This window comes from Carassius carassius, chromosome 20, assembly GCF_963082965.1.
Source record: "Carassius carassius chromosome 20, fCarCar2.1, whole genome shotgun sequence".
NCBI classification, from domain to species: domain Eukaryota; kingdom Metazoa; phylum Chordata; class Actinopteri; order Cypriniformes; family Cyprinidae; genus Carassius; species Carassius carassius.
Genome location: NC_081774.1, coordinates 30,767,717 through 30,827,932, shown reverse-complemented (window position 1 = coordinate 30,827,932; position 60,216 = coordinate 30,767,717). Strand labels below are relative to the sequence as shown.

General features: G+C 38.4%; 1 protein-coding gene across 1 annotated transcript; it reads right to left on the bottom strand.

The window, feature by feature from the left end:
* Positions 1-8,958: 8,958 nt before the first annotated feature.
* Positions 8,959-58,537, bottom strand: LOC132096859 (corticotropin-releasing factor receptor 2-like). Its single transcript, XM_059502510.1, has 6 exons — positions 58,448-58,537; positions 48,663-48,735; positions 48,083-48,168; positions 42,674-42,809; positions 23,631-23,672; positions 8,959-9,292 (listed from the first exon to the last, which is right to left on the bottom strand). Exons 3-6 carry the CDS (start codon positions 48,127-48,129, stop codon positions 9,152-9,154), a joined length of 366 nt encoding a protein of 121 aa, XP_059358493.1. The 5' UTR covers positions 48,130-48,168; positions 48,663-48,735; positions 58,448-58,537; the 3' UTR covers positions 8,959-9,151.
* Between the last annotated feature and the right edge of the window lie 1,679 nt (positions 58,538-60,216).

Genomic DNA, 60,216 nt, shown 5'->3' with positions numbered 1-60,216 from the left:
AAGACATTTTGCTTATATAATAACCAGTTCTCACAAGTGTTTTAGGAATGATACAGTATTGTCTGTTTAGAGGCATTAAAAATGGATCTCCTGAATACTGCACTGATCCATCAGTCTGGTGCAATCAGGAACTAATGTTGGCTAATGACTACATGAATGAAGTGTCATGAGACAAGAAAGGCTCCTTCTGAGTTTTTGTAATGTTTTATATTTAATCAGAGCAATAACACTGATTATAACATCTATGTACATTGATTACATCCTCATACTTTTATTTCATACTTTTAAGGCATTTTGACTTTTTTCATTAAATTACCAAAAATAGATTGTATACAAAGTTTCATGGCAGAAAATCACACAAATAAACAAATATAAAACATGGTATTAAAACACTCTACAAAACTAATTTCAAATGAAATGAAATACTAAAATTTATTTTTTTTCTTTGGCAAATATACAGTATTATTCATGAGAAGAAAGGTTCACCCTCTATTATCTATATACAACTCAACTGACCAACTAGTTTTGGCAAATTTTTATTCAAAGGTATGAAAATCACGTATCAATGTACACTGTCTATAAACAATTGGATTAACACCATTACTTTAATCATATTAATGACCTTAATAACACTTGTCTAAATCAAGCTTCACACAGTTTGAAGAATCAATTCCTTTGAAAATGGAATTTCTTTCCTCATATAAATTCTATTTACATGTATGAAATATATATTACACACACACACACATACAACGGCCACGTGACTATATCAATATATTATGAGTTATGTGTGTCTTTATGGAAGTATTATTCTTTGTATTATTTTAAAAGAGACAAATAATGTGGATTTAATTGGAGAGCAATACATTAAGGCCCAATCCCAATTCTACCCCTTAGCCCTTCCCCTTTCCCCTTTCCCCTACCCCTCTGTTTCGCGCGTTCATGTGAAGGGGTAAGGGGAAAGGCCAGACTGCTTTCATGACATAAAATAGAATTGGGTCATGTCTTGCAACTAGACAATGTGTTGTCAATATCATTAGGACTTAAGGAAAAATTATCCTTAAGAATTTTGCAGATCACAGATTTCTTTGAAAAACATTTATTTTACTACCAGTCAATGTATTAAACCATTTAGACAGATTTTAACCTTTTGAGTGGTACAGTGCCACATATGGGATTCTTATTTCCGTGCCCCTGAGAGTATGGTCCCACGTATGGGATTTTGAACGTCCGGTGACGTCACATAACTGCCAAATTCACACTGCGTTTTCGAGCGTTGGATGGCGCTGAGCCAGAGACCGATGTGCACTGCTCTTGTCATATTATAACAACTATGCAGTGTTATTAACCACATAATGCATATTTTAGGTTTCATACATTTAAATACACATAAATACTAGTAAAACAATACATTTAGAGTTTGAAAAATACACGCATGTCTATGGAAGCAACAATAACAATCAATTCAAATTTAATTTGCAGATGTTTTCTATTCATATCAGATACACATAGTGTAAGTAACCAAAAAGTTCACGCTATTCTTCACCCAGTTCACTGGCTACTTATTATTTGTATTTCAGGAGAGATTGGTGAATCCACGTGCTGTAAATCCGACTGACAGGACTCTCTTAACTGCAGCGCGAACAAACATGGCGGCGCCAATCTCACATTACAGATCACGATCAAGATCATTTAGGAAGGTTTTTAAATGACAAAACACACTCATTTACAGATATTTATGAATCGGAATATCAGATTGTTCATGACGCGGTATGCAAGTTTCTTAATATTTTAAATAAAAAAGGAAAAACTAAATAAAAGAGATCCATTAGTCATACAGTGTTATTGTAGACGTGGTGTGTCACGTGACAACAAGCCTGAAGAGTCGCCATGGAAACAGTAAGGGGAACGTTCTAAAATAACGGTCGTCTTAAAAAAACTCTCTCTGGGGGGACCGCTGGAATATTTTAAACTCACCACTGAAAAGGCTAAAGGGGTCATATGACATTGCTAAAAAAATAACATTATTTTGTGTACAGTGTTCTACACCAAAGGGAGCCACATGATAACTAATACTTTTGGGTCTCAACGATGAAAGGGGTCATATGATGCGATTTAAAATTTTCCTTTCTCTTTGGAGTGTTACAAGTGAAATAACATTATTTTGTGTACAGTTTAAGGTGAAAAAACATTATTTTCCAAATACTGTAATGTACATTATTATTGCACACATCTGAATATTTGTATTAAACTGTTCCGAAACAGTGTTGAACCACTGATTTCTAGTTTTGTCCTCTTTTGGAAGGCCAAACAAAGTCGCTTCGCTTTCACAATGAAACACGCAGCATCTATACAACATGGCCGTGGCGGCAACATGGAGAATAAAAGTTACGCCGTTTTTTGTGTGTGTGTGAACATTTGGGCAGTGCTATGCAAAACTTCCCACATCATAACATAGACATGTGGGGGGTTTTAGGTAGGAGTGGTTTACTCTTAACTTTTATAAATAATATGGATTTGAGACTTTAGTCTTTGCAACTTTACAGATCTTCTTTATAAACCAAGAGCTTGTAACAATCCAAAGAGAAAGGAAAAATTTAAATTGCATCATATGACCCCTTTAATCTTTGAGACCTAAAAGTATTAGTTATCATGTGGCTCCCTTTGGTGGAGAACATTAGTATATTTTGGACTTCATTCCCATTGGTATAACGTCTAAGTTACGTATTTAACCCTTGTTCCATGAAGGAGGGAACGGAGACCTTACGTCACAAAGAAACTGATAAATGGGGTCTCGCCCCAGTCACCTTCGAGTGGTAACAAAACGAGTGAATGGTACACAGTGTACCTTGGTCAGCGGGGTTTGCATTGCGAGCTCCGCCCCACTGTGTGGGTATATAAGGAGCAGCAAGAGGCAGCCTGCTAGCATACGTCCAGCTGGAATATGCTACCCAGTGCATTCTGTGTCTAGGCCCTCACTTGTGCTGGCCTCCTCCGGGGCAGCACTTGCAAGTTCACCACCTGCTCTCTAAAATGAGTGGTGGGAACTTTGGGCACGTATCCAGGCCGGGGTCTCAAGATAACGTGAGAGTCGTCTAGCCCGAATTCCAGGCACACTTTGTCAACTCAAAATGCCTGCGAGGTCCCCAACCCTCTTAACCGAAGCTAAAGCTGTCAGGAGTGCAGTCTTTAATGATAAAAACATCAGCTCTACTGAGAGTAAGGGTTCGAAGGAAGCCCTCTGCAGTGCCGATAGAACCACTGCGAGGTCCCAAGAGGGAACTTGATGAGGGCGAGGCGGATTGAGCTTTCTGGCCCCTCTCAGGAACCTGATGATCATATCATGCTTCCCAAGAAACTTACCGTCAACAGGGTCATGGTGAGCTGAAATGGTGGCAAAATGGAGACAGCCTTCGTTCCAACCCTTCCTGAAGAAAGGAAAGCACTGACCCTATCAGGCATCTCCAGGGGTCTTCGCGATGTGACGAACACCAAGCGGTGAAGAAGTTCCACTTTCAAAGCATAGGTGTGTCCGGTAGACAAGGCCCTAGACGAAGTGATGGTAGCTACCACGTGAGGTGGCAAGGTACCTAAACCTTCCGTGACCCATCCAGAACCCACACATGTAGGTTCCAATGATCGGGACGTGGGTGCCAGTAGGTGCCCCGTCTTTGAGAAAGAAGTTAGAGTCCTCCCTGATCTTGATTGCACGATTGAGCCTGCCCGGGATGTGAATGGCATGAAGCAACCTCAGATGCTTCTGACTCCACAAGAGGAGGTGGCGAGCGAGTTGCAACACGCAACAAGAGTGTAGACTGCCCTGATGGTTGATGTACGCTACAGACCAGTACGTGCTTGTGCCTTAGCAGGGTCTTGAAGCGGTGCAGAGCAAGCTGTACTGCTAGCACTCGAGGCAATTGACATGCCACGCAGCATGTCTGTTGCACATGGCACCCCAACCCGTGGCTGAAGCATCTGTTGACACAAGAACATGCCTGGACACTGGTTCTAGGGGAACACCAGCCAGTAGAAACGAAAGGTCCCACCACGGAGTGAGGTTCAGCAGCAGGTTGGAGTGATGATCACCTGGAATGTGCCCTGTTGCCATGGCCATCTCGGGACGTGAAGCCAGTGCTGAAGCGGTCTCAAATGTAGCAACCCGAGCAGTATGAATGCTGCTGAGGATGCCATATGCCCCAGGAGCCTCTGAAATAGTTTCAGTGGAATCGTCCTCTTGCCTTAGAATTGACTCGGGCTATTCAGCAGTCACTGCGCGTGCTCACTCGTAGGCTGCGTGAACATGGCGATCGAGTCTATATCCATACAGAGAAAAGAGATCCTCTGCAAAAGGGAGAGTTTGCTCTTTTCCCAGTTGACCCGAAGACCCAGACGGGCGAGGTGTCTGAGCACCCGATCCCTGTGCTCGCACAACCGTGCTTGAGAGTGAGCTAGAATCAGCCATACATAACACATAAAATCTATGCACATAACCTCAACGTTTTCACAAATTCACGTTTTCGTAGTTTACATAGAAACAGTTTGTATTGTTTTCAAAAACCATGGTTAATTTTTGTATGGGAAGTTTTTACTTTTTCAACAGCATGAACTTGGTAAAAATTACCTCACCCGGTAATGCCGAAGGTGAAAAAAATTCCAGAAATGTTGAGAAAAGGGGTGATTGAAATACATCAGTGTGGAAAATCTGCTGGTCTCAGAACCACAGCCCTTATCTCCCAATGAAAAAATAAATACATAAATAAATAAACAAATAAATAAATAAATAAATTCAGCACAGTAGCAAACCTATACTAATAAAAAACACAATATTAATAAATAAATAAAGTTTTATAAGAAAAATAAATAAATACAGTTTACAGACTGCCTAGCTTGGGGCCACAGGACATTGTTGGGTGGTCCAGCTTGCCAGTTTTGAGTTGGTAGTGAAACCCAAGGCTAGACAATATTCTGCTTGCACTAGTCCAGATAATGGCAGTGAAAGGCGACCACATTCAAGCTTTAAAAAGTTGCAAAAGTATCACAGAATGTTCCCATACGGCTCATGCTATATATACTGTATGTTCAAAGTGTTCTAAATGCGAAGTAAAGAAAGAAAAATGCTAAGTTTTGTAAAAGATTTGTCTTCAGCTGCTTCTCTCCTGTACATGGTTGCATAATGTTCCTAATTTTAAGATCACTGATGAGAGTTTTATTCAAAACAATGTGCCAGTTTCCGATGGTTTGTCTAGCTTCAAAGTTATAGGATACCATGGAGCACTGCCCTTTGCAAGTGTTAAAAGAATGCTGTCCAGAGTGAGATGCCATTTGCATTGGTTTTGAATAAAGGAAGTTGTATGAGAGCTCCATTTGAGTTGAGTCTTTTGAGAGTTGTGTTGTGTGAGGCAGGCTGATGAGTAGCTGATGAGACGTACAGTGGGTTACTGCAGATATCAGACTGAATGTGCTGATGTGTTTCGCCACCGCTGGATAATGTTTGGACTAGCTAGCAGAAGCTTCCTTATCTGCTGCTGGTGTAGAGATCTGGAGACTCTGAAGCCAAATGTGATTCAGATGGTGTGGACTGAACTGTAGACGAGGATCCTTTTATTACAGAACATTGGGGCTATTTTGCAATAAACTGATTTGCCTGATCGGTCTGCTGAGTGCTCATCCATACCCTCTCCTATATATGAAAAAACCCTGGAGTGTTTTTACCAGCTCTAGGTAGCATAGTCAGCTACTAGTTATATTTAAAGGGATAGTTTTGTCATTAATTACTCACCCTCATGATTGTTCCAAACCAGTAAGACTTTTGTTCATCTTCAGAAAATAAATTAAAATATTTTTTATGAAATCCAGGAGCTCTCTGACTCTTCAATAGACAGCATGTGAACTGAAACATTCCCAGGCCCAGAAACATCGTAAAAACATTGTTAAAATTAGGGATGCACGATCATGATTTTTCATGGCCGATTCCGATACCGATTTTTTTTTTACAAGCAAACTGGCCGATTCTGATACCGATTTCCGATTTTTTTTATCTTTAAGCAACAAACAAGAAAGAAGAAAAGTGTGCATTAATAAGATGTTTATTTGGTATTTAATAGGCCAAACTGGTTTTTGACTATTGAAAACAATAACCATAACCATCTGAAATTAACAGCAGTAACTACACAGTAAGTAGACTACAATCAATACAAACACAGATGGTACAGACTTCAGCATTTAGCTATTGTTTTTTAATTTGGGTTGAAACTACAGAGAACTGGCCTTAAATGAAAAGATTAACTGCAACCATGTGAAATTAAAAGCAATAACTGCATAGTTCTACAATCCAAACAACACAATCAACACACATTCAATAAGATGTTTCTTAATCAGCATTCAGTATTTGTTTTAGTTTTTAAATTTGGTTTTGAATAAAAAAAGGTCTTTACCAGTGAGACTAAATAAAAGTATGCTATATAAATACATTATTCCAAAATGTTAAAATCAAATAATGTTGGTGCGAATAAAACAAAGATGCAAAGTGTTTCATTCATCCAATTAAAAAAAAAAAAACAATAGGGTAATGATTAACATCTATATTTTTTTACTTGAGCCACTGAAAGATAAATAACTTATTGTCTCAAGTAAAAAAATATAGATGTGATTCATTACCCTATTGTTTTTTTAATTGGATGAATGAAACACTTTTTTCAGTGTGCTAAAGCAGGTGATTTTTAAATCAACTTAAGTCGATGTAATTTTAAGGTAAAATAAAAATAATCTTTCTAATGCAGAACTGATGTTTACTTCTGGCTTTTCAAACGTGTATGCAAGTTCTAATTTACAAAAAAAAAAAAAAAAAAAGTTAAGTTTTGTCACAGTTTAGTCCATTTCGTTTCTCATCCTACACTTGAGAAGTTCAGCTGAACCTGTGTGCAGGGCTCGGACCGGTACAGTATATGCTCGCGCAGCTTTAGTGCGCGCAGGAAAGGGACTCTTATTTGTGCGCCAGTAAACCAGCTGCTGATCGCTGAACGGCTGCCCGTGTCCTGTGCACAGATTTTGAAATATTTCCACATTAATGACATAGTGAACGATTACAATGTACACGCGGGCGCCCTTCCGGAAAATCGGCTGAAAAAAGACCAAAAACCGGCCGATTTATGGCCGGTCAACCGGTGCATCCCTAGTTAAAATAGTTCATGTGAAATCAGTGGTTCAGCTGTATAATGTAATGAAGCTATGAGAATACTTTTTGTGCACAAAGAAAAAACCAGGGTCCGAAAGCACTCTGATGTCATCAAAAATATCGTAATTTGTGTTCTGAAGATGAACGAAGGTCTTACAGGTTTAGAAAGACATGAGGGTAAGTAATTAATGACAGAATTTTCATTTTGAGGGGAAATATTCCTTTTAGCTCTTTCCCTCCATTGACTTTATATAAACTGGGCAAAACTAGATGTGGTGACCACAGATTTAAGGACATTTTTAACCAAAGTTTAACATTATAATTCTTTGAATGCTCATGCTCAAGTTTCGGCCAGATGGTGAGACAAACACCTGCCGACTAAAGCAGAATTGTCATAGTCAGATGAGATCTCTCTGAGACTCATGAGATCAAACTTGACTTGCTAAGAAAAACAAATGGGGGACGATTGACATTTTGAGTTTTGTTTTATGGGAAGCAAAACAAAGGAGAAAAAAGAATATGGGTGATCTTTCTCAAGACTCCACTTTCATGGCCTGTTTGTACAGTAGCAACATCAAACATAAAATAAAAGCAATAAAAGCCTGTTACATCTGGTTGGGGAAGTTTGATCACTCCCATTAGTAATCGCAGGTATCAAATGTATGATATTTATTATTTGAGATCAGGGACGCTCCGACTCGATCGGGAGCAGTTAAATAATCATAATGCTATGACACAAATGATTTTTTGGGCAAAACTTTGTTTGCGACAATCCTCAAATTGGGCCACGCTCCCCTGATTGCTTGGGGGTGCTCGAAATCAGGCTTAAAACTTTCAAGTGTGTGGCCAGTGTGTGAATTTTCCAGCTTTCCGTGTTGTCACTGGAATACTGTACGAGGCAGTATTACACATCTTCTGAAAGCATACTGAATCTCTGCATATGTAAGCAGATGCATATAAATCAGCATATAAATCAAGACTGCCAAACGTTACTGAATAGCATGTAGAGTCAGACAGTGATTTACAACCGTGAAGCTTTGGGGGTGCTGATGGAAGTGAACTTCTCCATCTGTGTTTTGATCAGCGATCTAAATATGATCCAGACATAGTCTTTGACAAAAATGTGATTTTCTCAGCTTTTTGTTTAAAATGTTGCTTTTTTTTAATTAAACACAAATTCTACTGTTAATGAAAAAATGCATGAAGCTAGAATATTTTTTTTTGCTGTTGTTGTTGTTTGTTTGTTTAAAAGCAGATGCTTTCTTCTTCTTTTGACATGATGTCTTTAATCAGACAGAATAAGCTTTTTTTGCACTCAAAATCGTTCACTTCACTGATTTGCCATGTGCCTTGCACTGCATTATTTAACTTTATTTTAAAATTTTTTATAAGTCTTTTTTTTTTACGTTCCCTTATTGTATAGCTGTATCTTATATTAGATTTCGATTTTTAGGCTCTACTGTTAGTGTTATCTGTATGCACCGGGGATCTGAGAGTAACGCAATGTTGATCCTCTGTATGTATGTACTGTACATGTGAAAGAATTGACAATCAAGCAGACTTGACTTGACTTGATGATTGTTCAGAAATTCATACAACAAAATACTTTGCGGACATGAAAAATTAGTGAAATTATAAAAAAATGCTGGTGGCAGTTGGCAACTTTAAAAAAAAAATGTTGGCAGGGAAAGAGTTAGATGATAGATAGATAGATAGATAGATAGATAGATAGATAGATAGATAGATAGATAGATAGATAGATAGACAGACAGACAAAAACATTTGATCAGTTCTGTTAAAACCCTTCAATTCAGGGCCCATTCACAAAATTACACAGACATATACATTAAATTCGCTGTTTGTCAGAGGAGACACCCGCTACCATCAAAGGCTAAAAACAATCACTTGGTCTCTCATGCCCCTTGCTGTCTTACTGTGTGGCTGAATTATAAAAGAGGAAAAGCTATTGTTTAAAGGTCAGACGGCTGTGGTCTGCTTGTTGCGATGAAAGCTGATGCGGGTGGGGGAGGTGGGGATGGACATGGCTCTCGCCACTCTGATTCGCAGCGCGTGATTGTCCTGCCAGCGATGCCAACGCTTTCTGGCTGCAGAACGTACCTATGAAGAAAAAAACAACAACAAAAACACAAAAATGAAATGTATAATTTTTTACTCTCAGGATTTTAACTTTTCTGCACTGACTATGGAGGATAATCTGCAGAATTCCATGAAATTGAAATTGTAATACACTACAATCTTTTTTTTTTTTTTGCATTTATTTAAAATGCACAGCACATTGCTATATGGTTGCTAGAATGTTCTGAAACTTGTTTTGCAAAAGCAACCAAAGCTTGAGTAGATTGTATTTTATGATTAATTTTACCACCTGTTTAATGCAGTAAATGTTTTTTTTTTGTTCAGTTAAAAACAATGTTGCATAAAACATCTCTTCCATGAGCACTTAACTGAATCTTAATTCTAATAATAATAATAATAATAATAATAATAATAAATCTATGCATTAGTTCTTAATAATCCCTCCATGTTCTTGCTGGTTTTATACTAAACTATATTTTGTATTGTGAGCACTTGTTATTTGCCTCTTTATGATGAATTGCTTGTATTTCACTTTGGATAAAAACATCTGATCGAGGAAATAAATGTAAATGTAAAATAAATGAATGCATACATTAATTAGTAAATTAACAATATAATAATTTAATAATGGCACAATTGCTGAGATTCATTCAGAGAATGTAAAAGAAAAACAAAAGGACCAAACATGGTATACAGTAACAAGAATAAGTATGTAAACCGTTTGAAAATATCTGGATTTTATATTGCTTAATCAAAAGATGTGTCCAAGCATGTTGGAGCTTCTGATCTTCATGTCACAATTATAGATAAAAACAATATGATTAATTACATACAAACCGTTGTATTTTCATTGAAAGGGCAGACTGGAAGAAGTAAGTGAACCTTCTGTGTTACAACTTCTCAAAAGCTAATTGGACTTAAAAAAGGGGATGAGGGGATTGCACAGGTATCCTGCCCTTTAAATAAAAGGCAAACATAGGCTGGTTTCTGACAAATGTGTTGCTCTCAAGAAATACTAGTTAATGTGTGTAATATACAAATAAACAAATGGTCAAAAAACAAAGGCAGTTCAGAACATTTACTGAAAGTGCACAAAATTATTTTAGAGAACAGATGGACACTGGACACCAACACTAAAGCCTCTCCCCAATTGTGAAGCATGGTGAAAAGAGCATTGTGGTTTAGTGCTGCTCCAGGGCTTGGATGCTGTGCAAGCATTGAAAAAAAACAATCTATTCTACGATTTATTTTACATGGCAATGGCAGGACCGCAGTTCAAGACTCAAAGCTTTAAAAAGGTGATCCAAAGCACACAAGTTAATCAACTAAATGTTGAAAAAGAGCCAATCCAGATGTCATGGCATACTCCAAAGAGAGCAAAGCTTTCAAGACAACATAGAAATATTCAGAAAATGAAACAGATTTGTGGGGAGAGATGGATCAAAATAATAAATAAGCAGGTTTTTTTTCTGCTAAAAGAGAACTGACAAGTTATTAAATTCAAGAGTTGGTTACTTTTCACACCCTGCACTGACAATGATTATTCGCTGTATTCAGTAAAAATGTGAAAAGTCCAAGCGTTTGTGTCTTTTTAGCACATTGGTGGTGCCATCAATGTCTCTTCACATCTTCCAGCTTACAACTCAAGAGTCTTTTCAAAATCCCAGTGGGCCACAGAGCACCACTCACATAGTTTTTTCATTAAATTGCATGATATTGGTCACAAATAGTTGTTAATTTCTCGTCTGGTTTGCAAACCCCTTTAGGCTTACAGTGCCACTGTGTAGGGTACAAGTTTTAAAAAAGAATTGGATGAGTTCTTCATATTTTTACTCAATGCTACATTAGCAATGGATACAGTAACACCCTCCTGGTGTGATAATGGCCTGAAGCCCATTTAGAATCATGACAATTTGGCACTTTGTCTCCGGTGGCTTAAACACACGCCTGTGTCATCACTCAGATTTCCGTTGGTCATGAAGATGGTTTATCTATCTGTGCTTTTTATGAAGCCTTTAGATGATTACTTCATTATTGGATGTCATGTTTTACTAACCCACGTTGAGTAGAGTTTTATCATTAGTCACAGACAATAAGCATTTATTTTATAAAAATAATTTTCACCTAGCAGTAGTTTTAATGTTGTACCTGATCGGTGTATACACGTGCCATACCATAACAGACATTTGAGGGTCATCCACACAGAGAAAGCTTTAGCTGTATAGGTTAAAATGTTGTATCGTATCACGATTTCGTCCAGATGGATCCAGTGTTTTGGGAGCCTGAAACCACTATTTTTTGAAACGGGATCTCAGAGTGGATAAATCTGAAAACGACACCATTGCATTTTTTAGTGTATAGCCAATCCATATATTTTTTGAAACGATTATGTCACCATCCCACATCTCGACCCTAGTCAGACACCACTACGTCACATAACAACAACAACAATAGCGGATCATATGCTTATGTTCATGTTGTAGAAGCTAGCTAGTTAACTAGCTGTGTGTTGTTGTGTTGGGTTTGTATACAGCGCACAAGGTTTATGCGCATGCGCCAAGTCTTCTTCTCTGTTTTAAGTGTATCTCTGTGGAAGAATTACAGCGCAACATACTTGTCTGGCATGTACAGTATACTACATTGTTTTTGTTGGTTTCAGTGTTTTGTGATTTCTTGAGATGAAGGAAAATAAAAAGATAAATTAGGGAAAGCTCTGCGTTCGTCTGGGTGTGGCCTTAGTTAACATACAGATTTTTACAAAAGGTTTTGCCATTTTTATGTTGACAAATGTTTAATTTGTTGGCAGATTATTTTTGAAGAAAGAAAATGTGACAAGCCTTTGGCGACAGAAGCACTGTTTCTGCCATCCAAAGTGACTGAAGAAATAAAATAGCTGTAAAGCAATCCTTTCTGTGACCTACTTTCAGATTTTCTAGAGCACTTTTGAGTTAGGTTTCAAAATTATAAATAATAATCAGTGTTGGGGAGTAACTAGTTACATGTAACGGCGTTACGTAATTTAATTACAAAATTATTGTAACTGTAATTAGTTACAGTTACTACGAAAAAATGAGTAATTAAATTACAGTTACTTATGAAATTTTTAACGATTACAAAGGGGATTACATTTGAATATTTACACACATCCACATACAGATTTAACTGATTTCTTTCCCAAATTACACTGACTATTCTGAGACATACCGCCCTGATAATTTCCGGGATGCGGAAACACAGTCTGGTTCATAGAATCCAGTCATAAAAACGGAATGCCTAACGCGGACGGAATATGCCACATTTTGGATGACTAAATCAAAAGTAGGTCAGTACACTTGAATCAAAACATGACATCGACTAGTGTCTGTGAATATTAAGCCCCAAAAATGCAATATATGACTTCCACATTCTGCCTGTCTGTGGAAATCAGGCGCGGACTGGACACCGGGAGAACCGGGACAATTCCCGGTGGCCTGGCAGCCGATTTTACCCCACTATTTAATATCATTATTGTATAATTGCCTGCCGAATGTACTAAAGCGATCATTTGCGAATCCGCCATTTGATAATTAAATCTCTAATAAGTCAAGTGTTAGTCATGACTCGCGCGCTCTCCGCGCCTCCGCCAAACGGTTTGGATCAGACTCAGAGTAATCAATGAGAGAGAGAGAGAGAGAGAGAGAGAGAGGGAGAGAGAGAGAGAGGGAAGGAGAGAGAGAGAGAGGGAGGGAGAGAGGGAGGGAGAGAGAGACAGAGAGAGAGACAGAGAGAGAGCGAGAGAGGGAGGGAGAGAGAGAGAGAGGGAGAGGGAGAGGGAGAGAGGGAGGGAGAGAGAGAGAGAGAGAGAGAGAGAGAGAGAGAGAGAGAGAGAGAGAGAGAGAGAGAGAGAGAATAAAGTGGACTGTGGAAGCGCACAGCTGGAGCAGAGAAGCAGAACTCCTGTTCAGGGTTTTAGGTCAGTTTCATCTGTAAAGATGCTTTTTTGTCTTTATTTTATTTTATTTTTTTAATCAAGCAGCAGCACGTTGCTCACCAGCCATCACTCAAAATACTAAAGGACATCATTATTATCTGTTGTAATGTTACAGTAGGAATTTATCTGAAAAAAATTCCGATTTAAATTTACATTTTAATATTTAACTATAAATCCAGAGAAAATGGTTACTATTGTTTAAATGTGATAACCAAAAATGTAAAAGTATTTTACAAATGTATTTATTTAAAAATAAATACAAATCCATTTGCAAGAAAACAAAAAAAAAACAAGGTTATTTTACTTTTATATAGGCTAATAAAAGCAAGGTTAATTTTTGTAAGGGAAAAACATGACTCGTGTACAGTATTAGGATTTTTCTATAAAGATTTTGTAGTATTGTAGAGTATTGTATTGTAAAGTATAGTTTTGTTCAATCTTGAGTATTAAAGTCACGAGAGATGGATAACAGGGCAAAATAAAGAGACTGAAGAGAAAAATGGAAGTGAAGGTGCAGTTCAGGAGACAACTTTTAATTATTTTGCATATCCCCAAATTAAAGATTTAAACCTTTTTTATGTCAGGTCCATACAAAAAAATATATTTGCCCATGAATTTGTTTGTATGAATTTTCCAGTCTGAATTTTTTCCCAGTCTGCCCTTCCTGTAAATTAATGGCAAAGACATGGTTTCATTTACTACACATAGGCCTACTGAAGCTCGCAGTGTTTTCAACCTCTGCTGCCTCAATATAGGAGTACACGAGCACATAAACATAATTTCTAGAACTGCTCTGTGTCACTTCATGTGCATTTTACTTATTTTGAGAAAACTATCATCATATCATATACAAAGAGACAGCAGTTTAAAAAAACACCAATGTTTCAGGAGTTTATTACACAGAATACGTCACATGTTTATTAGATAACTGTATTTAAGTTGATGTATATGCTTTTATTTATTATTCTTTAAATTTCACAAATTTAGAAAAGTAATCAAAAAGTACTCAAAAGTAATTAGTTACATTACTTTAATAAAGTAATTGAAAAAGTTACACTACTATTACATTTTAATCAGGGTAACTTGTAATCTGTAACCTATTACATTTCCAAAGTAACCTTCCCAACATTGATAATAATAAAGAAACCCTATTTACCAGCAATTTTATGCAACATAAATAACTTATGCAGATTTATTGCTAACCAGTGCTTTACTTTTGTTTCACTATTTTCTGCATTTGTTTATACTGTTGCAGTATTTATTGTCATTTGGAAAGTGAAGTTATTTGTCAGTTATGTACTAACACGTATTACATGTTCAGAAGAAAAAGCAAAAAAAAAAAGAAGATAGATCTCACATTTCATATTTTAAGTCATTTTTAAGAAAAGGTATAAGAATCAAAATGATTTTCTGCTCTGTTAAAAAGTCTAGATACCTTATTACCAGAATTGTTTATTGATTATTTTCCATCAGCTGGTTAATATTTATAAATCAGTCTGATTTTTGCACTGGTTAAAACAAAAATGGCAAACAGGCTGGGGAAAAAATGCAGTTCCACTCTCAGACAGCAGGTGGGGCTTATGGAACAACAGTTTCAGTAAACAAAACACTGTTGTGCTAATAAACAATGCTCATTTAGGCAGTATAGGGAGCGAAGACAAAGAAATGCCATCAAAACTTTTCTCGAGAGTCATTCCCCTTTATTGATACATTCATAGACCTATAATTCATTCATACTTTAATTCATATTATTTCCCTCATCACTCCGTAATAAAACCTTTAACTGCAGTCTGACATATTTTTACACAAAAATAAACTTGTGACTAATAAAGACTGTTACTAACTTTGCTTTTTTTCTAACTTTGACAGTTTTACAATAAGAGCTTTTCAAATCAAGGTAATATGTTTTTAATTATAATTCAAATATAAAACAGAAATGACGACCATCAGGATTTTTATTCTAGTTTGTCATCAAAATGTTACCGTATCATCCCTAATTCTAACCCTCCTACTTGTAAATACATTGCAAAATCTTTAGTGATCTCTAGTGGGGTTCACAACCACCTGGGTTAGGAGCCACTGTCCTAGAAGGTGTCCTGCTTCTTCAATACACAAGCTACAGGTAGTCCAAAATGCATCGGCTAGAGTCCTTACCAGGTCAAGAAAATATGATCATATTACCCCAATTTTACATTCTCTACACTGGCTACCTATTAAGTTCCGTATCAGTTACAAATTATCATTACTTACCTATAAGGCCCTAAATGGTTAAGCTCCTGTGTTCCTAACTAGCCTTATACCACACTACAATCCATCACGCTCCCTAAGGTCACAAAACACTGAACTTTTGGTAGTTCCTAGGATAGCAAAGTCCACTAAAGTAGGTAGAGCTTTTTCACATTTGGCTCCCAAACTCTGGAATACCCTTCCTTATAATGTTCGGGGTTCACACACACTCTCTCTGTTTAAATCTAGATTAAAAACACATCTCTTTCGCCAAGCATTCGAATAATGCATCTCATAATTTGTGACTGCAGTTTATTCTGATCAAATGCGCATTCTTATTTTTTAGCTTGGGTTAAGCTAATTAATTTTACTTGGTTGGAACAGCAGCTACGCTAATTATGTCTCTATTTGTTTCTCTGTTTGATTTACACAAGCTCCAGTCTGGATCCAGAACACATGAGAAGAGATGATGCTGACCCTGAAACAACATACAGAACTAACAAATATTGCTACTATGCAATCAGATAATAATTGCTGTTAATAGTGTTCATCATCTGGTTGACTACATCTTGTATTAATTTTTCAGAAAATTCCTATCATATGCACATAAACTGACAGTCACCACTTATAAGCTACTACTAAATATTGTAGAAACGTAATTTTCTGTAAAGTTGCTTTGCAATGATTTGTATCGTAAAAAGCGCTAATAATGCCAAAGCTTACCAATCTAAGATTGCCTCTAATCCATTTCACTCTCAGGTTGTGGTGTTGAGGTATTATTTTTTTTCTTCGACCTTTGAGTCAAAGAAGGATGAACGGCGGCACAGGCTTTGTCTTGTTAGAATGTTATTGATTTATGTTAACAGCATGAGCTAGTGGCATAAACCTGTTGAGTTGTTTACTTTTATTTGATGGCCACAACAGGGGGTGAATGACGAATGTCACAAAGCGATTTCTCTTCCTTGAGGCACTCGCTTTCTGTGTTTTCACTGTTACATACTTAAGGGGCACTTTTATATCTGTGGTATAAATAGGCACCTTATTTTGGCACTGTCCACATTTTCACATAAATTGTCCATCTATGCATTACCAACAACGTGTGCATTCTTTTTAAACTCATGTATCAGGGCTCAATAACAAGACTGCCTTGGGATATTGTTTGCTGTCAATATTCCAGCTGAGGTACAGGATGTGAAATTTCTGATACATTTTTTAATATTATATATTTTGGCTGCATTTGTGAGTTAATAAAAATTTAGCAAGCTGTTTAAAATAGGTATACAATATCATAATATTGATAAATCAATTAAAATATACTCCTGCCTCAAATCATAGTGTAATCATATCGTAGCATTTTTTAAGGTACTGGCAAATATTGTATGGCTGGGTATGAGAATCGATATGATATTGTATTGCAACGAACCCTGAGATACGAGGCACTCGTATTTCACGAAGGGGCTGACGGTCGGAGAGCACTGAGCAGGTAAACTGTTGCAGCTCTTAGCAGGTAGGGTTCTGTGGATGTATAATGACAAGCACAGAGTAATTCCAGCAGTGGAAGTATTATTGTAGCACACCCGACAAGACAGAACAGGACAGGAGTGAAAGAGAGACGGGTCAATACACATCTGTGACATCTAACAATCAGACAACAAGACGAGAAAAGAGAGGGTTAGAAGAAGCCAAGATAATGAGACGGGATGAGGAATAGGTGGGGTGGAACGAGCCTGATGGAAAGTGAAAACAGCTGTCAGTAATGAAACAGAGAGTGATGGGGAAAAGAGTGTGTGAGTAACCAGCAGAGGGAGACAGAGAAAGAGACAGGATCATGACAGTACCCTCCCCTCAATGAACGCCTCCTGGAACTCCCGAGGGGGAACTCTGGCGAGACCGGAGGAAATCATCAATGAGCGAGGGGTCAAGGATGTCATGGGGGGAAAACCCAGCTTCTCTCCTCAGGAGAGAATATCTCGACCAAATATTGGTGCCCATGACCCCGACGATGCCTGTCCAGGATCCTGCGGACAGTGTAGACAGGAGAGCCCTCAATACGAATGGCGGAGAAAGACGAGTGAGGGGGTGAGTGGTCAACAGGCTTTATGCAAGAAACGTGAAATACAGGGTGAACGTGACGAAGAGTAGGTGGTAGACGAAGCTTGATGGCGACAGGGTTAATGATCTTGACTATGCGGAATGGTCAGATAAAATGGGGTGCCAGTTTACGAGACTCAGATTGGAGAGGTAAACTGGAAGTAGAAAGCCACACTCTCTGATCAGAAATATAGCGAGGGCTCTTGACACGAGAGCTATTGGCAGCGATGCTCATGCGCCTACTCGAATGACAAAGGGCAGATCTCACCCTCCTCCAAGTTCGCTTGCAACGACTGATGAATGTTTGAACGGATGGGCAGTTAGAATTGGTTTCTTGAGACGAGAATAAAGGGGGTTGATAACCAAGGCAACACTGAAAGGGTGAGATACCTGAGGCAGAAGATGGAAGAGAGTTATGAGCATGTTCAGCTCAGGGAAGTTGCTCAGGGAAGCCCAGAACGCAGGGTTATGAAAGGCTAGACTGTGGAGAATGCGGGCGACAATTTGATTGGCCCTTTCAGCCTGACCATTAGTCTGCGGGTGAAAACCCGAGGAGAGGCTGGCGGTGGCACCAATGAGTTGGCAGAACTCTTTCCAAAACTGCGAGGCGAATTGCGAATCCCAGTCGGACACGACATCGGTGGGCAGCCCGTGAAACTTGAACACATTATTAACCATAATCTGGGCAGTCTCCTTGGCAGAGGCGAGCTTTGCGAGTGGAATGACGTGAGCCGACTTAGAAAATCGGTTGACTACGGTCAGGATGACCGTATTACCGGCCGAGGGGGGAAGACCGGTCATAAAATAGAGAGCTATATGAGACTATGGGCGAGTAGGAATAGGTAGCGGCTGCAGGAGACCAGCAGGTGGGGAATTGCCCGCCTTGGTCTGGGCACAGACAGAGCAGGAGGCGATAAAACAACGCGCATCATGGTCTAAGGTCGGCCACCATAAATGTTGATGGATAAACGCGATAGTACCCCGGAGGGCGGGATGAGCAGTAAATTTGGAGGAATGAAACCACTGAAGGACTGCTAGGCATGTAGGCACCGGGACAAAGAGACTGCCCCTAGGGCAGCCTCGAGGAGTGGCGACGCGAGAAAGAGCGCACCTCACCTGTCTCTCGATTCCCCAAACCGTAATACCCACCACGCGTCCGGGGGGAATAATCTCTTCCTGGGGTGTAACGGTGGCTGAGGAATCGAAGAGATGGGACAAAGCATCAGGCTTGACGTTCTTAGAGCCAGGGAGGTAAGAGATGATGAAACCGAAACATGTAAAAAATAGTGCCCAACGAGCTTGATGTGCATTCAATCTCTTAGCGGAACAGATATATTCCAAATTACGATGGTCAGTCCAAATGATAAAAGTGACGGTGGAGCCCTCTAACCACTGTTGCCATTCACCCAACGCCAGGTGGATGGTGAGCAGTTCATGATTACCGACATCATAATTACGTTCTGCGGGGGAGAGACGGTGGGAAAAGTATGTGCACGGGTGTGCCATCAGAGGCTGACCGCTGTGAAAGAACGGCTCCCACCTCGGAGGCATCGACCTCGACGATAAACTGTCTTGTGCTATCCGGAGTGAGAAGGATTTGTGTGGAAGTAAAAAGAGTCCTCAGTTGATCAAATGTCACTTGAGCAGACCTTGACCATTTGAAACTGGACTTAACGGAGGTTAAGGCGGTAAGCGGCGCAGCCACTTGACTAAAATTGCGTATAAAGTGACGATAGAAATTAGCAAAACCAAGAAAGCGTTTTAACAAAACGCGAGAGTCAGGAACGGACCAGTCGGCCACTGCCTGGACCTTAGCAGGGTCCATACTGATCCCCTCAGTGACAGAGTCCAGAAACATTACCGAGGACAAGTGAAAGGAGAACTTCTCTGCTTTGACAACTAGTTGATTCTCAAGCAAGCGTTGGAGGACACGGCGAACGTGCTGAACATGAATTTGGAGAGAGGGTGAGAAAACCAATATGTCAGAGATAGACAAAGACGAATAAGTTGCGCATATCCCGAAGGACGTCATTGATAAGAGCCTGAAAGACGGCGGGGGCGTTAACCAATCCGAAGGGAAGAACCCTATATTCAAAGTAACCGAGGGACATGTTAAAATCGGTTTTCCACTCGTCCCCCTCTCTAATACACACGGGATGATAAGTGTTACAGAGGTCGAGTTTGGCAAAAACCTTTGCCCCCTGCAGGATCTCGAAGGCCGAGGAAATCAGTGGCAAGGGGTTGCGATGCTTAACAGTGATGTCATTCAGCCCCCGACAATCTATGCATGGGCGCAATGACCCATCCTTTTCTTGACAAAAAAAAAACCCAGCGCCGGCAGGAGACGAGGACGGAACAATGGTGCCGGCTCAAAGGGATTCGGATAAATAATTCTCTAACACCTCCCATTCGGGAGCCGAAAGGGAGTAGAGCCTTCCCTGTGGGGGCGTGGTTCCTGGGAGAAGATAAATAGCTCAGTCGTATGGGCGGTGAGGCAGAAGAGACATGGCTAGGGAACGACTGAAAACCCCTCGCAAATCGTGATACTCCTTCGGTACTCCAAACAAACCCCCTGCCTCCTCCTGAAAAACAGAAACAGAAGACACAGGGGAAACAGCAGAAACTAAACACTCAACATGACATGACAACTTCCAAGACAAAATAGATCCCTTAGTCTAATCAATGTGAGGGTTATGGAGCTTTAGCCAAGGATGGCCTAGAACTACAGGAGTGAAAGGAGATAAAAAAATAAAAAAGGAAATTGTCTCTCTGTGGTTACCCGAAACGGTAAGAGTCAATGGAATAGTCTCCTTCTTTACTCTAGGTAGGGAACTGCCATCTAGGGCAAAAAGAGGAGTGGAGTCTCTTAAGTGTGTGAGAGGAATACCTTGCTGAAGCGCCCTATCCTCATCCACAAAGTTTCCCTCTGCCCCAGAGTCGATCAGGGCGGAGCAGAAGACTGATGACCCAGCCCAATGGAGTTGCGGCGGAAGTGTAGTGCAGGAACTAGAAGGGCTGACCTTGATTGTAGCGCTCACCAGTAACCCTCCGCCTACTGACAAGCGCTGGCTTTTACCGGACACAAAGAAACAAAGTGATTGTCACTCGCACAGTACATGCGGAGACAATTCGCAATCCTCCTCTCGCGCTCCTTAGGCGAGATGCGAAGACCTCCAGCTGCATGGGTTCGGAATCCGGACTGCGGTTGATGGAATGGAGTTGACAAGGGGTGAAGAAAAGAGAGCGCACTCCAAGCGGTGAGCTCGGCGCCGTTGATCAAGTCACCTCTACACCCGAATAGCTAGGTTGATGAGATTGTAGAAACGAATGGGGATCTCACGGACGAGGACATCGTACCTCACTTCAGGAGTAAGGCCCTCCAAAAAACGAGCGACCAACGTGGATTGATTCCAGCCACAGGTGGTAGCAAGGGTCCGGAACTCGATAGAAAAATCAGGCACGGAGCACCTCCCCTGCCGGAGAGTGGAAAGCAGTCGAGAAGCCTCCTCACCGTAGGCTGATCAGTCGAAGACCCGAATCATCTCCTCCTTGAAACACGCAAAACTGGAGATGCAATCTGTCTCTGTCGCCCAGTTACCCGTTCCCCATTCTCAAGCCTGAAAGCTGAGAAGAGAGAGAACGTGGGTGACCTTGGCTCTCTCCTTAGCATACGTCATGGGCTGTAGGGAAAACACCACCTCACACTGGGTTAGGAAAGAGCGACATTGTGTTGGCTCACCCGAGTAGACCGGAGGATTATTGATCTGCGGCTCCGGTGGAACAGGAGAAATATGAGAGGTGGAAGGCTGGAGGCGCAAATTGTGGACCTGGCAGGAGAGCTCGGACATCTGAGCGGCCAGCGTCTCAAAAGCATGTCGGGCAGCGGAGGATGTATAATGACGAGCACAAAGTAATTCCAGCAGTGGAAGTATTATCGTAGCACACCCCAACAAGACAGGACAGGACAGGAGTGAAAGAAACACGGGTCAAAACACATCTGCGACATCTAACAATCTGACAACAAGACGGGAAAAGAGAGGGTTAGAAGAAGCCAAGATAATGAGACAGGATGAGGAAGAGGAGGGGAGGAATGACCCTAATGGAAAGTGAAAACAGCTGTCAGTAATGAAACAGAGAGTTATGGGGAATAGAGTGTGTGAGTAACCAGCAGAGGGAGACAGAGAAAGAGACAGGATCATGACAACCTCACCTCGCCAGAACTTCTAGAATTTGCAGCTGACGCTGGTGTCTCTACAGTAGTTAAACATGAGATATAATTAATTTAGGCTAAATCTAACAGAAGATATTTTGTTTTATTAATCTGATATATGTCCCAGAGCAAATAGTTTTGGCGGAGGGCAAAATCTCTTCACGGTATATAAATTTAATGCTGTATATCACAGCACCACCTTTGTACTTTTGATCGAATTGCCTAGCTTTATATTGAAAAAGATTGAAACAGGGTTATAAACGAGGAAGTTATTTTTACAGCCAACGAATGCACTGAGTAGCACTCTCATTGGAAATCATCCTTTACAGATTAAGGAATAGTATGACAAAGATATCGCTTTCCTCAGCAGATATTCAAAATAATGTTTTATTGTAAATATGTGATTGAGCTGAAGAATGAACGCTGTCGCATCTCGCAGTCCATCTCTCTCTCATAATACTTGACTCTACATAATACAGTGAGCTTTTAATACAGTGATACGATAACTTTTAATTAAGCAACTCTTCATTACTTGCTCTAATATGTTGTTTTCAAATTGATAACGGAGGCTTGGGGTCAGCTGCTAAAATGTCAAAATTAGATTTGAATCTATGATGGAAGCAAGTATAGTTCTGCACAAAAGAGGAGTTTTAAAGACACTACATAAAACATAAAACCTAGTTATGACATGAAATGACACGGCTGTCTCAGTGAAGAAATCTGAGGAGTGATGACACAAACATGCCCTGGTGACACATACCTAAAGCATCATCAGCTGATCATCTGGCGTTATTCTATACAGGCTTCAGACTACCACATGCCCACAGCATCAGCTACTAATGCATATGTAATCCCCTGCATGTTTAATTACTAAATGTTTTAGCTAATTGATAATGCTATAAGCTATCAATAAAAGTGACTCCACTTAATTTAAAATATTTTTTAATTTCTCAAATCTTCTCCCACAAAGTTGAGATTTTAAAGTGCCCCTATTATGGGTAATGAAAGGTTCATATTTTGGTTTTGGAAGTCCCCAACAACAGTTTGAGATTCATACAAGGTAAAAAAAAACACTTTAATTGTCTTATGATATGCATTTATTTATACCTTATTTGCTCAACGACTCCCAAACGATTTGCTCAACGATTCATTTTTCCAAACCCCTCCTTTGCGCTACGCTAATCTGCAGTGATTAGTCCATTTGGTCTCAGTTTAATTTCATCAAGCCTGTAATGCCTGATAAAGCAGCATCTGTGAGCATAGTGATTCATTTAAAAAATGACTTGTTTCAATGATTCCGAGTCGACTCTTTCTTTTGAGAGACAATAACTTTATATACGGTGCACTTTATGATTTAAAACATTGCAGGATGTTTTCATTCACTTAGAGCTGTCTTACACTGCTTTGAAACATAATTTTCAAAAATCCATAATGGGGCACTTTAATAGCGTGCACACATTCTATATGTGAGCCAACATATATCTATAAACACACACACAAATAATATCAGTTTTACCATTTCTGTTTTGACACAGAAGAGAGAAATCTCTGGAGAAAATGACAGATGTATGAAGTGAGACTGATATTAAGAAGATATCGTTATAGGTGACTGAAGAGGCATCCTATAAGTAATAAAAATGGCCCTATTAAAAGAGCAGTTTGCAGGATGCTGACAGATTGCCCTGTTCTTCTTGGTGTTTGTGTGCAGCGAGTCAGTGTAAATATCCTCCCACATAATAATAGACTTGGGTGGGAGAAAACAGATAAGGTGAAGGGGTGATATTGCTGTGGAAAGGGCTTGTATATTGATAGTCATCTTCTAGTTCTGCCCAACCATGAAATGAAACACATCATTGACTCACCTCCCCATTAAGAAAGCAGTAAAATACCGACACAAAGAATCCCTGTAAAAAAAAAAAAAAGTCATCAGTTAAACAGTCAACTTAATTAACAAAACATTGGTAGATGCAAATAATATATATATATATATATATATATATATATATATATATATATATATATATATATATATATATATATATATATATATATATTAAATACGAAAATTTTAATTTAATAAGCCATTGTGATTGACATAAGAAACAGAAGTCCATATTTCCTAAATTGTAATATATTCTGCATTTTTAGCATGTAAAGTGTCAGAGTATGGTGTTTTAACAAATGGTTCTTGTACCACAGAGATGTTCTTGCAACAAAAAAAAATAAATACACCACCACCACCAACAACAGAAGGACTCCCTGGAACAAAGCTCCATCCATGTTGTTGGCACATGTTGTTACTAAGGTGTCAGGCTCCAGTTCTGGGCACTGACTGCAGTGAACAATCAAATGTTGCTGGGAAATAAAGTTCTCGGGGGAAACAAAACTATTTTCCACATGAAGACCTTAAAATATTCATGACAGCAGAAGAGGAGATAGACTTCAGACATCTTCATACTGAAAGAGAGCTACTTAAAAGATGGCATAAGACAAATAATGGTCCCCAATTCTCTTGCATAATGTCTTTCCCAATGACATCTCTACAGTTCTTTCAGGTGTAAATAGAACTGCAAGTGGAATTATGATACCCTGCACCCAAGGGAAATCACACTGATTGCATAAAAGCAATGGGAAATGCATCATCCCATGTATGACTCAAACCAGCAACCTTTCTGTTTTTAGGCTTTACCTAATAACTAATAATTAGAGCTTTACACAATGGACCAGACCTCCCACAAGATTGGCACGTTACAGAGGCCAATCTGAGTAGGGATACATAAAAAGGATTTAGAGACATGACACAGTTATCCCTATTTCTCCAGTTGTCAGAAATAGAAAGAGGCATCCGCTTGCTGTTGCAAATTTGGCGCATCAAGTGTAGACAAAATCACTGATTCATTTGGGTTTTATGTGCGTTTGGTGTAATATGTTGCGTCATTCATGTCCATTGTAGACAGTGTAAACTCTAAGTATAGCTACACTTTCCGTTTCACTTCCCATTACAACAACTTATAGTTTCTAGCATTCAGACATAATGTAACAGAATATGTGACCTGTGCTGGCAAAATGTGTCTGTATGAGCAAAATAAAAAAAATATTATTTTAATTTTTACATTCTCTATTTAAATACCTTTAAATGATATATGACTTGTTGTAATTTGGACACAAAATGACTGATCTACAGCTGTCGATTTAAATAAAATCGAGTTTTCTGAAGATTCCAAAGCAAAATAACCAAGAACCATTGTATATTTTCCTCCAGTTCTTTTCTTAATAATAATTAATATATTATTAATCACAATATATCTATTTTTTTTATCTTTGATTTTAAAAATCAGAACAAAAATGTAAATAATTAGTTGTTTAATCAAGAGCATTAATTGTTTCCGTCTTTTCTTTTAATGTATATTATTAACATTGAGAGATTTTTAAAAATTTGGTCATACAGACTCACACACACACACACACACACACACACACACACACACACACACACACACACACACACACACACACACACACACACACATTCCTTCTCTCTCTAATAGTAGTAATAATAATTAATTTATAGTAAAACATATTATAAATAAAAACATAGGCCTAGTTTACACCACAGTTAAAATTTTGGTGTCTGCAAGATTGAAACAATAGTTCAAAGAAAACAATATTTTGACATTGTGAAATATTACTGCATTTTAAAAGAACTGTTTTCTATTTAAAAGCAATTAAATGTATTTATTTCCTGTGATAGAAAAGCGCTGTTATTCCAGTCTTCAGTGTCACATGATCTTTGAGAAATCATTCTGATATGCTGATTTGATGCTTGAGAAACATTTCTTCTTCGAATTATTTTTATTTACTGGAAATGGTTTAGCTGCTTGATGAAATGTGGATGTGCCATGTGCCTTACGATGCTGGCATGTTCCCCATCTTGAAATGGACCTCCACACGTTTTTTTTATTCAGCTGTTAACAAATAAATTATTGTGTTCATGACAGTTCAGCGCTCTTCCATCATGTCTGGACTCTGTAGATGTGAATCCAGTACATTGCCAATGTATCCGGTGAAGTGTGTAATAGATAAAAAATTTAAGTCACCATTTTAACCAAACTCTCTTCATCTCCTCTTTATTGTGAAGTAATAAAGACACTCTGAGCTTGGAGTCTCTGTCCAGTGAGAAAAGACATTAACAGACAAAAAATGTTCTGTGCTTTCAGCTTATGAAGCAACAACACATACAGCATGACATGACTCTGAATCAGTCTCATATGGAGATTCACCAGGCTCTCAAGCCTCTGGCTCTAAGAGGAGAAGACAATACAGGCACGTCTGCAACAAAGTCAAGCTCCAGTGAGCAAACCTTCACTTCAAGGTACATTCATCAGCATGTTCCAGATTCTAAGGACCTTCTGGACCCACCTCAGGGCCTCATCTACATGTACCAGATCACTGGCTGCACCAGAAGATCAGTTCTTCATATTCAAAGTTTCATGCTAAATGCCATCTTTCATGTAATTCTTTAATTTGGAATAAGGTTCTTCACATTATTAGTCTGTGACGAGAAACACAGTTTTATCTCCCCAGAAGATGATGCATTCATTTAGCAGTTGTGTTGAGTTAGTACCTCTTTTGTCTGTCTTTTACATCAGTACAATGTTTTACTACATTTGTGTCTGTCTTGTGTCGAAAAACAGTTAGAGACTCATTAGAGACACATTGTTCAATATCTCACAAATCTTTCAGATCTTACAAATCTCAGACAGTCCGCTGACAAGTCCCTACCTTTTTCCATAATTACATTTTTAATGAAGCAATCCTCTTGAATTACTACTGTACTGTTAAGGTCAAATTCATTAGCTAGGTCCTGAGTTAAATGGACTAGGAGGCCATCTGACACACACACACACACACACACACACACTTCAGATGATACTTCACTTCACACGTCCTACCCTTAACCCTACATGTATCCCAACCAGCAGATAGTAATAACAGCAAATGCATATTTGGCAAGAGTCGTATTTGCCAGATGTATATTTGCCAACAACAAAAAAGGATGTACAGAGTAAGTATTGTATCAAATGCTTAATTTAAGAGCATAGAAGCCTAAAAGGCATGTATGTTTCAAGATAGTGGGCAATGGGAAGTGGTTGGTTTGCTAAATTATATATTTTTTTTTTGTTAAATGTGAGCCACAATCAACACAATTAAAAGAACCAAAGACTTAAACTACTTCATTTGAGTTTCACAATTTGAGTTAAATTACTGAAATAAATGAACTTTTCCACAACATTCTGATTCATTGAGATGCACCTGTACTATTTGTTTTTTTGTAAGTAAAAGACACCTTATAATTTATAGTGAAATGTTTTTTATATTTTCATTTTCTACTTTTTTACTTCTACAGACTGTCTATTCTAAAATAAAATAGAGTCTTGCTGTGTCATTTTACCACACGGAAATAAATAAATATCTAATAACAAGGGCCTCGACTCCCACATAGACATTAATCCAGTGACGAGCAGCTGATGTTGGATGCTCTGTGTGCCTACACTTTTGCTGCAAACTCTCACCCACTCTAACTATTGACAGCAAACTGCAACACAGCAGAGCCACAGTGGGAAATTATATAAATATGATATAATTTGCTTTAGAAATTTAATCAATTAGTAACATGACACTGCTTTGTAACGAATAGATGGCGACAAAGTCAGGAATCTAATTCAAAGCTGCTTTATGATCTTGCATCTACTTCTTCCTTTTAAGCTTTATTTATATTTGCAGTTCAAGAGAGCACAAAGATTTACAGTTAAAAATAATTATTATTTTTAAATGTGCTACTTGTTTTACCTTTCATTTATTTTAACAAGTTCATCTTTTAATATTTAATAATTATTTAATATATATATATAACCAATATTATTTTCTGTTATCAAGTATGCATTCTTGTAACATTATTTGGGCCAATTTGAACCCGCTAATTTGTGCATGACAAAACAATATATATAAATACAAATAGCATAAAATTTACCTTTCATAGCTGCGTGCCTCAAACTTTACCATATTTTATGACACTCATCATATCCAGTTTACATTGGTACAATGAATTATATGCATAGGGTTTATTTTTTTATTTTTTTTATTTTTTTTATTTTTTTTTTATCAGTGGGGCTAGTATAGAAACTGAGAAAATAATTATCACTATTGTTAGCACATTCTCTCTAACGTAGTATCTAGGCCTATCAGCAAGGTCTTCTGATTCCACTTATAATTTTACTTTGTGTGGAGAGTTGCATGCTTTTTAAAATATAAAAAATAACTGAGTTCCATACTGAATGAAAGTGTTTAGTGGATCATCTAAGTGAATATTATATTTTCAAAAACAGCATCCCATCTCGGAGCCAGAGTGAAACTGCTGCTCGTTTGTTTGATTTGTAATCAAGCAGTATTCTTCTCTGGACCAAAAACATGCAACAGTGGTACCTGCAGCTGTACAGCTGTATGCTGTGCATCCCATAAGTGCATACGTTTTCCCTGCAAATTATTCAGCAGTTATTATGTGTGTCTCTATAATTTGTGAATTAATCATTCTTTTGCGTCAGTTCTGTCTTTTCACTGAATTGGCCAAACCATTTCCATTGAACCATCTGAGGTGGTTTCTTACGCACACTAAGGTTTTCTTAGTAAAACAGTTATTTGGATACTTAAACATGGCTTCCGTTTTGAGCCCTGAATGGTTTAGTCGAGCCATAAATGTTTTTAGCGTGGAACAAAAAGCATTAGTGGAAATATGATAGGAGTTAAGAGTTAGTTGTTTAATCTTAAACACAGCTCTGCTGGTGTGTACAATACGGGGATGCTGTCACTTGCCTCGTTCCTGAATGAATCGGTTGAATGAATGGAACATTGACTCATAAAGACAGTATTTTGTCACCACCTACTAGTAATTAAAATGTTGTACTTAGAATGCTGAATCTTACATTATATATATATATATATATACTCTATGCTAAGCAGTTAATGGATAAGTGAGTCCATGAAAGTAAACGAAAATGGCTTGTAAATATAAATTATATAATTAATATGTTAATATATGTTTGTGTGTGTGTTGTGTTTGTGTAATCAATTAAATATGACCAAATTACATCAAATTGTAATTTGTGTTTTTCAATAAACTAGATCTATTGCATAAAACTTGTTCTTGCTAAACATTTTACATGAATGCTGTACAGAAAGTTCTCTCAGAGTTGAATGTAACATTTTTTTTTTTTTTGTGTGTGTGCAAAAAATCCCCCCTCTCTGTGTACAGTCAGATAAAATCCTGCAGGCGGTCCTGCATGCAAAAGCAGCATCCTGATTTTCTGAACATGATAACACTTTCCTCTAGCACAAAAAGGCCTGATTTCCTTACTATATTCCTCTGACAAAATGTTTAAATATAGTCAGATAGTCTGGAGCAAGTCAAAACAAATAAGACAAATCTGCTTATACTGACTGCTTTTAAACAGTGGGTTGTTTGTATCATGAAGAATAGCTCTTGCTTTCTGCAAAACAGACCATTCAAAGATAATTGATAATCTAATATGTTTAACAAGTATGATCTTGCCACACTAATTAACAAAACACCATTCAGTGAAAAAAAAAGAATCATATTCAGAGTTAGAGATATAATACATGGGCAATAGAGTTCTGCTAATATTCCATGTAGAGAACCTCTGTAGAGAGTGAAATCGCTGCTGGCATTTCATACATACTGCCTCAGCATGCACATCAAAACGCATCTTGTCAACAGTAATTCCTAGATATTTGTAGCTGCAACCCCTTTCCACCATTTGACCTTTTTTGTAAGTTGGTTGTGGAACAGAAAGGCTGGATCTTCAGTTGATTGTCATGTCTTTAGTCTTTTTTTCACATCAACAAAAATCATTGTCACAGCATCTAATAAAATCATTCACCATGACATATTTCATCAACAAACCAACAATTACAGTCTCCAGTGTCGGGGCTAAAGCATTATAAGTACAAAAGTGGCCCACACAAGAGTTACTAATCAACTGGCGGTTTTTTTTTTCTTCAAGTAAAGTAAAGTAAAGTAAAGTTCTAAAGTAATGCATTATTCTTTAATTTGCAAGAAATATCTGTGAGTTACTTTTCCAAATAAGTAACGCCAGCCTGAAGCTAATTAATCTGTGTATCATTTGGTCTCTGTTTTTTTTTTTTTATATTGAAAGTAGAAAAAAAAAAAAAAAAAGGCTCCTTTTATGTGTTTTTTTTAACCTAAAAACTAAAAACAACAATCTTGAACTTCAATTAAAAATCTGAATGAATTTCCTTACTAAAACATGTGGCTGCATAGTTTTAAAAGCAGAAGAGACGTCTACAAAGAACAATCTTTTATGTTTTTAGGGGTTTACCTCCCTTTGTGTTTCATAATCATTTTTAAGGCAGTTAAGGCATCCTCAGCTCATCATCTAGCCTGTCAATGCTGCAAGGTATCTAAAAACAGTTGCCAATAAAACTTCATACCTGACCAACATTTCATCACCAAGGATGTAAGAGCAAACGGGTCTGAAATCATTTGAAGTTTTGGATATTTTATCTTTCCTACAGGCATTACTATGGCCTCTTTGCACAAATGAGGTATTTTTTGAAGATTAAGCGAATTTGGAAAATATTATAGGAAACAGGATCCAGATGATCTGCACATATTCAGTAGATATTTTCCAATCTTATCTGGACAAGAAGATTTCATCACCTTGCTCTCTTTAAAACCTTGTATAACATCCAGCCGATTAAAAAAAGTTATTACACTTATTATGCATGGTCTCAATCCATTAATTTCACTGTTAAAAATCATCCACATCAAATCTGTATAAAATGTATTCAATTCTTGTAATTGTAATTGTTTATCAGACTAATAACCAATCAATGTTATGGGCATTACTCTTACTCTTAGATCCAGCTGTAATACGTATACTCTCTCATACAGAGCCAAGTCTATATAAGATCCCATTCTATTGTGCTCTTTCTTTCTGAGTGAAACATATGAAATGCATTTTTACTTTTAATCAATAAGAGAGTTATCCACAGCCATTCTCATGACTCTGTCTACTATTATTACAAAGTTTTACATTAATCCTTGAAAAATAAGTTTTAAAATACACTGGAGCTCTTTTATTAATCATATGTACTATTTTAAGTATTATTAAGAGATTGAAAAAGGGTCTCCACAAGAGTGAAATAATGAGTCCCTAAATTATTTTGAGATTTCTTTAACTTTGCCATAAACATATAATATAAACATCCAAGATATGATCTAATGTTATATTAAGTACAATCTTGGTACTAATCCCACAGCATATAATTAAAAAATGCTTTTTTTTAAACACTGCAGCATATTTTGATTGTTAGAACAATCAGACACACCTTACTGCATCAGTTCGAACCCTAGTCAAAAACAACTGTCTGTAACTATCAATTGCTCCTGAAGATTCTAATTAGCTGGTTCAAATGTGTTTGAACAGGGTTGAAGCTTATGCTGCCTTTATCTGCTATCAGAATTATCATAAATACAGGTTTCCTTGTCGAAACCTGGATATGAATGGCCTTTCTAGTCGTATTTACAACTGGGTAACTCAGAGGAAATTTTGATTACCCGAGTTTTCAAGTTGGGCAAACCAATAACTTTAAATATGGCAAAGAAAAGAAAAATAGAAATGGCACTTTAAGTTTTATACAGTTTTCTCAAAAAGTCCACATTTCTTTCCCCTGCCATTACAGTAATGTATATTTATCCTCATAAATAGCCATTTATATGGATTAAACACAGCGAAAATAGCATTTATTTGACCAAAATGTAGGAATTGTCAGCCAGCTGAATACCTAGATCGAACTGTGAATGTTTATATGGTTACCGTTGAAAAGGACGCTACATTTTATTGTAGATTGGATACTGACTAAATATCTTCGAATCTATACCTTTGTGCTTTAATGAAATTTCCCAGAGAAACAGGCAAGAATGAAAAGGCTGTCCACCATGATTTCTGTTCGTTCCGACAACAAAGCACTTACACCGACAACACATGAAGGCAGCATTAACTCTGCAGTTGTCTACAGACATCCAGCAAGATGTAAACTATTGCAGTTGTTCCCTTTCAAGCGCTCTGCGCATTGGGAAACGTCTTATTCATGACCAGTTGTGAATAATGTGTGTAACACGTTGATAGAATTGACCCGGAAGTAATATAGCCTTGGTTGAGGACGTCATCGGAGCGCGCCCGCAACACAGGGCTATAAATAGATAAGCCACAGGTGCATCAACAGGTCTTTTGTCTTCAGGTCATACTGTGCATGTGTGCGTCAGGAAGATTCTTTCGTCAGCTACAGATCTTCGTAGAATGAGCCAACGGTAACGGTATGTATGAGCTGGATACACATGATTACTGTTTTGTTTGTTTGGGGGAAGAGCACGCGGTTCTGGCTTTAGAGACAGGCGAGTGCGTGCATTGTGAACTGCTCTCAGTGAAGATGATTCGTTCTCGTCTGAACTATTTCCAGACCGCACCCACCTTTTCATTGGGGGGCTCTCTTGGGGATCTGCGTGACGAGTGAGCGATGGGCCCGTCCCTTTCGCTTGCGGTGTCACCCGATCCACGCATCCTCTCTCGTGATCCGGAAGCGCGCTCCGGTGCTTCTTCGCTTTACAAGGAGGATGATATATCTCTTGGGTCTTCGGGCCACGAGCAACCTGCCTCTGAGCGTTCCTCTCGCGAGAGGAAATCGGTCGAGGAACTGCTCGAGGTGGTTACTCGCACGGTGGACAGGTTGCAGCCTGACTGGCCACGCGAACAAGAGACCCCCAAACGTAGTAAGCTGGAGGATAGGTTTCTGTCAGGTGGTAGGGGAGAGAGACCACAACAGCAGTCTCTTCCATTTTTTGAGGACCTCCATGATGAGCTGTCGAAGTCATGGAGCAAACCGTATACTTCTCGCATCTTTGTGCCCTCGACGATGACTTTTTCAACTATCGTGGATGCAAAGTCAGGGGGGTATTCGGAGATGCCTCGGGTTGAAGAGACGCTCGCGAGCTATCTTTTGCCCGAATCTGCATCCTCGATTAATAAACCTGCTCTACCCACTAAACCGTGTAGAATAACATCAACATCTAGTGGGTAAAGCACACCAAGCTGCCGGTCAGGCTGGTGCTGTGCTGCACACTATGGCAGTGTTACAGGCATACCAGGCTGACCTGTTGAAGGACTTGAGTGTGGGCAGTACAATCGACAAGGAAGCATTTGCTGAGCTTCGTCGAGCCATAGATTTGTCTCTCCATGCGACCAAGCAGACGTCTCGTGCCATTGGCTATTCTATGTCAGCTTTAGTCAGCATGGAGAGACATCTGTGGCTTAATTTGACGGGCATTAAAGAGAAAGAACGTTTGTTTCTTTTAGACTCTCCTATCTCTCCATCTGGCCTGTTTGGCGATTCAGTTAATATGGTTGTCAACAGGTTTAAGGAAGTAAAGAAACATGAAGATCCATTTCCCTCAGTTCCCTTTTTCAGTTCCCAAATTATCAACAGGCACATGCCCTGCTACTCTTAAGGTTTATGTGGCCGTTCTTTCGGCTTGCCATGCCCTGATTGACGGGATGCCACTCGGGAGACACCCTCTGCTCTCTCGCTTACTTCGTGGGGCCAGACGACTGAAGCCTACAGTGAAAACCAAGATGCATTCTTGGGACTTTAGTTCTCGAGGGTCTGGTTGAAACCCCATTTGGACCTTTAGAATCAAATAAATCTGATAAACTTCTGACTCTAAAAATGGTTTTTCTCATGGCAATAACTTCTTTGAAGAAAATTGGGGATATGCAGGCTCTGTCTATCTCACCATCATGCTTAGACTTTGCCCCAGTGGGGGGTGAAAGTGATTTTGCATCCTCATCCTGATTACCTGCCTAAGGTTCCGTTTTCGGCTGTAAATCCGGTCATTCTAGAGGCCTTCTGCCCTCCGCTGTTCACAATGCCGGAGCAGGAGAAATCTTATAGACTGTGTCCAGTCTGTGCTCTTCAGACTTACATCCACCGCACTAGCCAGTGGCATAAGTCGGAGCAACTGTTCATCTGTTATGGTGTTGGTAACAGAGGAGAACTCACTCCACAAGGGGGGGTCGCCTCATCTAGTGCTTTAACAAGGGGTGCCCCCTTACAACAGGTTTGTGATGCGGCAGGTTGGTCCTCTCCGCACACATTCATAAGATTTTATAGTTTGGATTTTCATGCTACTCCGGGCTCTCATGTCCTTGAGTCAACATCACAAGCTTATGTCTGAGGCCTTCTTGTGTTTTGGTAGCACACCTGCACAACCTTAGGGGTCCAGACATTTTCAAGCACGGCGGCATGGGTATTCTCGTTCCCAATGAGCTGAGCAGCGCAGCATCGACTGTAGCTTTCGAAAGGGAACGTTCCCGGTTATTTAACTGTTACCTTGTTCACTGAGAAAACGGAACGAGATGCTGCGCTGTGTTGCCGTGCTGAAGATGTCCCAGGACTGCTTTTCAGACAAAATATTCTGTTGATGGACCTGTGGCTTATCTATTTATAGCCCTGTGTTGCGGGCGCGCTCCAATGACGTCATCAACCGAGGCTATATTACCTCCGGGTCAATTCTATCGACGTTTATTCACAGCTGGTCACAAATAAGATGTTTCCCAATGCGCTGAGCAGTGCAGCATCTCGTTCTGCTTTCTCAGGGAACAAGGTTACAGTTAAGTAACCGGGAACGTTCCCAATCCAGGTCCTCCCGGAGAATATCCAACTGTGCACATTTTGTATGTCTCCTTAACAAAACACTACTAATTCAACTCATCAGTTCGTTAGTAAGGACTTTGCCATCATTGATCATGTGGTTAACAGAAGCATGGCAGAAGCTGCCAAATTAATTCAAAATAACCTACAAAGGTAAGCTGTCAGCTCCATCATCAAACATTCAACCAAGAAAACCAGTCTGCCACAGTTACAATTTACAGTAGATGGACAACCGGAATGGGTAATACAGGGCCGCGGTGTTAACTGCAAGTCATTTGTGTGTTAAAATCATTCCTGAAACTACCGACAGGTGGTGCAAAGGGACGGATTGCGAACTGAATGTAATTGTAAGATGTTGGTTTGTAAACAGAGATGAAAGGACGAAGTAAAGCAACAATAACATTATAATATAACGTTGTAACATCCTTTAAAGTTTTAGTTACTTGATAATATTAGAAATTTTTAACATTAAATGTTGGATTGTAATTTTCATTTTTGTAGTATTGTTATTTCTATTTTTTTTTCTTTATTGTTCTATTTATAGACTTGTGTTTTATGTGTTGTGTTTGTTTTTGAAGTATATGATGTGATAAGGGCGCGTGATGAGTGAATGACCATATGAATATCACCTTGTGGGACAATAAAGTTCACCTCAACCTTAACCTCAAAAATCATTAGAAAATTTACAGTGAGTTAATTTCAAAACATTGGTTAGTCTTAGGCTACAGTCTACGCATTAAAAAGGAAAAGAAATACCTTTACACGAAGGCTCTTTCTGCACGCTATTGTTATTAAACAGACAGTTATATATATAAATGTTTTCATTTCGGTTCATTCTTGGTTAAAAAAAATAACTAACAATCCTTCAGGTTCCATATGCAGAGCGAAATGAGAATGGTCCAGAATTTTGAAATAATTCTTATTAACTCCGTTATTATTCCTGATTTTTCAGACTGTTAACTATTAGCATTTTTGAATTATGCCTTTACTGTGTGACCAAAAATGGAGTATTATCTGTTTCAGCTGTTTGATTGTGCTGATGCCTCACACGCACATATTAATTGGAAACAGCACGTGACATTCGGCACGATCAGCGGTCCACTTTGGCATATTTTTGCTCATTGTGATTATTTCCGTCAATACTGAAACATGCGTGATCTACAAAGCTAATTTTACCTAATGAATAATAGTTAAGCTTCAAATGGGGAACATCACGAATATGGAAACGTTTGGATTTGTCCCGAATGAGAGAGGTAAGCCCATCCTTACCTTCTGTTTCGCTTTAAATTATTATTAAAAAAAAATCTTGTTTGTTTGTTTATAGCTATGCCTATATTATTATATACTGCAATTATATTTATCCATTATAATTATATATTTTTTATTATTTTTCTATTCTGATACATTTGTTAAATTTAAAGGATTTTGTTGTAAAGTGAAGGGAACTAAAAATATCCTGTTGGTACATTAGCCTATAACATTATTAGGCCTGCCGGTATTATTTCTGAATGTAATAAAATGCAACTTATACATGACTTATATTTTTTTGCCTTTCACAAACTTAATTTATTTCTAGCATGTTTAAAAAAAACATGCAGCAAATGAAAATAGGTGATTAATAGGTTAAAATCTGTTACTGTGGGTACAAAATAAAAAATTACAATGTATACTTAGGAACAGAGTCTGGGCCTAATCTAGGCTATGTTGTTAACTATTTACAAGTTTTGTGTATGTTGCTATAAAAAAAATAACTTTGTGCATCGCATTCACTTTGCGTGCTCTGAAGCAGAACCTGCCTCGCGCGTTGCTCAGCTGTGGAAGATTTCAAAATTTTTGATATAAAGGTTGCTGTCCGATTTTATACAGGAATTGTTCATTTAAAAAAATCTAATTATATTGTTAGTTTTATGACTTTTTCATCATATCATGTTTTACGAGCTGTATTCGTTTTCCATTTCGGAAACCAAGCACACACTTTTTCCTTTTTTTAAATCTATTATTCGTTCACATATCTCCTACAAACTATTTATTTATTTTATTTTATTTATTTATATGATTTTGTAAAGTTAAACCGCAGACAGTGAAGCTGGGTCAGTTACCGCGAGGAGGATTCCGCTTGGTCTTAAAGCTTTCCGTAAACACCTACAATCACAAACAATGATTTTCACAAAAATAATGATTAATTATCAACTGATAATTTGTTATTATTATGGTCTAGTGGAAAAAATAATATGGGCCTTGAGAAAATAATGAATAAAAAGAATATGGCTGCTGTGAGTTCCTCGTGGCCAAAACACAGACCAAATTCAGTCCAGCTGGAGGGGGTTGGGATTTTTTTGGAGTAGTTCTGTAAAAATTGTGGGGTTTGAATTAAATGTGTGAATCTCTTGGTCTTTCATATGGACAGTGACTTATGAGGGTTTCAAACTTGCCGAGCAGGTTTTAGGCAAAATAGAGCAATTGCATTGTCATATTGGTTTTAGGACAACTTTTTGTAAGTTGGTTTTGATCCACTTCAAATGTTGACTACTGTAGCGCAAAATAGTGTATTAGTTATTAAAACTTAATTTCGGAGGAAGTTGCCTTAACTCAAAAAAATCCATACAATATTTTTTAGAGTGTGAAATATAAATTCTCACAAAATGTAGCCTATTCATTACCAATATATTGAACCATCTCTTTATGTTTTTCTAAATCCCAAACAGAGTCCAGACATCAGAAAAGTATCCGTCTATGAACATGTTTTATAGGCTATTTTAGATTTGGGAAATACACATGACACAGTACACAGACGTGACAAAAAAAAATCGGTAGCACTTTATTTTACAGTCCTGTTCCTCATGTACATACTATGTACTTATTATAGTAATTATAATAACTATGTAATAACTAGGTACTAACCCTGAACCTACCCCTAAACCTAACCCTACCCCATGTAGTTACCTTGTATTACCAGAACTTTCTTAGATAAATACACTGTAAGTACACTATAAGTACATGTTAGTACACGTACTGTAAAATAAAGTGCAACCAAAAAATCACCAGAGGTTTTTAAAGACAATATATTTTGTAGACTTTATGTGATTGACAATGAACAAACCAGAAGCAACGATATCTGCAGAGAAGGGTTGGCCATTCTCAAATCATAAAATAGAATTTTATTTCAAGTTTAGTTTTTGTGTTTCAGAGGAAAAATCATGCATCTCTCCATTACGGACCGATCTGAAAGCAGAATTTATGCAAACGTGTATAAAATGCTTTAAAAACTTTAACAGGGATGTCAAGAGGGTATTTAATAGGTCTGTCTCCACGTAAGGTTTTTCTAGTTACTAGTCGTTCATTTGACATTATTCAACTAATCGCAGGTTTATATTAAATTTACATCTATCATCCATAATGAGCCTTAATATATTCCGCGCTGAAGCACATGCATTAAGTTTGCCACAAAGCACAGGCAGAAGTAGCCTAATAATTGTAAAAAGGAGACATTCAAATTATTTATTAATAAACAAATGTTTTCTTGTCGGCTGCAAGATGAAATTCACAGTGCTGGCTCTCTCCACATGGACGTGCCTTTAGAGAGAAATGCAACCTTCACAGATTACATAATGCTTTCGTTTTGAATTGATTTGTTTAAAAAACATTTCAAGCTCTCTGTAGATGTATTTCTCATGTATGTGAGACACCCAAATTTTTAATTATTTCATTATCAGGAAAAAATGCAAGTGATCAAGAGGGCGCCTCCTTGTCATGCATGCCCATTAATAATTTCCGCATAAACACTTGAATATGAATAATAATTCACATTTTGCATATGCATTACAAAGTAAATCATTTTTTTACATGCAATTATCCAAAATAAAACCAAACAAGATGTGTAATGAAGATAAAATATGTAGACAAATAAGTATAAATGCTGCGAGTGTACACAGCATCACGCGCGCAAGGCAAATCTTGTCCTCTGATAGTTTAAGAAATTTGATACACATCCACATTTAAATGCGGCAGCAATTTTTTTTTTACATTTTTTACTTAAATTATATGAAAGCAAGTAAAGAAGGCTCCCTTTAAAATCACTGAAGTTGTCAATTAATTTGGTTGGCCACCTACTGTAACGATATCAGTTTCCACCATGCAGAGCTATTTCGAAAATGGTTTCAGGCTCATCCACAGTTCATGAGTCTCAATTTTATACCATATTCCCCTTTCCTCAATCAAATAGAGTAATACTACTCTGCATGGAGGTGTAAGCGTTGCAATGACAATTTTGAAGCAATGTTAAGCCTGGATTTGTCATGCAACAAGGTTTTTACCCATAGTGCTTGCATTTCTCGTTGCCATAGCCAGTAGCTAACTTACGGAGCCAACATGCATTTCCTAGCCTTGTCTTGATGTAACCCTAGTCCTTTTGTGTTCGGACCTTAGCCTAGTTTCCTGGATTCTCTCTCTCACTTAGCCCTGTTTGTTTATTGTTCGCTCCTGTCAGGACCTTTGCTCTGTAACTGGATTACTCTCTCGACTTGCCTTCCTTGATATCATACGCCTTCGACTGATCTCCGCCTGTTTATTGGACTGCCTTTGTCCTGTCTTCAGTTCTCCTGTTCAGCATTGTTTGACTTCTGCCTATTTATTATCATTTCTTTTATTAAAGATTGCAAGTGGATCTGCATGTCTCCTCTCTCTGCCATCTCGTTACAACCATATTTTAATACATTAACCACCATTGTTCGCTACTGAATTAACTGAAAGTACTAAACTGACAGAAGATCATGTTTCAATTAAATGTTAGAAACTATGCTTATGTTGATAGAAAAAAAAAAATAAATAAAACCAGTATATATTCAGGTAGATTTTTTTTCCTGAACAAAACAGACTAAATTCTGACCAAAACAGACTAAAAAAATTTACATTTTGAATATGATATTACTTTGAGATTGATTTTGAATCCATGTGTCTAATGCAGAGAAATGTGTGTAGTGTTAGTGTGTACTGTGTAGTGTAACTGTGATATATAATTAAAACTTTCAATAATTTGTTGATTTGTTGAATACATCTCAGATTTCAGTAACTGCATTTAAAGATATTTTTTTAAGTCAGAAAATAAAAATTATTTCTGAAGGATCATGTGACACCAAAGACTGTAGTAATGATCACAGTAATCTGTAAGAGTAATAATCTATTTTCATTTTTACATGTGTTTTTAAATAAAAAAATAAACATTAATAATATACAAACCCGATTCCAAAAAAGTTGGGACACTGTACAAATTGTGAATAAAAACAGAATGCAATGATGTGGAAGTTTCAAATTTTAATATTTTATTCAGAATAAAACATAGATGACTTATCAAATGTTTAAACACAGAAAATGTATAATTTTAAGGGAAAAATAAGTTGATTTTAAATTTCGTGGCATCAACACATCTCAAAAAAGTTGGGACAAGGCCATGTTTACTGTGTGGCATCCGCTCTTCTTTTTATAACAGTCTGCAAACGTCTGGGGACTGAGGAGACAAGTTGCTCAAGTTTAGGAATAGGAATGTTGTCCCATTCTTGTCTAATACAGGCTTCTAGTTGCTCAGCTGTCTTAGGTCTTCTTTGTCACATCTTCCTCTTTATGATGAGACAAATGTTTTCTATGTGTGAAAGATCTGGACTTCAGGCTGGCCATTTCATGACCCGGATCCTTCTTCTACGCAGCCATGATGTTGTAATTGATGCAGTATGTGGTCAGGCATTGTCATGTTGGAAAATGCAAGGTCTTCCCTGAAAGAGATGATGTCTGGATTGGAGCATATGTTGTTCTAGAACTTGGATATACCTTTCAGCATTGATGGTGTCTTTCTAGATGTGTAACCTGCCCATGCCCCACACACTTATGCAACCCCAGACAATCAGAGATGCAGGCTTCTGAACTGAGCGCTGATAACAACTTGGGTTGTCCTTCTCCTCTTTAGTCCGGATGACATGGTGTCCCAGTTTTCCAAAAAGAACTTCAAACTTTGATTCGTCTGACCACAGAACAGTTTTCTACTTGGCCACAGTCCATTTTAAAGGAGCCTTGGCCCAGAGAAAACGCCTATGCTTCTGGATCATGTTTTGATATGGCTTCTTTTATTGACCTATAGTGTTTTTTAGCCGGCTACGGCGAATGGCACGGTGGATTGTGTTCACCGACAATGTTTTCTGGAAGTATTCCAGAGCCCATGTTGTGATTTCCATTACAGAAGCATTCCTGTATGTGTTGCAGTGCCGTCTAAGGGCCCAAACATCACGGGCATCCAGTATGGTTTTCCGGCCTTGAACCTTACGCACAGAGATTGTTCCAGATTCTCTGAATCTTTTGATGATATTATGCACTATAGATGATAATAACTTCAACTGCCACTCTATGAGGCTCTTTTTATACCCAATCATTATACCCAATTACTGCTTCAGTGTGGTGTGGCATGGAGGTGATCAGCCTGTGGCACTGATGAGGCGTTATTGAAGCCCAGGTTGCTTTGATAGCAGCCTTCAGCTCCTCTGTATTGTTTGTCAGATGTTACTTATGTTCCTCTTCACAATACCCCATAGATTCTCTATGAGGTTCAGGTCAGGTGAGTTGGCTGGCCAATCAAGCACAGTAATATTATGGTCTGCAAACTACTTGGAAGTGGTTTTGGCACTTTGGGCAGGTGCTAAATTCCTGCTGCAAAATGAAATCAGTATCTCAGTATCAAGCTTGTCAGCAGATGGAAACATAAAGTGCTCCAAACTCTCCTGGTTGATGGCTGCATTGACTTTTGACTTTATAAAACACAATGGACCAGCACCAGCAGAAACCACAGCACCCAAATCATCACTGACTTCAGAAACTTCACACTGGACTTTGGATTCTGTGCATCTCTAGTCTTCCTCCAGACTCCAGAGTTTGATTTCTAAATGAAATGCTAAATTTACTTTCATCTGAAAAGAGTCCAGTTCTGGTTCAGGAGTGGCTTGGTTCTAGAAATGTGACAGCTATAGCCCTTTTCTTGAAGACTTCTGAATATATTTTGATACAACACTCTGTGAACAGCCAGCCATTTCACCAATGACCTTCTGTGGCTTACCCTCCTTGTAGAGGGTGTAAATGTCAAGTCAGCAGTCTTTCCCATAATTGTGGTTGCATGTTCTAAACTAGCCCAAGAGGTACCCTGTATTTATACTCAAAAATAATCAAACTAATCAAGCTCAAAATGGAATATTTTAATTTTTTGAGATAGTAATTTTTTAATTTTCCTAAGTTGTTAGTCATAACCTCAGTTTGTGCGCAGTGAATCTAGAATATAAGTTTGCTTTTTTTATTAAATTACAAAAAATAAAGACCATTTCTATGATATTACATCTTTTTTAGATGCACCTGTATATTTAAGCATAGCATTTAACAATGTAATAATAACCATTCCAAACATAGCTAACTGCAATTTAAGGTGAAAGCCTACACACGTCCTGTTTCAGTCTTGCTATATTTCGGTTTCTTTCAGGGATGTTTCATAAATTATTTTCTTTGGAAAAATGGATCAAAGAAGACAAGATGGTTGGGAAATAAGATTGGCAGAAAAAGGGAGGACAAGAACCCCCACATTCCTACACTTTTTTCTGATTACACTATATATTTGTGTTTGTTATTGTTATTATTATCATCACTGCAGTCCTGAATATCAGGATTTCTTTTATCTTTTCACAAGACATCTGCTATAAGCAAAAATACAGAAATAATATAAATAAATAATATAATTCATTCCTGTTACACAATATGCTTTACCATAATAAAGTGAAAATTTGTGTTATTGTTATTCTATAATGCTTTCTTAATAATAATAGTTTCCAATGAGTTTTGGGCATATGATTAACTGACCAAAATACATGTTGGTAACACAGACTGAATGAAGTCATGTTTGTAACATAGACTTAAAAAAAAGGCTTTAGTTTTGGTCAGCTATAAAGTACTTAAATTTAAAGCAAGGGATCACATTAACTCCTTTTTTCACCAACATTTTCTCTGAACTGCAGTTCTAGAAATGTGTTAGATCAAGATAGGCATGAAGATCTCTGTGCAGACATAATGTATCACTGACCTGAAAGGACTGTAGAAATGAGTTGAAATATATAAACACAATTTGAGATATGTCATCCTCGCCTGGGTTCACAAAGAACAGCATGTATGTGATACCAAGTAAAGGCAGAAGCACTAGAGTGGCCTTCACAGCTTTCCTGCAGTCACAGTGAGAGAGAAAATGGAACAGGGAAGGAGAGGAGTAAAACAATTATTAGATTTATGGCACATAATTGATTTGACACATTTTCTACTCTGGAGTCTCATTACTTTTTAAAATTTTGAGAAAATGTATGACAACTATTAGCCATGTCAGTAATAACAAATTCACACCAATCAGGGCTTTAATATATTTAAACTACTTTCAGATGTCCCAAATTTAACATGGTTGCAGACTATATAAAATGTAACACTCATAAGTATAAAGGTTCCAAAAAGGGGTTTTTGTAGCGATGCAATAGAAGAGCAATTTTAAGTTCCCCAAATAACCTTTCAGTGGTTAGTTCTTAAAATAAAAATAAAAATTTCTTAGTGCGAGGAACGCTTTTATACTCTAAATCTGTTTTCCAAGGAACTTGTAAATGGCAATGGAAAAATTGCTATGGAAAGATTCCATGGATGTTAAAGGTTCTTCATGGAACCATTAATACTAATAAAGAACCTTTATTCTTAAGAGTATATAGTGTAACATTTCAACATCTGAAGACTAGGTACATCAAAGGTATGTAAAAACATGGAGTTCCTGCTCTCCCTGTGATCAGGTGTGAACTGCGGACCAGCAGCTGAATTCTGATTATTTTCGCTATAATGACTGTATGCCAGAGACATCATGCTCCAATAAGCTCTTCAAATTGAATAATTTCCATTCCATTACAAACCATTAATTTCTTGTTACCCTTAAATACAGTAGGTTGTCTAATTTGGCCTCTTAACAAATGAGGACAAAATATGACAGCCAGCAGAAGAGAAAATGCTCACACTTGTCTTTCTGTGTCATTGTGCTGCTTCAGAGCTGCCTACTTCAAACCCTGCCATATTTACATATGTACACTCAAGACACCTCTGTACACTGAAAACACCTTTTTTGTGATGGATTATATTATGTTTCCATTGAATCTTCTGAACCCCACCACACAAATGAAATCTATATGTTTAAAGTTTTCCATTTTAATCATGTACACTATACTGCATATTATTTGAATTATCTGTGCAAACTGCTGTTTTAACTGTTAATCTTGCCATAAGTTTGGATGTTTAGTTATATGTGCATCATGAGTTCCTGCTCTCCCTGTGATCAGATGTGAACTGCAGACCTGCCTCTACATTTGGATTATTTTCGCTATAATAAATATGTGCCATTGACATCATAATCTCTTCAAATGGAATAATTCCCAATTCCATTCCAAACCATTTATTTCCTGTTAACGTTAGTTACAGTAGTTCATCGAAAGTCAATTTATCAGTAGTCAATAACATATGATTAGGCCTCTTATCAAAGGTGACAACAAAATACACTTTAACTGTAAATTTCAATATGTTAGTGTCACTTGAGACGCTACACCTGTAGTGAATCGATGCATTTTTGTAAGAAAAATATCCATATTCAAGACATAATAATCACTTTAATCTAGCTTGCTACTTTACCGTAGTAAACAAAGCAGTTCCAGGCATAACATTTCTCACGAGCAAGTTTTGAAGGGGACACCAATAAAATAGGCAAAATTGTACTTAAGGATATGTGTACAGAGAGGAAAGCCTTACTATTGCATGGAGACCGTTCCATTATCATCCTACTCAAAGTTTCTTTCTGGTTCAATGAAAAAAGCTGACTAAATTGACCAAAACATTCTTCAAAACAATTTTTTTTTGCAATGTTTTTGAAGTTGTTTACACAATCAAGCCACCAAAATACAATGGAATTTGAACTTAACTTCAACTTTTATTTATTTGTATAGCACATTTAATAGCAATGTTGTTGCTTCACAGTCATAATTAAAACATGCATATATAAAAACATTTGCCATGCCTAGCAAAATGAAGGCATACACACTCTTAGACATACACCCTCACACAACTGTATAGTGAGATCGGTATAAACGTGAAAGTGAGGGGGGGGGGGGGATTATAATTTATTACGCCAATGACTGATTTGTTCAAAAAGTGGATTCACTCAGTTAGGAAACACCTCCTCAGTGTGTTTCTCAAAATTATTGCTGTTACTGCTGTAGCTTAGTTTTCAACTTTTTTCGTTGGTGAAATAGTGCTAAAACAGGCAATATGGTGCCTAAAATGCACTTAATATTAACTTCTTGTTTATTACATTTTTATAAAAATCTAAATCACTTTTGTTATGCTAATATCTGGAGAACAACTGCACTCTTAGTATGATGTTATATTAGATTAACTATATTAAATGAAATAAACCGACCAGTGGCGGCTCGTGGATTTTAAAATAGAGGAGACAAACTAATTGTATTGGTCTGGGGATCCCTGCTGATTGTTATTATTATTATTTGCTTAACCACTTTAAAATGCCTTTTTGGTGGCTTTTAGTCAGAAACCGTAAAGAAAATATATTCAATATCGATACTCATTAGCCGCTCCGGGAGACGTTCAACGCATAAGACTGTACAGGTTCAAACTAATAGCACGTAATTTATGTCTCTATGATGGTTGGTTTATATTCCAGAAGGGAGGCTAGCATCCTCTATGATGTTACTTTTCTCGGCACTCCTCAGCGCTGAAAGTGAACACTCGATGCTGATATCGAGATCGAGATGTTTAAAACTTTTTTTGTTGTTGCTCCGTTTGCATTTGTATTGTTTTACTACTTACACAATTAGTTTAACTATATATCATTATATTATTTAAAATACACATATTTCAATTATATATTAGGGGGGATCAGATAGGGCATGCATGACCATCACATGTAAATCCATGATAGTAATCACAATCACAAACTCTTTGCATTGACTTCCCCCCACCTAGAGGACAGGAACCTGGCTAAAATACCTTAGAAGACCTTTTAACCTGTCTGGTCTTCATAGAACATATCTTTACTCCACACAATGGCACATAAACTGCATTTCCATGTATGTATGCACCTCAATGAAGCTAAAAGGACTCAGTGATCAGCCGTAAAACAGTGATACTGTCCAAATTCTCTATGAAATCTTACATGATTCCATTTGAGCTAAATTTACCTGTTTCCCTTACACTAATTAGAAGTACAAAATGAGGATTTGTAAAGAAGAATATCATAGGATTTCGATATAAGCCAAGAGGAGACTGGATTTCCTTTGCTATAGTAAGGAAACTTTGCTTCCTTTGCTCCTGTTAACAAATGTTGGTTTTCACGAGACTCATCGGTGCATGCGCAATGCTGACCTCATACATAATTCCCCCGGAACTGCTTCCGTTTTACAACAGTGAGCGCAAGCTAGATTAAAGTGATTGTTATGTTTTGAATATGGATATTTTTCTTACAAAAATGCATTGATTCACTACAGGAGGCCTTTATTCCCTCCCCGGAGCCATATGAGACACTTTTTTTTATTTTAGGGATGACCTTTATATTAAACTTCTCATGGGCTGATGGAGTGCAACACATGCTTAGTTGCATCAAACTGCTTGAAAGATCAAAGACAATATTTTAAATAACTCTAACTGAATTGTCTGAAAGAAGAAAGTCATATACACATAGGGTGTCTTCAGGGTGAATACTTTTTGGCTGGCTTAATTTTTATTTTTGGCTGAACTAACCCTTTAATAAATTTAATTACAAAGTGTGTGTAATGAAACTATTTTATGATTAAAGGTGTCTTTTTTGTAGTATGCCTACTGATATAGCATTAAAAAGTAACTTGAATTAATGTAATTACATCATCTGAACTTGCAATACCTTGATTTTTATTAAAACGACACCACTAGTGCATCTTTCCTTTAATGTCAATGTATTATGGTTTGTGCCAGGAATATAAAGGACCATGTATGCTCTGTTGAAAACGTCAAACAATAATACTAGTAACTTCAATGATATGAAGCATTCTTCTGAAGCAAAAGCAACCCACACATAAAAAGACAAAAAAAGGTGCTGTCATTCACTCTGCCAGCATTCTATGGAAAGTTTGCCACAGGTTAAGCACAAGTCATTGTTTTCTTTGGAAAATGTAAAAATATAATTAACGTATGGGTTCTGCTGAAATCTGAAATCCAAGCAACAATGAAATCCTAATCTTTATTTATTTATTTATTTTTTAAAGAAGATTAATTATACATAAGCTTGTCCTTAAGACTCAGTCTCACTCCATTAATGCTTTGCAAATGAAGTGAAATGCCACAACAAAGTTTGCAAATGCATTCTCAGCAAACTCAGATGAAAGGTCTCATTTTATTCCCTGCTTTGACTGAAGTAAGTATTGCCCTGAGATACATTCACACATTAGGATGTCATGCTTTCAGGTCAAAAGTTTAAAAAACTAAATCTAAAATGGTAGACTTAAATAGTGGAAAAACTGAAGAACCCTGAAACTTTAAACCCTCAATCCTCAAAACCAAGTAACATGATAGGTGACATGAAAACACAGACTTATATAAAGATAAAGATTGGCTTTTTTGATTAGGTTTAGAACAGATAAAAGGTTTAGTGTCTAAAGAGGCATGCAGATAAATCTAGATCACAATATGAAGTTAAAACACTTTAAGCAGATAGTTAGGTGCTGTCTTCCTTGATCTATGTAAGGCATTTGGTAAACTAAACCACAACAAACTTTTCTAAACTATCATATTTTAATTTCACAGTTAATGCAATGAAATAGATTGAGCTGTATCTGATTATAAGGAAACCTTTTTTATCCTTAACAGTGGGGCTCCTCAGGGATCTGTCATTGAGCCTCTTTAGTTTGTACCTGAACGATTTTCATGATTCACATATATGCAGATGACACCGAGATTCATATACATGCTAAAAAAAAATGTTTCTCATTTACATATTGTATAACATCATGGTCACAAGCAGGAAAGTGCCACAAGTTTTTAAACTACATACTGAGTAAATAAAAACGTATATAAATAATGACAAAGCATTTCTTTTTGGGAGAACTATTCCTCTACTGAACATGAAGATGAACATCTAATTTAGCCTAAGCAAACACATCTTACTGCTCGTGCACTTCACAGTTATTACATTTACATTTATTCATTTAGCTGACGCTTTTATCCAAAGCAACTTACAATTGCTATATATGTCAGAGGTCGCACGCCTCTGGAGCAACTAGGGGTTAAGTGTCTTGCTCAGGGACACATTGGTGTCTTGCAGTGGATTCAAACCCGGGTCTCTCACACCAAAGGCATCTGTCTTATCCACTGCACCAACACCACCCCACCCCACCCCAGTTATAGTGATCAATATTTAGTTTAAGATCTTTACCTGTATTGTATTGTTTCAGATGTGGTCGAGGCCCTCAGCTTTGTCATTAAAATGCGCACAATGTTGAAAAGGAACACAAAATTTATCTATATCGGAGAGAAAGAAAGAGATTTAGGTCACTGATTGTATATTTTCTGAAATAGTTAGATTTTTCTGCACATAAAATGCAGACAATTAAACCCGTGGAGAGCTCATAAAGACACTAATAGGTTTTGCCCCTGCAGAATGGCTTACATTAAATACTATCATCATGATGCTTTTACACGAAGAAGATATAAAAAATAGAAAAGGTTAAACTTCTTATCTAGCAACAGGTCAATAATTCTCTTAAAGCTCAAGTGCTCTATCTGAAAATAGCAGACATTCCTATCATATTAAAGCTGATATTCTAAAAAAAGGACTGGCTGACCATTTGTTGATATTAATAATTCTTGAATTACATTTTGGCCATTTCAGTCTTTGTAATGGTTTGAGTTCATTTTTGTTCACTTTCTTTTCAAATTCTTCAGACGGTTTCTCTATTTGATGAAGGAACTGACAACCACAAATCAGAGATAAGCAATATTAAAATAATACTTACAAGTAGAACTAAAATCACAGGCCCCTGATAAATGTAGTCTATGTACTTTCCAGGTTCCTTACCAAACCAGCATCTGAAACACAAATATTTTGTTTAGTGCGTGGACAACTTATAGTTGACTGTTTATATATTACTTTTAGACTTTTAAAAAATTGTTCAGTAAAATATCCCTTAATCCATTAACACTAATGAAAATATTTTTATTTAGAGTCTTTGTCAATGTTATGGTGAAAACTCAGTAAAAGTTCACTAACTTACCTTACAGAACGTAACCCTGTGCTTTTGCAAAGTAATATAAAAATGTTTTGTTTCCTCAAGTACACTTAAAGTGCTAAAACATGAGACAATTAGTCTCAAAAAGTACTGAAAAGTAAACATTCAGGTATATGCTTCTAGTACTATTCCTATACTAACTCCAAAAAAAAAAAAAAAAAAAACACTATTTGGATAATTAAAAAAATATACTTGAACTTTACATACGTTTACTTGATGAAATAATTTGAAGTGTACTTTTTTCTTTTTTCTATCTTTTTTAGTTTTGTTTGGGTCCTATAAATTCTACGATATCAGACGTATTTTCACTTTGCGGATGATAAAACAGTTGAAAAAACTCCCATAGACTTACACTGAAGAAAGGATCTGAGTCATAATTGCATAGCAATTCACTAAACAATAGAAAAAACACCACAGCGTTGTGGCAGTGTTTTTTTTATTTTCTTTTACAATTTTCAAAAACAGATTTTTGAGTTACACTTTATTTTGTGTCCTTGTTACAGTGTAATTATATTAAAGTACTGAGTAATATCAATTAACTACATGTACTTACTATATGGTTAGGGTTTGGTTTTGTTACAGTCATGGACTTCCTTTCCTTTTAGAATTCCTTATTTGGTCCGTTTCCATTCCTTATTTAGTTAATTGATTACTCCCCACCTGTTTCCATTCCTCTCATTACTTTCCTTGTGTTTAAATACCCTGTCTATTTAGGTCCAGTTTGCTTGTTCCCATTCTCCCTTTTATTCACTTCTGTGTCTGTCCCTTGTTGTCAATAGATTTTGTTATGTCTTGTTCTGTGTTACAGGAGGAGCCGGTGAGCCTGGCGAATGTACCGGAGGCTTACCATGACTTGAGAACGGTTTTCAGTAAGTCCCGAGCTTTATTTCTTCCTCTGCACCTGTGCGATAGATCTGTTGCCTGGCACTTCTCCACCTATGGGGCGCCTTTACTCTCTTTCTGGGCCTGAGAGGGAGGCCGTGGAGAAGTACATCAATGATTCTCAGGCAGCTGGCATCATCCGGCCCTCTTCCTCTCCGGCTGGGGCAGGGTTCTTCTTTGTGGGGAAGAAGGATGGATCGCTCCGTCCCTGTATAGATTATCAGGGCTTGAATGACATCACGGTCAAGAATCTGATCCTTTGCCATTGATGTCATCGGCCTTCGAGCTATTGCAGGGGGCGACCATCTTTACGAAGTTGGACCTTCGCAATGCTTATCACCTAGTTCAGATTAGGGAGGGGGACGAATGGAAGACCACCTTTAACACCCCCATGGGGCACTTTGAGTATTTGGTCATACCCTTTGGACTTTCTAACTCCCCGGCGTCTTCCAGGCACTCGTCAATGACGTGCTTAGTGACATGGTTGACCGGTTTGTATTTGTTTATCTTGACGACATCCTGATCTTTCCCGGAACGAGCGCGACCATGTCCAACACGTCAGGCGAGTGCTTCAGCAGTTGCTTGAGAATCGTTTATTCGCCAAGGTGGAGTAGTGTGAGTTTCACGCACGATTGGTTCTGTTCCTGGGATTTATTCTTTCACCAGAAGGAATCCGAATGGATCCTGCCAAGGTAAAAGCAGTTGCTGATTGGCCCACCCCAGATAGACCCTAGAGCGGTCCAGCGATTTCTGGGGTTTGCGAATTTTTAAAGGCGGTTTATTCTGAATTTTAGCCAGGTCGCCTTTCCTCTGATGGATCTCACCTCCACTCGAAGATGTTTCTGTTGGTCGCTGCAGGCTCAGGCTGCATTTTCTAATTTAAAGAGTCGCTTTGTTTAGGCACCCATTCTTGCCACTCCCGATCCATCTCGTCAGTTTGTTGTGGAGGTGGATCATAAGAACTTAGAATACATCCACACTGCTAAACGACTTAATTCCCGACAGGCTCGCTGGGCACTCTTCTTCGGTTGGTTCAATTTTAACATCTCCTACCATCCGTGGTCCAAGAATGATAAGCCTGACGCACTTTCGCGGATCTTTGAGGCTTAACCAAGATCCAATCCTTCCGGTGACCATTCTGCCACCCGATCGGGTAGTAGTGATGGTCACCTGGGGGGGTGGAGTCCAGAGTCCGCTCAGCCTTGCGCAATGTTACAGTTCCCGCGGGTTGCCCTTAGAGCCTGTTGTTCGTCCCAGAACCGGTCTGAACTAACGTCCTACAGTGGGGTCACTCATCCGTACTAGCCTGCCACCCAGGAGCGACTCGTACTTGTAGTTTAATCAAGCAGCGCTTCTGGTGTCCTTCAATGGCGCAGGTCGCTCGTCAGTTCGTGCCAGCATGTCCTGTTTGTGCTGCGGGTAAGGGCTCCAATCGACCCCCAGCAGGGTTATTCCAGCCGCTGCCTGTCTCTTCGAGACCCTGGTCACACATAGCTATGGACTTCGTCACAGACCTACCTCTGTCTAGCGGCAACATGGTAGTCCTTACTGTGGTGGACAGGTTCTCGAAGGCAGCACATTTTATTCCCAGGAGGGAAGAGGGAGACAGCAGCTATTGTCCTGGATCACGTTTTCCGTATTCATGGCCTCCCGGTGAATGTGGTTTCTGACAGGGGTCCCCAATTTGTGTCTAAGTTTTGGGCAGAGTTCTGTTGACAGCTGGGGGCGACTGCGAGTCTTTCCTCCGGGTATCACCCTTACACAAATGGTCAGGCTGAGCGTGCTAACCAGGATCTGGAGAGAGTCTTGCATTGTGTGGCGTCCACAGAACCATCATCTTGGAGTTCCAGATTAACTATGGTGGAGTATGCACATAACTCCCTCCTGGTCTCGTCTACGGGTTTGTCTCCTTTCCAGTGCTGTTTAGGCTACCAGCCACCCTTATTCCCCTCCCAAGAATCTGATGCCGTTGTTCCATCCGCGCACTCGTTTATTCGTTAAAGTGCCTGCGGATTGTCACCGTGCTAAGCCCCCACCTCGTGTGTGCGGTCAGAAGGTCTGGTTGTCCTCCAAGGACATTCCTCTCAAACTCCCCTCACGTAAACTGGGACCCAAATTTATTGGACCAAGGTCCTCAGTCCGGTGTCGGTCCAGTTTAAGAATATCCTCCTGGTGTTTCATGTCTCTAAGATAAAGCCTTTCATTCGTTCCCCCCTTCAGCCCCAGACCTCTGTCCCTTCGCCTCCTAGACTCATCGAGGGATCTCAGACTTATACGGTACAGCGGCTCCTTGATGCGAGATGGAGGGGTAGAGGTTATCAATACCTGGTAGACTGGGAGGGCTATGGTCCGAAGGAGAGATGCTGGTTTCTGGCTAGTGAGATTCTGGATCGCGATCTCATTGACCAATTCCCTCTGCGTCATGGTGAATCCTCTGGGGATGCCAGAAGGCGTCCATGGGAGGGGGGTACTGTCACCGTTCAGGGTACTTCATCGGCTTCCCTGTTGTCTGAATCCTGTCATTTTCTGCAGCTCGTGATCTGGTTAATCAGCGCTGATACTCCGGCGGTGGTGTGTGCAGATATCGAGCTAATTGCCCTTACCTGTCGCTTGTTTCCATTCTCCCTTATATTCCCTGCTGTGTCTGTCCCTTGTTATCAGTAGATTTTGTGTTGTCATTGTGATTGTGCTTGTGCTGTGTGTCTGTTTCCTCACATTTTGGCTGCTGTGCTCAGGACTCATAGACGATGAGTTCTTGCGGTTGGCCGTCTGCCCGAGATCCGCAGTCTCATTTCCACGTCCCGTTGGTCATTGCACCAGAGGTGGTCTCCACAGCCTGTGTCTGCAGGTGTCTGTACTGACAGCTCTGGAGTTGTTTTTTTCCTGTTGGATTATTTTTGTATTTTTTATTGTACCCTGTAAACTGTTGCACGCAATAATTATTGACAATTCCAATTCGGAGAAGAGATTGTCAAATTTGGGGCATGTAATCGAGATGCAACGTCGGCCATCACATGTAAACCCATGAGAGTACTAAACAAGATCCTTGGATTGACTTTCCCCCACCTAACAGAACCAGACTGAAATTCCTAAGTGGACCTTTTAACCTCTGGTCCCCACAGAACATCTTTATGTCAGAGAATGGCACAAGAACTGTCTTTTAATGAACTCAAAAGGACTTATAAATGAATATCAGTCCATTCCTTAACTCCATATTCATTTATATGTAACACACATTTGGCTATCATGTTTATAATCACTTATTGTGTATGTCTTTTAATAACTATTGGATAGCTTAAGGATTCATATTCATGTTTATTATGTATGTGTTTCAATCTGCTTGCTTGAAATATTTCTGACCATCAGTTATTTGTCAAATGTAACATATTCTGGTTATAGTAATCATGTCTAAAATTATACCCTGCAAGAGTGGGAAAATTCGGACCACATGCTTGATAAGATAACATATGATTTATGATACCCCAAGCAAAGAAAATATCTAATTGGTCAAGACAACATTTGAGGTGTGGCCAAAAGGCCAGTTTAAATACTCAGGACACCATCAAATTCTGCTTTTAGCGTTTGCTTTTTAGTCATGCTTTTAGTCATCACTGTAAGCGTTCTTTGAGCGCGGTTCCAGCGTGCTTCGGTATGCATGTCTGCTACTACTTAGCCACAAGGAGAAGAAACACCACATAGTCTTGTCAAACTTTACTTCTACACTTTTACTTTAGTTTCTTTTCTTTTTCGTTGAGAGTTTCATGTTCCGAGTTAAGTTTTGTGATGCTGTGTCTCCGAGTTTGACCTCGAGTGCCCATTCAACTTCAGCCAGCCCACAGCTCCGCGTCTTCAGACGACGCCCAACCACAGGCTTCCCAAGACGTCACTTCAACGACTACTGAACCAACTACTGATTCCAGCCAATCAGCAGCCTCGGGAAACCCCCTTTCAAACTACGACAAAGGGAACCCCTTTACACAGACGACACAAGTAACTTTATCCCCAGAGTCTGATCTGTACTGGTGTATCTAATATAACTTTAACCTCATTGAGGAACTCAATGCGAGGGTTAACCCTTTAGGCGCCAGAGGTTTTTTCCTAAAACGTTCAATTTTGACATCTTAATTTCAAAAGGCTATATCTTAAAAGTGATAAATGATAGAGACATTCTGTCAATTATAAAAATACTAAGGATGACCCAATGTTTATTTAGGGATTACATTTTTCCATTGCATATTATGACGTCATATGATGGTGGCCATCTTGAATTATAGAATTTTCAGGAAAAGTCACATGTTTAAATGATAAAATCCAGCACTTCTTTCCCCCCAAAATGCCCCTCACCTTCTGTGTGCTATATTGCACAATACTGAATGCTTAGGTAAATAGTAAGTAGTAAACAAACTGTGTAAATCATTACTAATAAATGGTAGAAACAAACCGAATGCATGTAGCGGTTGGCCTTTTGCTGTAGAGATTTTCAATTTACTACATACAGCAGGCACTATGATTCCATGTATAAGGCACATATATATATTTTTCATATGACACATAAACACAAGTAGACAAGACCTGTTTAGTTCAAAAGATCTGCCCCTTGTCACATCGCCTCTGCTCCTGCTACGAGCAGCGCAGGCAGATCTGCCTCGCGCGCGCCGAGTGTGCACAGCTCGGACTACTGTCATTGTCATTGCGACTCCCCACCCTGCCTCCACGTTGTCCCCTAACTGTCCTATGAATACTTCAACCTCGTCTAACATACCCAGTGGCATTAGACAAAGTCTCCACTACAATACTGTTGCCGCGATTGTGGAGAGGCACACGGTCAGAAAACAAAGCTACATGTCTAGCGCGGTAAAAGTCTCCCGTTTCGTTCCCTGCAACACTAACACGCCTGCTAATTTCGCGATGACCACTCCGACCCCGTAAAAAATTGCTCACACCACTGACATTGGGCAAAGGATTCACCTTTTGTGCTTGGTGTAGGGCTATACTTTCACTTTCAGTATCACCGTCATCTTCTGAAGGCAGATATTCCCCTTCAGAATCAGGGTCCGAATAGAAGTCCCAACACGTCATTGCGGGTTTATTGAAGCTTTATTGATGCCATTAGATAATAATAATAATAACAATAATAATTTGCTTTTGTTCACACTGATTTAATGCGCTCTAGCTCGACGATTTTGTATAGAAGCATGACGTTTTTTTGTAGTATTACATGTCTGCTATCTGGTGCAGGGGAGGTTGCATGAAATTTGACACCCTATTTGACAAAATCGGCCGTTTTATTCAGTGCCACATCTTGTCGAGTAAACTCGACCGTGATGCCAAGAGGGTTAATTAAGTGATTGATGGCTGTTCATGTCTATGCAATTTCACATATTGCTTTAAACTTGGGACTCATGTTTTGCTTTAAACATATTGCTTCACATATTGCTTTAAACTTGACACATTTGCATTCTCCTTTCCTAACTTTCTGTCTTCCTACAACTTGTATGAATGTGTGAGTGCGTGAGCTTATGTGTTAGATTAGCTTATATGTCTTAGATTTATCTAATAAAGCCTTATTCATATAGAAAAGAGAAGTATCTTGTGTTTTGTGCTTACAAGTTAATGTCTTAAACTGCCGATCTTGTTACTGTGCTAATTAATATTGTTTTCACTATAGTTTGGATATTAATATCCAGTGCAGATTTGATGTTAAACGGCTCGTTCAGTGAATCGCAGGGCATCTCAGTGATCAGCCGTGAAACAGTGATTCTGTTCAAATTCCCTTTAAAATCTTAAATGATTGCCTTTGAGCTAAATTTACCTGTTTCCCTTACACGTTTGAACATTTGATGTGATGATACCAAGATTTGGATCTGTGTTTGGTTGTGCCCTTGTTCTCCTGTGGATCATTAAAAGTACCCTTTTCTATATCTCCTTCGTCATACGATTACTTACATACCTAAACGTGTAACAGAATAGCGGATCTAAAAGTGAGTTTAGCTGCGTTTTTTCTTTCGTTTTTGTTTTGTTTTCCCCCTCTCCTGGAATGGCCTTACCAGCTGTCCAGCTCCTATGCCTGGAGCAGTGGACCATTCGCTGGAGAACCACACAAGGGACTTTTCTCGATCTGGCGTGCCTTATCCACTTCCCAGACCGCACGCTCTGTACTTTTTATTACACTGGCCTGAACGAGCGGTGTAAGGCATGCCTACCAGCGAATGGCCCAAGAGAGGATTTCACTGCCTTCGTGGAGTGGGTGCTGGAGAATAACGGATCCCTGTTCACCATCTGCCCCGCTGAGGAGGATATCACCAGCTCCACTCCCGAACCAGAGACCAGTCAGCCTTCACCCCACGACTCAGAGATACTGCCTGAGCCAACCGCAGACGGAGAGCCTGAGCCCACCATGAATGAGCCGATCGCCGCCAAGGAGCCTGAGCCTTGATCAGCATCTTACCAAGTGCGTGTGCCAGCAACATCGTCCGTTCCAGAGGGAGTTTTGGTGGAGATCGCAGGCTTGGAACTAGTCTCTGTAGTTTATTATGAGGAAATTATAGATGTTTTCAAGACGGATTTAATTGATTGGTTTGGTGAGGCATTACCCAATTCTCCTGCATTGGTTCCACCCAGCTCTGAATTTCCTGCATCTCTGCTGGTTCCGCCTAGCCCTGAATCTCCTGTGTCTCCGCTGGTTCTGCCCAGCCCTGAATCTCCTGCGCCCCCGCTGGTTCCACCAAGCCCTGAATCTCCGGCGTCTCAGCTGGTTCCGCCCAGCCCAAGTCCATGTGTGTTCCCTCCTGGCCTCCTGCTTCCTCTCAAGCCAGCCAGTTCCTCTATTCCATCTCTGCTGGCCTTGGACCTCCAGACCCTCCATGTCACCTTGGCTCTCCGTCTGTTCGGCTCCGTCCTGGGCTCTTCATCCATCATTGCAGTCTCTGTCAGTTGGCCCCCTGGTGTTGTCGGCCCTCACTCCACCATTGCTCCTCCCGCCGTCGACTCCACCGTGGGTCATCATCTTGGCTGGCCTCTGGAGCACCGTCTGGCTCCTCCTACTCTGGGCTCCTCCCTCGCTCCTCCCTCCATCCACTCCACCCTGGTATTATGCTACATGCTCCCTCTTCACTGCCTGCCCCATGCCTGCTCCACACACCCCTCCTGAACCCCCACCCTCCCTCCACTGGACTATTTCTGTTGGTGCGAGGACGCACTGTTCCGGGAGGGGGTCGAACTGTTAAAGTCATGGACTTCCATTCGTTTTAGTACTCCTTATTTGATCAGATTTCCGTTCCTTATTTAGTTAATTGATAACTCCACACCTGTTTCTATTCCTCTTATTACTTTCCTTGTTTAAATACCCTGTCTGTTTAGATCCAGTTTGTCTGCTATTGTTCTATGTTACATTTGAATGTTTACATTTACATTTATTCATTTAGCAGTCGCTTTTATCCAAAGCGACTTACAAATGAGGACAATGGAAGCAATCAAAAACAACAAAAGAGCAATGATATATTCAATTCACGTTTATTTGTATAGCACTTCTTTACAATACTAATGTTATTATAATATATAAGTGCTATAACAAGTCTCAGTTAGCTTAAATGCAGTACACGCAGAAAGGGCTTTTGAATAATATAATAAATAAAAAGAAAATAGAAAGAATAGAAAAATAATAGAAAATAAGCTAATGTTAGAGGTTTTTTTATAATTGTATAATAAATTAAAAGAAAATAGAATACAAAAAGATTAAAAAGGTTGTTAGATTTATTTAAGAATAGAATTAGAATAGTGAGTGCTAAAGTTAGAGGGTCAAATAAAGATGGAAGAGATGTGTTTTAAGCCGATTCTTGAAGATGGCTAAGGACTCAGCTGCTCGGTTTGAGTTGCGCAGGTCATTCCACCAAGAGGGAATATTTAATTTAAAAGTCCGTAAAAGTGACTTTGTGCTTCTTTGGGATGGCACAATTAAGCAACGTTCACTTGCAGAACGCAAGCTTTAGAGGGCACATAAGTCTGTAGTAATGAATTTAGGTAAATGGGTGCAGAGCCAGAGGTGGTTTTGTAGGCAAACATCAATGCCTTGAATTTTATTCGAGCAGCTATTGGTAGCCAGTGCAAATTGATAAACAGAGGTGTGACATGTATTCTTTTCGGCTCATTAAAAATTAATCTTATTGATGTGATGATACCAAGATTTGGATCTGTGTTTGGTTGTGCCCCTGTTCTCCTGTGGATCATTAAAAGTACCCTTTTTTATATCTCCTCTGTCGTGCGATTACTTACATACCTACACGTGTAACAGGTTTAGGGATACCTGCATGTAATTATGCATAATTTATTGTTATTATAATAGTAAGTACATGTTACAAGTAAAAAGGACAGCTTAAAATATAGTGTTAATGATTTTTGTTTTAACATTAGATACAACAAAAATAGCACACTTATTTCTTACATTTTTGTTTCTTATTCTTATTTTAGTTTTTTTTTATAAACATTTAATCTGGAGGAAATTCCACAAATTTCCAAGTATTACCAAAGGCTGATTAATTGACATCTCTTGCCAGATATACTTTACAATTACCCTGTTCAACATTTTTTTCACTCCAGTTATAAGCATTTCTTTCTGCAAATCAGCAACTTACTGTTCATTTTCATTGTAAAGTTTTCCAATGGCCCACACTATAATTATCGGACATGGTATACCTGAAAGAGAGAGATTCCATACATTGGTAAATTACACTTTGAATTTTGAGGTGGTTATCTGTTGAAATGTACTAAACAGCTGTGGCATTTTTCTGTTCAATATTTTTGAGCAAAAAGCTTTTTATACCCCGTCCACCAACAACTTAAGCATTAAATGCACTGAACCTGTGCTGTGGAAAGTTTGTGTGATTAATTTAAATATGCACCTCATTCACAAATGTCAGCACTATTTGCCTGTCACAATTAATACTGAGCTTACTGCCCATAGATGGTTGAACAGAAACGCATTTGAAAACTATGTGTACTGTATGTGACTTTCTTTTGATCAAGGCATTCATCAAAACATCATTAAACGGCAGAAGAAGAGTGTTAAATACTGGTACTTTTTTAAAACCAGCAGACTACTAACAGAACACATCATATATTGAGCCAGAGAGATTGTCATGAATTACTTGAGTCTACTTAATCAAACTTATTCATTTTGCAATAATGAATCTCTCACCATGCTGGCAGCTTTTTAATCACTTGTATCACTTATGCATTTCAAAACATTTTCACGTTACTTAAAAATAAGAATACAATAGCAACAAACATCTTTTGTTACTACTAAAAACGGTTGTTCGGCAATAATAAACTATTATTAGCAGTCATCTTCTATTCAGACCATTAGTCAAGAAACACTCAGTAAACAAATTACAGCTCATCCATTCACATTGTCTTTTTCATAAGTGATCACAAAAATGCATTGGTGTCAACTAAAGTAAGGTTATCCTTAAAGTAATGTCCAATGTGTTTTAATATTAGTTATTATTTGCTATTTATTTATTAGTTATTATTTTCTGCTGTAGTAATATTTCCCTTTTTTGACCTCATTAGTTTACAGCCAGTTTTTGTGCCAAAATGTTTACTAAATTACATTATGGGTTAAGATTTGATCCATAATTTTAGCTCTAATTTCAAACGGAGCTGTACATATCCCATATATAGGAACTTGTGGTTTAAAAAGCTTCCCAGAAATCTGTGAGTGATGTTCTCTGTGCACTGAACAAAAATCAAGAAGAGAAAGAAGAGAACTAATCTTTAACACATCACCAAAGCTTATTGGATGTTGAATGCTACACAAATGGAATGTTTCACATACTTTTGTAATGAACCAATTATTTATTAGCCACAGCTGTGTACAACAGCAAATACACATCGCCAGGTGTGGTGGGTCAAGAAAATTAATAAAAAAAAATAGTGTCATTTAAAAAGAAGAGTACAGAGCCCCGCACATGACATGCAAGAAAAATAACGATTACTATAGCGTTCCCTCGATTTACTATTGAGTTCGCTCGATTTGCTAAATCGTGCGAACGATTTAGCAAATCGAGGGAACGCAATAGTAAATCGAGGGAACGCTATAGTAATCGTGTGCACGTTTTAGTACATTGAGGGAACGAATTAGTAAATTGTGCACACGATTTAGCCTTATATTTTTTCCTTGCATGTCATGTGCGTGTCAAACTTATTGTAGTTCACATTGACGCATTATGTTAGACCTTTACTAATAGATGCCTGCATATTATTTGCTCTTTAAAGTTGCAGAAATGAAAGCTCCCAAACAAAGATGTCATCATATTAAGATGTGGAAAGACATACACCACCACAACCATAAATTCAGAGCGATTTTTAAAAATGGGCAACAACCAAGGAAAAGTACTCATTG

What these genes read in the sequence shown, in the direction of transcription:
- LOC132096859 (XM_059502510.1), bottom strand. Translation starts at nt 48,129, where the DNA reads ATGACAAAGCTGAGGGCCTCGACCACATCTGAAACAATACAATACAG. An exon ending in CATTTCTACAGTCCTTTCAG is followed by an intron (nt 23,673 to 42,673) that starts GTCAGTGATACA and finishes TTTTTTTTACAG; the next exon opens with GGATTCTTTGTGTCGGTATT. An exon ending in ACTGCTTTCTTAATGGGGAG is followed by an intron (nt 9,293 to 23,630) that starts GTGAGTCAATGA and finishes TTTTCTTCATAG; the next exon opens with GTACGTTCTGCAGCCAGAAA.